At 51.6% G+C, this 70,863-nt stretch overlaps 1 protein-coding gene across 5 annotated transcripts; it reads right to left on the minus strand.

The window, feature by feature from the left end:
* Nucleotides 1-13,566: 13,566 nt before the first annotated feature.
* LOC144263808 (class I histocompatibility antigen, F10 alpha chain-like) lies at nucleotides 13,567-50,070 on the minus strand. 5 transcript variants are annotated; one of them, XR_013345849.1, is made up of 7 exons: nucleotides 49,847-50,070; nucleotides 36,121-36,384; nucleotides 22,875-23,150; nucleotides 21,182-21,246; nucleotides 18,557-18,658; nucleotides 18,108-18,140; nucleotides 13,567-13,813 (listed from the first exon to the last, which is right to left on the minus strand). XR_013345849.1 is itself a non-coding variant. In XM_077814788.1 (6 exons), the coding sequence occupies exons 1-6, from the start codon at nucleotides 50,031-50,033 to the stop codon at nucleotides 13,806-13,808; spliced, it is 870 nt and encodes a 289-aa protein (XP_077670914.1). In that variant the 5' UTR covers nucleotides 50,034-50,070; the 3' UTR covers nucleotides 13,567-13,805. The 5 variants fall into 5 exon arrangements, 3 of the variants coding, with proteins under 3 accessions (XP_077670914.1, XP_077670916.1, XP_077670915.1); XR_013345850.1 differs by lacking the exon at nucleotides 18,108-18,140; XM_077814788.1 differs by lacking the exon at nucleotides 21,182-21,246.
* Between the last annotated feature and the right edge of the window lie 20,793 nt (nucleotides 50,071-70,863).

Genomic DNA, 70,863 nt, shown 5'->3' on the forward strand with positions numbered 1-70,863 from the left:
AATTGCTCAGCTGTGCTCTGCAGAGAGCTGACTGGTGACACAGGGTGCAGCCCAGGACGGGACAGAGGTGTGGCAATGCTGAGCGTCACAGGCCATGGGTTTAGACAGCTAGAAAATCACAGGAACAACACGGATCCACCAAGCGGAGTTAGGTGCCGAAACTCCCCGTGCAGTGCATGGGCCACACAGGCACCGTACAATACAACACACGAAAAACAGCTCACAGGGCAGGGAGCCAGCCAAGCCCTTGAGGGAGAGACTGACGAGGGGGAGGTGTCCTCGCCCGACCCTTCTCTCACAGCACTCACCTGGGCTGTGTCCAGCTGCCGAGCGTAGCTCGGGGCGTGAGTACCAACCTCAGGGCAGAGTGTTACACACCAGGGCACACACCCCATGGGGACGGGGAGCTCGATAGTTTGCTTTCACCCACCAACTCCCCAGGCACGGCAACAGCCTGAAGAGGGAGTCCCAGACACTCCGCTTGGGCCCTCTGCTCTGTCCTGCCACCGAGGCAAGCCTGCCTTTGGGCTCGATCTGTGGCTCAGGGAGGCCTGAGCAGGACCTGGTGCTGCCAGCATCACTCCCCACTGTCTGCAAGGGAGGAAGGATTGAACCAGGGTCCCCATGTTTCAGGTCAGTGTGTGAAGCACGGTGCTGTAGTGGGGCTCTCTCCAGCGCTCCTCTCGAAGTTGGTTCCCTGAGGCTAAATAATAAAAGAGCTCGGGCCAGGGGGATTGGATCACCGGGGTTTCCTATTTCCGACCTCTCCGGTGGGTTCCTGCTCCACTGGACAGTGTCATCCAAATAACGTTGTTAGAAATCAATCATGAAATGATGTGGAATGACAGCAAGCCAGAGGGTTTCAGGACAGGGAGACCAATTCAGGCAATCAGAAGAGCAGATAGGACACATTTTGAGCTCCTATGAGGCTCCAAGCAGACACGTTATAGAGACGGAAACTAGCCAGGAATTCTTGGAAACTGGGTTAACACTTATCAAAGTATCCGTTTGCTTTATGATGAGGGGGTTTGGGGGTGGGTGTAAACTATTTCCCTGAATCAAGTTTCCACTGGCAGCTCAGTCCACCATGTCAGCGAGAGAAGAGCTGTGGTTCCTGGGCATTGGGCCCCCCGGGGCCTTTAACACCACAGCCCTGGGGAGGGGGTGCTGAGAGGGACCATCCAGTGAGGAACAGAAGTCCTTTGACCATCCACCACACCCTCTTTTGGAACGGCTGCTGATGTGTCCCCCCATCTGGGGTAACTGTTATCCCCTCTGCCACCTTCTATCTGGGGCTTTTCTCTTCTGCGCCTATCTGGCAGGGCAGCCCCCTGTCTGACCCCCTGATCCACTCCCAGTTTTGTCCCTCTGCCCAGCCCTCCCCTCCAGTTTCCCCCCTTCACGGGGATTTTCCCTGCCTTTGGTTGCAGGGAGCTGATGCTGGTGGTGAGTGAGGGCAGCAACTTGCAGATGTCACTGAGCAGGTGATAAGAACAGAAGAGCAAAGAACAGCCAGACGGGGTCAGACCAAAGGTCCATCTAGCCCAGTGTCCATCTGCTGACAGTGGCCAGTTCCAGGTGCCCCAGAGGGAACGAACAGACAGGAATCATGCTGGGATCTATCCCTTGTCGCCCCTTCCCCAGCTTCTGACAAACAGAGGTTAGGGACACCATCCTGCCCATCCTGGCTAATCGCCATTGATGGACCGAGCCACCAGGAATCTCTCTAGTTCCCTGTCGAGCCTTTTGACCCCAGGACCCTGCTCAGGAACGTAGAAAGTTCTAACAAAGAAGCAGCTTCTGATACCGGGGAGCTCCTCTTCCTCCTCACCTCCCGTGGGGATGAGCAGGCCCCCCAGCTGTCTCTCTGCCCCGGCCCCTATACCTCATCACCCCTTCAGCCTCCCTCCAAATGTTCCCTTCCCCGCATCACCTCTTCAGCCCCCCTTCTGCCTCCCCCAACTGCCCCGGTCCCCTTCCCCTCATCGCCCCCCTCAGCCTTCCCCCCCTCCCAGGCTCCTCCCCAGCTGCCCTTTCAGTCTTCCTCCCCTACAACCAACTGCCCTCCTTCAGCCTTACCCCCAAACCTCTCATCTAGCTGCCCCACATTCCCCCTTTAGCTTCCCTCCCCTGCAACTGCCCCTTCACCCCCTCACCTACTCCCCTCCCTCTGCCTCTCCCCAAATTCCCAGCTCCACCACGCTGAAGTTCCCTTCCCCACAACCATCAACTTCCTTCCCATGGGGAACAGGAAATGCTTTTGAAAAAACCTTTTGTAAAGTAAAAAGTAAAGCAATCCAAGCAAGCCCCTCCCTTGCTTTGTGCTGGACGCCCAGCTGGGGGTTTCTGTGTGTTCGGCTGAGGAGGGGTTGTTCTGAGCACACTCCCTTCAGGGAAGGGGTGGAGTTGGCCAAAGGGGCACCTTGAATCCTTAGCAGAGAATTCCTTTCTCCACGATGTTAGCTGACTGTTGCTGTTACATGTCACCTGACGAATGCAGCATTTGAAACAATCTGACGGTAAATCCCTTGCCCTCTCAGTTGCTGGAGTTCTCACACCCTCTGCTCTTTGGAGCTCACCACAGGACACGGTGTCTTATTTCCAGAGCATCTTGGAGATTAGATGGAGGAACCTGTACCCCAAACCCCTCATCCTCAACTCCACCCCAGAGCCCGCACCCCCAGCCGGACCCCTCACACTCTTGCACCCCAACCCTCTGCCCTAGCCCTGAACCCCTCATCCCTGGCCCCACCCAACAGCCCACACCCCAACCCTCTGCCCCACCTGAGCCCCCTCCCACACGCCGAACCCTTCAGCCTACCACACACCGTCCATGTCCAGAATGAATTTTGGATTGAGCAGCAATGTACAGGGGAGGGGTCACCCCTCATTTCCATACTGGTGCACAGAACAACATTCATTCCACACTGTTACCCCCAAATCTCTGTCAGGAATAATAAGGAGATGACATATACAACAGGTCCGACTCCTACCAGCATCTATCAACTGGGAGCATTAGAAATCGCTGTGCCTCCCACCCATGTTGCACTGAAATAAAGGATAGAAAGAATATAACCTTAAACAGAAAGAAGATTTATTAAGGGATAGATACAACTGGGGGAAGATTCACTGTGGGGAACACTACAAATACCTCCCCATAGATTCCAGCAAGAGGCATAAAGCCCAGACCCTTAAACTGTCCTTTGGTTAAACTAATAAATGCCCAAAAAATAATGACTCTCTCTCTCCAAGCTGCAGAAGGAGGACCCCGACAACGGATGGTCCGTCTCAGGATCTCTGGAGCATCGGAGGATCTGGCTCTCTGCTGCCGAAGCAGGAGATCAACAGATCTGGGCCGACAGAAAAGCCTGCACTGGGGCCTTTGGTAGATGACAGGAGTCAGGTAAGTACCAGAGTCCTTGACAGATGTTAGTAGCCGGAGTCTTGATCCGATGCCGCGCAAAGAACCTGGCCGTGGCTGCCTCCATGGTGGACAGCGCCTGGGTCACCCCCGACCCTCCCTCGTACGCTCGCCGTGGCGCACATTCCTGAGGCACACGCCGACGGGCCCTGCCCCACCGGGCCCAGCCAGTTCTCTGCCCCTCTGGTTCCGTCACGGACACAGAGTTTTGGCGGGAAAATGACAGGAAGAAAGGGTACCAAGATGGAGTTCAAACCCTTCCAATCATGTGCGCCATCTTGAATTTCTAAACTCCATTCTTACTTGCAGCAACATTCATCACAGAATATGACCATGTACCAAAATCACCTTCCATATCCCCTCCTTGACAGGTGTGAACATTTTAACAAACATCTGGCATTATTGTTACATTAATACCATTGAACATTGAACCCATAATGAAGTTATGCAGGTTGACACATTACAAAAGGCATCACAGCCGAATTTTAGCTTTAAATTTCTTTTTGCACACACATACACAGATATAATTACTAGAGATATGACCATAACCACCTGTCTGATCAGTATTACTCCAATTGGATGGAGCGGAATTTCCCAAGCCTTTTTATCTTTACCTGATCGAGCTGTAAAACGATCTTCCCACCAGCTGGATGATTTGGTTTCATCACCGATTCTTTTTAACACCTTTCTGATTTGACCCACAGAATGATGTACCGTGAGGAAAGTGTGAGCTCAATGCTGTTGAAGCTGTTTTAGGTGGTCAACCTCTCCTTATGGTGCATTAAATGTCTCAGTGCTTGGAGGTCTGCTCCGATATGAATAGGTGGAAGATGGTCATATGTAGTGTAAGATGCTATTATGCTCCTCACTTCCACATCTGACAGATTCATGTCTGTAGCGCAGCCCCTCACAGAAAAAACTGCACGTAAACATCTATTATCTCCTGCATCGTGTTCAATATGATAAAAACCATTAATGAACATGGTTACATAAAGTTCTTATACACAAACAATGACTATCAATAACCACTATCGCTGAATTTTGAAAATGCATAGGATGGTGAAGCCGGTAGTTACATTTCCCTTTGATAAAGAAAAGAACCAGAAAACAACCCTATAATCATGTAAAGCTAGGCTTCTGTCTTTTTTCTCTGCTTATCTCTCCTTTCCCTGTGTTTATGGGTAGAAAGCATTTGAACTATGTGTAACCTGTACTCCCCGTTTGGGGAAAGAATTCCTTATACAGATGGGGCTCCATGTTCATACCTCAGGACTCAGACCAACAGGGGTTGACCGGTTTGAACTGGAAGAGATATCACAAAGTATGGTGAACCAAGCTATAAAAGCTCTACCTTGTTCTTTGTTCTGGGCTTCGCCATATTCCTCTGTGTAGGAATTGGTGAGCCCTTCAGCTGTTGTACTTGCTAGCATTAAAGTGCCTCATTTTATCTAAGAGTCCTGACTCTGTGGTTGTTTGGCTAATACAGAAGTCCAGGGAAGGCTACCCTCCCAACCCTAGATGGAGGGAAACCCCTTTTCCCTAACACCTTCATGGGGATCTAAACAAAGATGGGTCTCCTCCCATACCCCAGTGGTACAGGTAAAACCCACTTTCGCTTCCTCCACACAAGCTTGTAAATGTAAGGAATAATATTGCTCTCCTCTTACATGCACCCATTTGGTATTTTCCGCAGGAAGCATTAGGGAATTGTTTACAAACATTCCCAAAGTAATCAGGGGGTGAATTATTTCCTCTATGGCATCCCTTAAAGGAAGTATGGATGCCACAATAGTCTCATTAGCATGCTCATAGGTGAAATTCACCATTTTCCACCATTGCTGTTTTTCTTTCGCGAATTTGGTGGCATGAGACCAGAAAACGTGCTGAATTTCCTGCGGCCCGTTCCCATTCTCACCAGCCCTGGTTACGGCCTTTGCAATATTGAGAAGCAGCTGCTGCTCTTGGACACATGCAAGGGCTTCTGTCAGACCAGGCTGCAGTGTCTCCCGTGCTCCTGTCACCTGCAGGTGATCCATTTCCTGCACTTCTAACCACGCTGGTCACGTGTTAGCAATACGACAACCTAATTCACCCAAATCATTCAATGCTGCAGAGAGGGGATTGGCTAGTGAGGAGATATCATGTCCCACTTCACCTATACGTCATGCCAGGAACTGCTGATCCACCGTATTTAGCACTCCTAGTCCAGTCCCCACCCCTCCTAGGACCTTAGCAGCTAGATCTCTCTTAGTTCTGTGGGGAGATGGTGGTTGCAAGTCCTTACCTTGCACCCATGCCATCCACCCCATTAGCAAAGGGGTTAAATACCGGGCACATTCTGCATGCATAGGGATAACAGAAACTTGAACGTTTAAAACCAATTTTTTTCATACAAAGTGAGGGTTTATCATCAAAGTGCAAGATACATCCCTTTTTACTACAAGTAGTCCCACGAAACTAATGTATGGCACAGGGGCTACAAAAATTCTAAATCATAGAATCATAGAATTTCAGGGTTGGAAGGGACCTCAGGAGGTCATCTAGTCCAACCCTCTGCTCAAAGCAGGACCAATCACCAACTAAATCATCCCAGCCAGGGCTTTGTCAAGCCTGACCTTAAAAACTTCTAAGGAAGGGGATTCCACCATCTCCCTAGGTAACGCATTCCAGTGTTTCACCACCCTCCTCGTGAAAAAGTTTTTTTTTCCTAATATCCAACCTAAACCTCCCCCACTGCAACTTGAAACCATTACTCCTTCTTCTGTCATCTGCTACCGCTGAGAACAGTCTAGATCCATCCTCTTTGGAACCCCTTTCAGGTAGTTGAAAGCAGCTATCAAATCCCCCCTCATTCTTCTCTTCCGCAGACTAAACAATCCCAGTTCCCTCAGCCTCTCCTCATAAGTCATGTGCTCCAGTCTGCTAATCATTTTTGTTGTCTCCGCTGGACTCTCTCCAATTTTTCCACATCCTTCTTGTAGTGTGGGGCCCCAAACTGGACACAGTACTCCAGATGAGGCCTCACCAACGTCGAATAGCGGGGAATGATCACATCCCTCGATCTGCTGGCAATGCCCCTACTTATACATCCCAAAATGCAATTGGCCTTCTTGGCAACAAGGGCACACTGTTGACTCAGATCCAGCTTTTCGTCCACTGTAACCCCTAGGTCCTTTTCTGCAGAAATGCTGCTGAGCCATTCGGTCACTAGTCTGTAGCGGTGCATGGGGTTCTACCGTCTTAAGTGCAGGACTCTGCACTTGTCCTTGTTGAGCCTCATCAGATTTCTTTTGGACCAATCCTCTAATTTGTCTAGGGCCCTCTGTATCCTATCCCTACCCTCCAGCGTATCCACCTCTCCTCCCAGTTTAGTGTCATCTGCAAACTTGCTGAGGGTGCAATCCACACCATCCTCCAGATCATTAATGAAGATATTGAACAAAACCGGCCCCAGGACCGACCCTTGGGGCACTCCGCTTGATACCGGCTGCCAACTGGACATGGAGCCATTGATCACTACCCGTTGAGCCCGACGATCTAGCCAATTTTCTATGCACCTTATCATCCATTCATCCAGCCCATACTTCTTTAACTTGCTGGCAAGAATACTGTGGGAGACCATGTCAAAAGCTTTGCTAAAGTCAAGAAACAACGCGTCCACTGCTTTCGCCGCATCCACAGAGCCAGTTATCTTGTCACAGAAGGCAATTAGATTAGTGAGGCATGACTTGCCCTTGGTGAATCCATGCTGACTGTTCCTGATCACTTTCCTCTCCTCTGAGTGCTTCAGAATTGATTCCTTGAGGACCTGCTCCACGATTTTTCCAGGGACTGAGGTGAGGCTGACTGGCCTGTAGTTTCCAGGATCCTCCTCCTTCCCTTTTTTAAAGATGGTCACTACATTAGCCTTTTTCCAGTTGTCCGGGACTTCCCCCGATCGCCAGAAGTTTTCAAAGATAATGGCCAATGGCTCTGCAATCACATCTGCCAGCTCCTTTAGCACTCTCGGATGCAGCGCATCCAGCCCCATGGACTTGTGCACGTCCAGCTTTTCTAAATAGTCCCTGTCATAAATATAAAGGGAAGGGTAAACCCCTTTGAAATCCCTCCTGGCCAGGGGAAAGCTCCTCTCACCTGTAAAGGGTTAAGAAGCTAAAGGTAACCTCGCTGGCACCTGACCAAAATGACCAATGAGGGGACAAGATACTTTCAAAAGCTGGGAGGAGGGAGAGAAACAAAGGGTCTGGGTCTGTCTGCATGCTGCTTTTGCCAGGGACAGAACAGGAATGGAGTCTTAGAACTTTTAGTAAGTAATCTAGCTAGGTATGTGTTAGATTATGATTTCTTTAAATGGCTGAGAAAAGAATTGTGCTGAATAGAATAACTATTTCTTTCTGTGTATCTTTTTTGTAACTTAAGGTTTTGCCTAGAGGGGTTCTCTATGTTTTTAATCTAATTACCCTGTAAGATATCTACCATCCTGATTTTACAGGGGGGATTTCTTTATTTCTATTTACTTCTATTTTCTATTAAAAGTTTTCTTGTAAAAAACTGAATGCTTTTTCATTGTTCTCAGATCCAAGGGTTTGGGTCTGTGGTCACCTATGCAAATTGGTGAGGCTTTTTATCCAACATTTCCCAGGAAAGGGGGGGTGCAAGTGTTGGGAGGATTGTTCATTGTTCTTAAGATCCAAGGGTCTGGGTCTGTAGTCACCTAGGCAAATTGGTGAGGCTTTTTACCAAACCTTGTCCAGGAAGTGGGGTGCAGGGTTTTGGGAAGTATTTTGGGGGGAAAGACGCGTCCAAACAGCTCTTCCCCAGTAACCAGTATTAGTTTGGTGGTGGTAGCGGCCATTCCAAGGACCACGGGTGGAATACTTCGTACCTTGGGGAAGTTTTGACCTAAGCTGGTAAAGATAAGCTTAGGAGGTTTTTCATGCAGGTCCCCACATCTGTACCCTAGAGTTCAGAGTGGGGGAGGAACCTTGACAGTCCCGAACCACTTCTTTCTCCACAGAGGGCTGGTCACCTCCTCCCCATGCTATGCTGCCTAGAGCAGTAGTCTGGGAGCTGACCTTGTTCATGAAGACAGAGGCAAGAAAAGCATTGAGTACATTAGATTTTTCCACATTCTCTCTCACTAGGTTGCCTCCCTCATTCAGTAAGGGGCCCACACGCTCCTTGACTTTCTTCTTGTTGCTAACATACCTGAAGAAACCCTTCTTGTTACTCTTCACATCTCTTGCTAGCTGCAACTCCAGGTGTGATTTGGCCTTCCTGATTTCACTCCTGCATCCCCGAGCAATATTTTTATACTCTTCTCTGGTCCTTTGTCCAATCTTCCAGTTCTTGTAAGCTTCTTTTTTGTACATAGATCAGCAAGGATTTCACTGCTAAGCCAAGCTGGTCGCCTGCCATATTTACTATTCTTTCTACACATCAGGATGGTTTGTCCCTGTAACCTCAATAAGGATTCTTCATAATACAGCCAGCTCTCCTGGACTCCTTTCCCCCTCATGTTTTTCTCCCAGGGGATCCTGCCCATCAGTTCCCGGAGGGAGTCAAAGTCTGCTTTTCTGAAGTCCAGGGTCCGTATTCTGCTGCTTTCCTTACTTCCCTGTGTCAGGATCCTGAACTCGACCATCTCATGGTCACTGCCTCCCAGGTTCCCATCCACTTTTGCTTCCCCTACTAATTCTTCCTGGTTTGTGAGCAGCAGGTCAAGAAGAGCTCTGCCCCTAGTTGGCTCCTCTAGCACTTGCACCAGGAAATTGTCCCCTACACTTTCCGAAAACTTCCTGGATTGTCTGTGCACCACTGTATTGCTCTCCCAGCAGATATAAGGATGATTGAAGTCTCCCATGAGAACCAGGGCCTGCGATCTAGTAACTTCCGTGAGTTGCCGGAAGAAAGCCTCGTCCACCTCATCCCCCTGGTCCGGTGGTCTATAGCAGACTCCCACCACGACATCACCCTTGTTGCTCACACTTCTAAACTTAATCCAGAGACTCTCAGGTTTTTCTGCACTTTCATACCGGAGCTCTGAGCAGTCATATTGCTCCCTTACATATAGTGCTACTCCCCCACCTTTTCTGCCCTGCCTGTCCTTCCTGAACAGTTTATATCCATCCATGACAGTACTCCAGTCATGTGAGTTATCCCAACAAGTCTCTGTTGTTCCAATCACCTCATAATTCCTTGACTGTGCCAGGACTTCCAGTTCTCCCTGCTTGTTTCCCAGGCTTCTTGCATTTGTGTATAGGCACTTCAGATAACTCGCTGATCGTCCCTCTTTCTCAGTATGAGGCAGGAGCCCTGCCCTCTCGCGCGCTCCTGCTTCCTCCCGGTATCCCACTTCCCCACTTACCTTAGGGCTTTGGTCTCCTTCCCACAGTGAACCTAGTTTAAAGCCCTCCTCACTAGGTTAGCCAGCCTGCTTGCAAAGATGCTCTTCCCTCTCTTCGTTAGTGGAGCCCATCTCTGCCTAGCACTCCTCCTTCTTGGAACACCATCCCATGGTCAAAGAATCCAAAGCCTTCTCTTCGACACCACCTGTGTAGCCATTCGTTGACTTCCACGATTCGATGGTCCCTACCCAGGCCTTTTCCTTCCATGGGGAGGATGGACGAGAACACCACTTGCACCTCAAACTCCTTTATCCTTCTCTCCCCCTGAGGAGAGAGTCCCCGACCACCACCACCCGCCTCCTTCTCTTGGGAGTGGTGGTCGTGGAACCCCCAACCCTAGGACAGTGCATCTCATGCCTTCCAATCGGTGGAGTCTCCTTCTCTTCCCTTCCCTCAGATGTATCCTCTAGTCCACTCTCCGCATTAGTACCTGTGGAGAGAACATGAAAACGGTTCCTTACCTGTATCTGCGTTGCTGGTACATGGACGCTACCCTTTCTTCTTCTGGAGGTCACATGCTGCCAAATTTCTTCACCATCCTCCTGTCCCCGCTGCGCAGCCTGCTCTGAATCTTCAGAACATTGTGTCAGTAGAAGCATATCCTGACGTCTGTCCAGGAAATCTTCAGTTTCTCTTATGCAATGCAGGGTCGATACCTGTTGCTCCAGATCTTGAACCTTCTCTTCCAATATGGAGACCAGCTTGCACTTTCTACAGACAAAGTCGTTTCTGTCCTGTGGAAGAAAGACAGACATGGCACATCCAGTGCAGGTCGCAACAGCTGAACAGCCCCCATCCATATTGCCTTCCTTCTACGACCTTCCTCAGGAATTGTAGTAACTACTCAGAGAAGCCGGCAAGATGTAAGCCTCCGTGGGCTTTCCCCAGGCAAACTCCCTCTGTTAGCCTCTCTGTTGTTCACTGCTCAGCTGGTTCGCAGCTGACTGGCTTTTTATAACAGTGAGGCCCACTCAAGGCTCACCTGGAACAAAGCACTCCCAATTCACACTTTTCAAACAACCAATCAAGCACACGGTCAAACTGTCAAACTGTCCCCACAACAGACACTCAGATACTCACCAACACAGCCTCCTTAATGCAGCCCTTAGCGTACCTCCTCTCAGGCAGATCCCAGGCAAACTCCCTCTGTAAGCCTCTCTGCTGTTCACTAAGCCAAAAGGACCGTTCAATTCCCAATTCCCAGTATCATTTACAGAAACATTTAGTTTTAACAAAGTGTGACATACTGCTCCAAAATTTCTAGGGTGTTCTTCCATTTCACAAAATGTTGATTTTACAACCTCCTTAGGAGCCTTATTGCAAAGAGCAGTACATTTTTGACATGTTAGTTCAATATGATCCATTTGATGACTAGGGAGGAAGACCTTTACCTTTATTGAGGATACATGAGTGGGGGCAATACCCATGGTGATGGATATATTAAATGGACCTGATATATTAAATCGCACCCAAACCTACTAAAAGCTTGTTCTAAAAGGACTCTAGCGGTGGTATTTGCAGTGCAGTTCTCTGTGGGACAGGCCTCTCTCCATTTGGTGAATGGCTCTATAAGCACTAAGCAGTATGGATTTCTTCAGCCTGTCCTTGGCAATGGACCTACAAAATCTGTTTGCACTCTTGTCCAAGAGCCATTGATAGGCTGGTGAAGTAATGGTCCCTTTTAGATCCTTGAATCTGGGTTACACGTGGCACTTGGAAGACAGTTGTATGTCCAGGATTCTACTTCCCTTGACCATTGAAGGCCACCATCCTAAGGTGAGTAGGAGCTTTAAGGTTTTCTCCATTCCATAATGACCTTGCTCGTGGGGTAATTTAATTAACTCTTGGCAGAGATAGGATGGAATTACTAACACAGGGATGCCTTCGATGCCTTCTGGTTGGTTTTCTTTTCTTGCCAGAATTAATTCTGTCTTATCTGTGGAGATGGTAAATCCTTTGCACCGCTGCTTACTCAACAGCTCCATCACACTGGTATCCTTCTGCTGAAGTTGTCTTAAATCCTGATGTTGCAAGGTTTCAGTGGGATGGACAGTGTTTACAACATCTGTTGGTACATTCCATTCAGCTTCTACACCCAATAAAGCAGCCTGTTCCGCCAATTTATCCATAGCTCTATTCAGGATGGAGATCTCTGACCGATTTTTCCTGTGAGCCTTGACCTTGAATAGAAAAGTTTTTCCTTGCCTTCCTTCTGCCAGCTTCCAAGCATACATTAAATATGAAGCATGAGCTATTGGCCGTTGATCTGCCGAACACATGTTTCTCTCCCGCCAAACTGCCATCCAATCGATGAATGCCCTCAGGACCCAGTTGCAGTCTGTACACACTGAGGGACACTGTGATGTCCTTCTGTGGATCTGCTCATCTTAAAGCAGCTATCACTGCTGCGATTTCAGCCACTTGCGCTGAGTGATGGCGGATGGTACCTTGCACTATCTTCCCTGAAGAAGCCTGCATAGCTGCAAAACCAGCAAGAGGGGATGTACTATGATGGGAACTGGGTCCATCTACCACCCAAATTTCCTGAGAGTTTTCTTTAGCGTCCTCATATTTAGCTTCAAGGAGAAATGGAGTCTTAAATGCTGCTGCATGCATATCAGGTAATGGACATTCATGAGCTTCTTCCGCAGACATTAAAGCATCGGGTACAGCAGCCAAGTGTTGAAACTTTTGCACTTCTATCTCCCTATTTAAAAGGGTTAAAGTCCACGCTGCCAGTCTTGGATTGCTGACCTTCCCTGAATTCGCCTTTCCTAACAAGATGTACTGTACAGCAGTGTGTGCTGTTTTGAGCATTATAGGACGCAGATCTATATAAATCAATGCTCGCTTCTGCAATTTTTTCTTGGGAACCGTCTTGCTTGCCAAATACCGTCCCTACAATAGCTGCGATTTCCATTGTGCTTCATCTCCCTGGAAAGCCCCTTCTTTCCAAGACTTTTGAGATTTCCCAAAAACAGACACTGCATATTCCAAACGATTTTTATTAGACTGCTAGGACCATCCTTCTAGGTTGAAAACTTCTCCATCTGACCACGGATAAAATAGACAGCAATTACGTCAAAGCTGAATAGCCCACTGTCCTAGACTTGTGGGGACGATTTGCCTGTGGTCAGTAATTCACAAGACCCCACAGTTGCCTCCTTTTGGAACCCAACAGTGCTCGGTCATGACAATGGACAGTTGTCCTAGAGGCAGACAGTTAGGGCCTTACTCTCCACCTCTGCCTTAGATTAAGGGACTGGCCAGGTCCACTTAACCCAGGACTTGCTGCAGGCTGCTTGGATCTGCTTCCCAAGCTACTGACGTCAGCAGAATCCTACACTGCAGGGAGCCTCGGCCTGTCGGCCTCTAGCTCACTCCACATAAACGACAACCAAGTGGGGATACAGCACCTGTCCGAACAGGCAGTGACCCGGGAACCCGTCCCACCCACCGGTTGACGCCCTCACCGGCACTGTTCCAGACCCTTCCCTCCCCGAGTCTACGGACTGTTAGCTGGAATCTATGTAACCGAAGGACCCCAATCAGAGAGCTAAATCTCTGAGGTGTCCTGCCGCGGTCACCAATAGATGTAATCCCAAAATCTCTGTCAGGAATAATAAGGAGGTGACGTTTTCAACAGGTTTGACTCCTACCAGCATCTATCAACTGGGAGCATTAGAAACCTCTGTGCCTCCCACCCATGTTGCACTGAAATAAAGGATAGAAAGAATATAACCTTAAACAGAAAGAAGATTTATTAAGGGATAAGTACAACTGGGGGAAGATTCACAATGGGGAACACTACAAATACCTCCCCATATCTCTGCTCCTTGAGGTCTTCAAATCCTGATTTGAGGACTTCAATGGCTCAGACATTGGTGAGAGGTTTTGCGCAGGAGTGAGATTCTGTGGTTTCCTTTGTGCAGGAGGTCAGACTAGATGATCATGATGGTCCCTTCTGACCTCAATATCTATGAATCTATGAATTAAAAACAGGGAGATTATAGCAGGTCCTGCTGAAAGGTGAACTGTCAGGCTGGAGGGAGGTTACAAGTGGAGTTTCTTAGGGATCAAGGATCTACAACCTATTCTGAAGGACAATCGCTCAATCTCACACATCTTGGGAGACAGGCCAGTCCTCGCTTACAGACAGCCCCCCAACCTGAAGCAAATACTCACCAGCAACCACACAACAAAAACAACTAACCCAGGAACCTATCCTTGCAACAAACCCATTGCCAACTCTGTCCACATATCTAGTCTAGGAACACCATCCTCGGACCTAATCACATCAGCCACACCATCAAATGTGCCCAAATACATTTGTTAGTCTCTAAGGTGCCAGAACTACTCCTCGTTTTGTTTTGGTTTTTTGCTGATACAGACTAACACGGCTCCCACTCTGAACTAAATGATTGCATCTCTCCCCAAAATCGATCTAGAAGCACAAAGAACACCCTGGAGACCAGGCCTTTAAACGTTAGGAAACATCAGAGTTAAGGTGACGTGTACATACTTCGCGCAGTGCTGTTGTACATGTGTGTTATGATACAGACTCACAAGTGTGGCCTTGGGGTCAATTCCCTGCCCCCCACAGCATCAATTTCCTCCAGACTCCCAAGGGAAGTGGTGCTTCCTCCATCCCCTGATGAGATGCCTTTCTCGAGTCTGCTTTGGTCCAAAACTCGCTACTGCGCCATGCAGGAGGCCTGTGATGTGTAGGGGGGCCAGATGAGATGATCTAATAGTCTCTTCTGGCCTTCAAGTCTCCAAATCTTTGCAAAACCAAGTGTGGCACATTGAGCATCCTCTGATGGTTCCACGTGTGGCCTGCGTGAACCCTTGCATGACCACTGAGTGTGTGGGGGTGACCCAGGGGGAGCAGCTCAAACACACACAGGAGCTGGCTCGGGGCAGGACATGAGCCCTGCAGGGCAGGGGTGGGGGTGGCAGTGACATCACAAGGGCCTTTTGCAGCACTCAGCTGATTGGTGAAAGGAGGTTGGGAGGCGGTGACCTCACAGAGAGTCCACGACAACGGCCAGGGAGGCTGCAGGGCAGGGGGATCTCAGAGACCCCCGGGGCTTTGCTGCAGGGAGTCTCCTTCTTGAGGTGTCTCCTTGAGGACTGAGAGAGAATTCAGGGTCATATATGTCTGATATCTGCTGGGAGAGCAATACAGCGGTGCACAGACAATCCAGGAAGTTTTTGGAAACTGTAGGGGACAATTTCCTGGTGCAAGTGCTGGAGGAACCAACTAAGGGCTGAGCTCTTCTTGACCTGCTGCTCACAAACCGGGAAGAATTAGTAGGGGAAGCAAAAGTGGATGGGAACCTGGGAGGCAGTGACCATGAGATGGTCAAGTTCAGGATCCTGACACAAGGAAGAAAGGTAAGCAGCAGAATACGGACCCTTGACTTCAGAAAAGCAGACTTTGACTCCCTCTGGGAACTGATGGGCAGGATCCCCTGGGAGAATAACATGAGGGGGAAAGGCGTCCAGGAGAGCTGGCTGTATTTTAAAGAATCCTTATTGAGGTTACAGGGACAAACCATCCCGATGTGTAGAAAGAATAGTAAATATGGCAGGCGACCAGCTTGGCTTAACAGTGAAATCCTTGCTGATCTTAAAGACAAAAAAGAGGCTTACAAGAAGTGGAATATTGGACAAATGACCAGGGATGAGTATATAAATATTGCTCGGGCATGTAGGAATGAAATCAGGAAGGCTAAATCACACCTGGAGTTGCAGCTAGCGAGGGATGTTAAGAGTACCAAGAAGGGTTTCTTCAGGTATGTTGGCAATAAGAAGAAAGACAAGGAAATTGTGGGCCCCTTACTGAATGAGGGAGGCAATCTAGTGATAGAGGATGTGAAAAAAGCTAATGTACTAAATGCTTTTTTTGCCTCTGTCTTCACGAACAAGGTCAGCTCCCAGACTACTGCACTGGGCAGCACAGCATGGGGAGGAGGTGGCCAGCCCTCTGTGAAAGAAGAAGTGGTTAGGGACTATTTAGAAAAACTGGACGTGCACAAGTCCATGGGGCCGGATGCGTTGCATCCGAGATTGCTAAAGGAATTGGCGGATGTGATTGCAGAGCCATTGGCCATTATCTTTGAAAACTCATGGCGAATGGGGGAAGTCCCGGAAGACTGGAAAAAGGCTAATATAGTGCCAATCTTTTAAAAAGGGAAGAAGGAGGATCCTGGAAACTACAGGCCAGTCAGCCTCACCTCAATCCCCGGAAAAATCATGGAGCAGGTCCTCAAGGAATCAATTCTGAAGCACTTAGAGGAGAGGAAAGTGATCAGGAACAGTCAGCATGGATTCACAAAGGGCAAGTCATGCATGACTTATCTAATTGCCTTCTATGATGAGATAACTGGTTCTGTGGATGAAGGGAAAGCAGTGGACGTGTTGTTCCTTGACTTTAGCAAAGCTTTTGACACGGTCTCCCGAAGTATTCTTGTCAGCAAGTTAAAGAAGTATGGGCTGGATGGATGCACTACAAGGTGGGTAGAAAGTTGGCTAGATTGTCGGGCTCAACGGGTACTGATCAATGGCTCCATGTCCAGTTGGCAGCCGGTATCTAGCGGAGTGCCCCAAGGTTCGGTCCTGGGGCCGGTTTTGTTCAATATCTTCATAAATGATCTGGAGGATGGTGTGGATTGCACCCTCAGCAAGTTTGCGGATGACACTAAACTGGGAGGAGATGCTGGAGGGTAGGGATAGGATACAGAGGGACCTAGACAAATTGGAGGATTGGGCCAAAAGAAATCTGATGAGGTTCAACAAGGACAAGTGCAGAGTCCTGCACTTAGGACAGAAGAATCCAATGCACCGCTACAGACTAGGGACCGAATGGCTAGGCAGCAGTTCTGCAGAGAAGGACTTCAGAGTTACAGTGGACGAGAAGCTGGATATGAGTCGACAGTGTGCCCTTGTTGCCAAGAAGGCCAATGGCATTTTGGGGTGTATAATTAGGGGCATTGCCAGCAGATCGAGGGACATTATCGTTCCCCTCTATTCGACAATGGTGAGGCCTCATCTGGAGTACTGTGTCCAGTTTTGGGCCCCACACTACAAGAAGGATGTGGAGAAATTGGAAAACGTCCAGTGGAGGGCAACAAAACTGATTACGAGTCTGGAACACATGACTTATGAGAAGAGGCTGAGGGAACTGGGATTGTTTAGTCTACGGAAGAGAAGAATGAGGCGGGATTTGATAACTCCCTGAAAGGTGGATCCATAGAGGACGGATCTAGACTATTCTCAGTGATAGCAGATGACAGAATGAGGAGTAATGGTCTCAAGTTGCAGTGGGGGAGATTTAGGTTGGATATTAGGAAAATCTTTTTCACTAGGAGGGTTGTGAAACACTGGAATGCGTTCCCTAGGGAGGTGGTGGAATCCCCTTCCTTGGAAGTTTTTAAGGTCAGGCTTGACAAAGCCCTGGCTGGGATGATTTAATTGGGGATTGGTCCTGCTTTTGAGCAGGGGGTTGGACTAGATGACCTCCTGAGGTCCCTTCCAACCCTGATAGTCTATGATTCTATGAAAACATTCTACAAATACATTAGAAGCAAGAGGAAGACTAAGGACAGGGTAGGCCCATTAGACTATGAGGAAGGAAAGACAATAACAGAACATGTGAAAATGGAAAAAGGGCTTAATGACTTTTTTGTTTCAGTTTTCACCCAAACATGTCATAGTGATTGGATGTCTAACATAGTGAACACCAGTGAAATTGAGGTAGAATCTGAGGCTAAAATAGGGAAAGAACAAGTTAAAAATTATTTAGACAAGTTAGATGTCTTCAAGTCACCAAGGCCTGATGAAAAGCATCCTAGAATAGTCAAGGAACTGAGAGAGGAGATATCTGAGTCAATAGCTCTGAAAAGACATGGAAGATGGGAGAAAGGACTGGAAGAGGTGGTTAAGCACTGGAATAAATTGCCTAGAGAGGTTGTGGAATCTCCCTCATTGGAGGGTTTTAAGAGCAGGTTACTCAGGGATGGTCTAGATAATACCTAGTCCCGCCATGAGTGCAGGGAACAAGACGAGGTGTCCTCTCAAGGTCCCTTCCGGTCCTACGATTCTATGGTACTAGAGCAATAGTTGGACATTTCCCTAAAATTCTCAGTGTAGACAAGGCCTATGAGTGGAAGCGAGGATCTCCTGTCAGTGGCTCCAGGCTAAAATCCACAAGCAAATACTGATGGCCGTTCAGAGATGGCCACTTGAAAAGAGGCGATGGGTCTCTTGTCACTTACCCTGAGCTACAGCATAGCCATCTCCCTTCTTCCCTGCAGAGAGAAGGCAAATTTCAGTGAATTCAGCTCCCAAGGCAGGAACCGACTCTGATCTGTGTCCACGGCTCAGAAACCGGGCCCTGGCCCAGCACAGCTCCCTGGCGCTCAGTAATGGACTCAAGGTCCCAGACGCTCACAATTGGCAGGAGAGAAAGACACAATGAGACAGTTTCCAAAGACCTCGGCGCACTGGGTGCTGAGCTCTTTGGAAATCCTAGCCCCATATAAACTGTAACCTGCACCCAGTTTCTGGGTCTGGCCCTCCAGCAGCTCCCATTGGGGGTCATTAGCTCAGTCCCGCAATGGGGCAGTTACACCGTACTGACACAGGCTCCTGAACTGCTGTTGCCCTTAGGCGGGTGTGCAGGGCCCGGCAAGTCCAGAGAATCCCCCCATCCCAGGCTCTTTACCTGGGCGTTTCTTTTTCCAGACGACTACTCCGATTATAACACCAATCAGGACAACTGCAGTGATAACTCCAGCCACAGTGGGAATCAGATTGTTATTTGGTTCTGAAATGGAATGGAAAGAATGATCAATGGGGAAAAATCTCCTTCCCCCAACCACTAAAATCCCCCTTTCATCCCACTGCAGGGATCTGTCAGTCAGCTCCCCAAGTTAGGGCTGAGTCCTGCAACCCTCCATCCCTTCCAGTGCATCCACCATGCATTGCACCCACCACAGGAAGTCCTGGACACAGTCTCTACCACTTCCAGTCATAATAAATATTTAGCACTTAAAGTCGAAGACTTTTATAACATTAACCAATCCTCAGAACTGTGGGAGAGCATGGATGTCAGTATCATCCCTACACGGGAAAGGGGGGAGACTTGCTGAAGATCACACAGTGAGGCAGTGCAAGAGCCAGGAATCGACCCCAGGAATCCTGGCTCTCAGCCCCTCCTGCTCTAACCCCCTAACCCCAACTCCCCTTCCAGAGACAGAACCCAGGAATTCTGGCTCCCAGCCCCTTTGCTCTAACCCACTTGCCTCCACTTACCTCCTAGAGCCAAGGACAGAACCCAGGAGTCCTGGCTCCCAGCCCCTAACCCTCCTTGACCAGGCTGACTTTCACGACTAATGGAACAGTCCCATTGTGGGAGTCTGGTGCCAAACTGGAAACTGACCTCAAAGCTCTGGATTTCTCTGCCATGAATGGAGTTACAGACACAATGCGTGTTTTTTGAGGGGGCAGGAAGTAAAGAGGGGAGGACAGAAATATTAATACTGTTTTTGGTTTATATAAACCAGTTAAACCCCGTGTTCTGTACACACTTTCAGTTTCATTAATCAGCTTCTCCTGTTGTCTGAAAGAGCCACATGATAATACAGCAAAAAGAAAAATATTTCAAAGAGAATAAGGAAATGTGGGTTATGACACAAAAATTGGCAGGGGACGTGGTAACAGGATTTTGATGTGAAACCGTCTGCTGACGAGAGTCCCGGTGCAGGCTGCCCTCTCAGAAATTGTTTGCACTTCCAAATGCTGCATTTTTCCACATCCCATTTAACCAAGCAAAAAGATGGCTGGAAGGCAGCTCCATGTGTAATAAATTATTCCTAGACTTTCTTGTGCTAGGGGCATAGGAGTCTCTCCCCCGTGATGCAGGGCTCTAATCTGCCTCCTCGCTCCATTCCAAGGCCATACCTCCCTTCCAGCATCACTGCACACAGAAACAAGCTGCTCCCAACATTGAACCCCTCTCTCTGGCCACATGGGCAAGAATGAAGGGCCCGTAGAGCCGTGTTTCTGAGAACCTGCTGAATCAGAGGACCGGAAGGGACCTCGAGAGGTCATCTAGTCCCGTCCCCTGCACTCATGGCAGGACCACAAGTGCATGAAGTTGAGACCGATGTGGAAGTATATAAAGGGAATTTGGATGCAGGCCTCTGAAATGAACAGAAGTCAGGCTAACTCTAGCCTTAATAACGCAAGATTTGTAGAAGCGGGGATAGTGCAAAGCGAGTGGAAAAGAACTGTGAAAGAGGCTGTTGTGACCTTGTATTAGATAAGAATAGAACGTAGACTATAAGAGAAATTGAGCAAAATGAGATATCATGAAGGAATATGTATAAACAATATGCAGCTGTTGCTTATTGTTGTCTGTAATAAAGGTATAAATACTTGCTCTAATTGTTTATCTGTAGAGAGACCTGCCTAGGTGTGGGAAACCCTGTGTCCTAGGGCACTCTCTCCCTCTGTGCAATTGCTTGAGATAATAAAGTGTATCTGACTTGCTGCACCCAACCTGAGAGTGAGAACTGTGTTTTTCTCTGACACCGGGCTGCAAGCTGAAGCAAGACCAATTCTGTCTGGAAATAAGGGGCAGATTTGAGCTTCCCCTGGGATGTGGTAAATTCTCCATCCCTTGGAGACTTTACATCTGGAATGGGCATCTCTTTCTGAAGGATGAGCTCTAGCTTGCTCACAGATGACCAGACTGGATGCTGGGGTCCCTGGTGTGATTCCCCCCTGCCCTGGGCTATGCAGGAGCTCAGATCAGATGATTAGAATGGTCCCTTCAGGCCTTAATGTCCGATTACTAATCTTCTCCCTTCAGAGACACTGTATTGCTGAGATGTATCGAACAGCCGCAGAGGCAGCAAACTGGAGAGCAAGGCATGAGCCCCAGGCACTGTGGGTCCCAACTCTAGCACAAGAACTTGATGCAGAGGGACAGGGCCAAAGGGGACAGGGCCTCACAGACCCTGAGGAAATTCCAGCTTCAGCCTATAAATCCAAATGAGAATTTTTCAGGGGTTGAGTTTAATGGATTCCCCCTCTCCCACAAGGAAAAAAGAGACACACACACAAATGCCTTATCCCAGGAGACGGAGAGTGGCTCTGATAGGCTTTCATGCTCCACGTGACATGAATAATGGCCTTTGATATTGTGATCAATCTCCATTGTCACCCAGGTCTGGTAGGTCCCGTCCCCACTGGGTAGGATGCCTTCAGAGTAGGTCTCTTGCTGTCTGCTCTCCCCATTTCTCAGCCAGGTCACGGTGATGTCCCGGGGGTAGAACCCACTGACCTTACAGGAGAGGGTGGCGAGGCCATCATGAGATGACCTGTCGCTCACTCTAGCTGTTGGGCGCACTGGGAAAAAGAAGAAACTGAAGTTAGTTATTTTCAAGCTCTAATCCAGGCAGCCTTTGCTGGAGCTTTGCAGCATGAAATTCTGAGACCCCAGGAGTGGGAGAGGACGAAAGTCCATGAGACGGAATCCCTCTGATGAGAGAGAGCCACCATGTTAGAGAATTCCTGTGCCCAATTCACAGCATCAGCAACGGTGAACCACAAATCCAGGTCCCTGACCTGGCCTCTGCTCCCAACCACAGTGACACAAGTACCTTGAAAGGCTTCACTAAGCTCCACATACAGGTGTCAATCATGTGCTAGGTTTGTGCCCATCTCCTCTCAGTCCCTGGATATGAAAGAGAGAAGAATCTTGCCCTGGCCAGGGAGCAAAAAAATGAACTAGATAAAATGACCAATTAAAGATGGAAAGGGCCCATTAAACAAAAAGTGACAGTGCTAAATTGCCCCTCAAATTAACTAATATTAATTGGCTAATTTCTTGTAGGTTGTTACCAAATCTATTTACCCCAATATTATGGATTTCAAATGCATTTACTCTTATGTTGAAAAATCAGTTTCCCAGCCCGTTGGCACTGAAATATACATTAGACTGCTGTGTATGGCTTTTACTTCTTGGCATTTGTAAAGATGGCAATTGACAAGATAATGTTCTGCTGAGGTTCCTGAGAGAAATAAGTAACTAGCATGTTGCAAAAAACTGGGTGCAAATTTCAAGTAACTTTGAACAGCAAGTGCAAACTGTTTGGGAAGGGAAAGATTAGGGTGTGTAATGATGCTAACTAATCTGGGAAATGTGTGTACATGGTAACACGCAAGGTACATATGTGGGTAATAGTGAGTTAACATTTTGAAGCAGACTACGCTGCAACTGTCCTCCTGAGTCGGAGTGGTAAAGCATTTAACCTCTTCCCTTCTATGTTTGTGCTGATTAATCTTTACTGAAAAAGCTCTGATAAATTTGAGTGTGATTATCAGATGTCTTATTGATAAAAGAATCAAGGAATAAGTAAGAGGATGTTGCAGCAAAGGTAGGTCTTGAGGGGGAAAACTTTAAGGACAAGGGGCGCCTTCTTCCAGATTAGTATGGGGAGGGCAATTCCACACGTAGGGGATGGCATGGAAGAAAGCACATAGGTGACTGTGGGAGAAGTTTGGACAAAGGCAACAAGAACAAAGCTATCGTCATTGGTGGAACACAGGGGCTGGGGGTAACACAAGAAAATATGATGGTGCAGACAGTGAATGAGGAAGAACTGCATGGTGAATGAAGCTGGTGTCCAGAGAAGTGGTGGCTCTTCCATAATTAAGAAAAGTGATCTAAAATGCGCATGCATTGGCAGATTGCCTTGATAACTACTGTGTCACACCAGGGGAAGAGCTAGAATGTGTGCTGCAAATTTGGGCTCATTTGACCAGCTTCTCTACAGTGAGCTGCTTTTAACATTTTCAATTTCTTATCTTTTTTTCCAGCAGCGCTGGCGGGGAAGGGGTTGTTTCCCCACCCATCCCTGGTGCAAGGTTCGCTGAATTGCCCCTTACTCCCCTGCTCCATTTTGGAACTGGGGCTGGGGAATGGAGATGTAACTTGTAGTGACCTCTTGGGTGGGGCTTGTCCCCCATCTTACCTTTCCTCTGCAGAGTCTCCTTCCCGTACTCTAGAGAACTCCTTAGCCAGGGAAGACATTTCTCCTCCAGGTAGCGTTTCCACCGCTGGTTGTCAAGTACTTCAGCATCCCATCTCCTCTTGGAGATCTGAGCCCCAATATCTGCTGCTACCCAAGTCATGGTCTCCTTATCGAAGGTAAGAAAGTCGCGTCCGTCATATGAATCCTGGTAAAACCCCCAAGTGGTGTTGTCTTCCCGGAGATCACAGCCATATATCGTCTGGATAATGTGAAACCCTGAAACACAGCTGAGGGTCAGCAGCAGCCTCTCTCTGAAATCTCACCAAGACCCCATTGCAAGTAGACCACTGGGTCCACCCCTTGCTACTGGGCCCTCCCTCCCCTGAGAAATGGGGTTCCCACTTATGCTGCTGGGTCCTACACCCTCCCAGCTCCTTTCAGGAGGGAACCCAAACCCACAGGGGGCCCACGCTCCATCTGTTGGGTCTTTGTACACTAAAGACACCCCACTATAGAGAGCTCACAACCTTCAAGGATCACCTCACTGCTGCTTGTTCTTGTATGTTCCCTGTAGGGGGTGCAGGGTGGCACAACCCCAAAGGGAGTACTCTGGATATTAATAGAATCATAGAATATCAGGGTTGGAAGGGACCTCAGGAGGTCATCTAGTCCAACCCCCTGCTCAAAGCAGGACCAATCCCCAACTAAATCATCCTAGCCAGGGCTTTGTCAAGCCTGACCTTAAAAACTTCTAGGGAAGGAGATTCCACCAACTCCCTAGGGAACGCATTCCAGTGTTTCACCATCCTCCTAGTGAAAATTCTTTTCCTAATATCCAACCTAAACCTCCTCCACTGCAATTTGAGACCATTACTCCTTGTTCTGTCATCTGCCACCACTGAGAATAGTCTAGAACCATCCTCTCTGGAACCCCCTTTCAAGTAGTTGAAAGCAGCTATCAAATCCCCCCTCATTCTTCCCTTCCACAGACTAAACAATCCCAGTTCCCTCAGCCTCTCCTCATAAGTCATGTGTTCCAGTCCCCTAATCATTTTTGTTGCCCTCCGCTGGATGCTTTCCAATTTGTCCACATCCTTCTTGTAGTGTGGGGCCCAAAATTGGACAGAGGACTCCAGATGAGGCCTCACCAATGTCGAATAGAGGGGAACGATCACGTCCCTCGATCTTCTGGCAATGCCCCTACATATACATCTCAAAATGCCATTGGCCTTCTTGGCAACAAGGGCACACTGTTGACTCATATCCAGCTTCTCGTCCACTGTCACCCCTAGGTCCTTTTCTGCAGAACTGCTGCCGAGCCATTCGGTCCCTAGTCTGTAGTGATGCATGGGATTCTTCCTTCCTAAGTGCAGGACTCTGCACTCGTCCTTGTTGAACCTCATCAGATTTCTTTTGGCCCAATCCTCCAATTTGTCTAGGTCCCTCTGTATCGTATCCCTACCCTTCAGCGTATCTACCTCTCCTCCCAGTTTAGTGTCATCTGCAAACTTGCTGAGGGTGCAATCCACACCATCCTCAAGATAATTTTTGAAGGTATTGAACAAAACCGGCCCGAGGACCAATTTTCTATCCACCATATAGTCCATATTGCAGAGGTCTATCCCCTCCAGCTCTCTTCTGCTCTCTGAGGAGTCCCCCAGTTCTGGTAATCAGGGTCATTCTGGAGAAGAGAGAGAGTTCGGGGTGTCTATACCCCACTCTCTCCTGCTCTGGGTGTATTAATTTTGGAGGATCCTCAGGGTGACTTGGTCCCCCACCTCCTCCATTCACATTACCCGCATGTCCCTGTAGGGAAGGGGTACAGGAGATCTGTCCCCCACACTAACTTCTGCTCTGGTTTAATGACCTCACAGAATCCCCAGGGTCCCTCTGTTTCCCTGCCCCATCTTCCCCGTGCCTCCAGCTCAATCTAGGAACGGCAAAGCACCAACTTCGGATGCTTGGCCTCTTTTTCACACGGCCACTGTCTCAAGGTGATTCCCTGTAAGGATCAGGCCATTGACGGCCTTTAGTTCAACTGGCCACCATTTTCCCACAGCCAGGCTAATCTTCACAACAACGGCCACCATCTCGCACACAACCAAGAGCAGACTCAGTTAATACAGCCACCCCTGGGCTGACAGGAGGCAGGGAGGGAGACTAGGGGGGAGGGAAGGGAGATGGGGACAGGAAGGAGAATTTAGGAGAGAGGGAGGGAGGCTGTGGTGAACAGAGAACACTGTGAGGATCACGAGGAAGACTGAAATGTGTGGGGAACAGATCAGACCCCTCGCTTGGCAAACAGGGCAGAATGTGGGGCACAAAAATACCCCACACAGGGTCCCAAGTATTTACACCCCTCCCCCATCATGCATTAGATACACCGAGGTAAATGCCTAGATTTTCAGCAATCACTAGTGATTTTGGGTGCCCAACTGAGACCTTTTAAAGGGACCTGATCAGAACATGGGGGCACCCGGCCGCTGAATCTCAGACACCCAAAAAATCACGAATCACGTTTGGAAAAACGTCGGCCAAGGGATTAAAATACCACTTGGGGTCACAGCCACAGGTGAGATCCGAGCCCACTGAGCTGTGTCCCTGAACCATGCCCCAGGCTTGGGCAAAAACCGGTTACTAACCTTCCTGTGACGGCTGTTCTCAGAGCTGTGCTGCACACGTCCATTCCACGCTAGGTGTGCGGGCCCCGCGCACAGTCGCCAGAAATTTCTCTCTCAGTGGTACCCGTCAGGTCGCCTCTCGTGCCCTCTGGTACCATGCGCTCATGGCGCAGTATAAGAGGACCAGTCGACCCCGCACCTTTTCAGTTCCTTGTTGCCAGCAACTCCAACAGAGGAGGAGGATGGTGGCTCGTGGAATGGACGTTTGCAACACGTCTCTAAGACCAAGAGTTACAGAATGGTTAGTAACCATTTTTTCTTCTTCAACTGCTTGCACACGTTCATGCCACGTTCGGTGACTCCCTTGCAGTACCGTAAGAGGTGGGCCAACCAAAGCCAGTGTCATCTCTAGCTTGCTGGGTGATGGCGTAGTTGGAAGAAAAAGTATGTCCTGACGCCCAGGTCGCTGCTTTACAAATGTCCTGGATCAAGCCTGGGCCATGAACACCACGGAGGAAGCTTGTGCTCTCATAGACTGGGCCGCCAGGAAGGCGGGTGGTGGGACACCTGCCTGCTCGTACCACATGTGAATACACAGTGTGATCCACAATGAAATTCTCTGAGCTGAAATGGGTGGGGCTTTCATCCTATCAGCGACTGCCACAAAGAGCTGTGTGGATTTATGGATCGACTTTCTATATAGTCCTTTCTATACAGAACACTAGGATGCCCTGCCTAACATCCAAGAGTATGGAGATGTCTTTCCTCCCTATTCTTGTGCAGCTTCGAGAAGAAAATGGGCAGGAAAATAGCCTGATTACTATGAAACTCCAAGACTACCTTCGGGAGGAACAAGGGTGGGGGCAACCCTTGTCATTAAAGAACACTGTATACGGAGATTTTGACATAAGAGCTCTGATCTCCGAGACCCTCCTGACTGAGGTAATTGCTACCAGAAAGGCGACCTTCCAGGAACGATACAACAGAGGGCACAATGCCAGTGCTCAAAGGGAGGCCCTGTGAGCTCTGACAGGACCATGTTTAAGTCCCCCAGGGGGATGGTGTCAGGGCTGATTCCCCACTCTGGCACTTCGAGTGCAGAAGGTGGGGGCCTGCAAGGACTCTAAAAATTAATACTGGCCACTCCAGGCTGGTAATGCTGCCACCACCCAAGTGAAAATCTGCCTTTTGCCAATCCAGAAAAACTCACTTGGGAAGATTTTCTGGGGCCCCTCGGCTTTTCCACCCCTTCCTCGGGGAAGCCGAGAAAGGAAACAAAAGAAAAGGGGAACCCAGCTGTTGTATTGGCAGATTAAGATATGCACAATCTCCTCACCTCAAAAGACATACAAATCCAATCATGTTCTTAAAAAAAGGAAATTTTATTAAAAAATAAAAAAGAAAGAAAACACGTTTGGAAAACTTAAGTTATTGCTAGATCTTAAAAGAGCAACCGCAAGGATTAATCACCGAGAGTAGCTTTCTTGGGGTCCAGCTTAAAGGTTACAACAAAACAAAAGCACCTGGGGTCAGCACAGAGGAGTCCACAAGCCATAAAAAGAGACAAGCCTAATTGCGTCTACCTGACCATTTCCTGTTCTACTTCCATATCTGTGGTTCCAAATGAGTAGTTTCTAGGCATGATCCAGATGACTTTTCATACCTGACCCAGAGCTTTTTACAGCATGACTGCTGCCCTGTCCCTCTGCAGCCGAGAGAACAAAAGACCCACACACCCAGCAGTCTTTCCCAATTCGAGAGGGTACAGCTTCCTTATTGGTTCCCCTGGTCAGGTGCCAACTCATTTGAAGTTTACCTCTTAACCCTTCACAGGTAAGGCAATTAGGGTGCAGCGGCTAAGGAGGATTCTAAGGCTAACTGAATGGTTGGGGAGTTACATAAGGGTGCTACCCACCCTCATTTATCACAGACGGGTTCCCAGATTTGCGGGTAAAGCCTTTCAAAGCCTTTCAGGAAGTGAAGGGACATTTCATATGAAAAAACTGACCACCCACCCACCCACCTGGGGGTAGAATGCGGAGATGGCGGCTAGGTGCACCTCAACAGATGGAATCGCTAGACCTGGCTGTTCCCAGACTGTTCTGGAGAATCTGCTTCATCTGAGAGATGACTCAGCCGGTGAGAGGCAGGGGTGCCGGAACAGGGGGACTGAGGGGCCATGGCCCTGCCACTTCAGCAGCAGGGGGAAGGGGGCAGAGCCTCAGGAGAAGACCTGGAGTGGGGGGGAGGGTGGCAGGGGAAGAGACGGAGTCACAGTTTCAGCCCCGGGGGCCCCCCACTCATAGGGAGGTTCTGGCACCCCGGTGAGAGGCCTTGCTGGGTCGACCAAATGGAGAAACGCTTCCACTCGGGGAGCTAAGTAGCTCTGCTAGAAGGTTTCCTACTGCCTAGCAAGACCTAGCAGACCTGCTCCGAACAGGCCAGTTCTGCAGGCTTCACCATGGAGCTGTCAGGCAGATGGAGCATCTGGCCGTGATCTTGCGAGATCAGGTCCAGAAGGGGAGGGAGCGGCATCGGAGTAGCTACTGACAGGTCTAGAAATAAGCCAGACTAGTGCTGACGTGGCCAGGCTGAGGCTTTGAGAATAACCTTCGCCCCTGACCTCAGCAAGACCTTGTGCACTAAAGGAATGGGGGGGAAGGCGCAGAACAGGTGCTTTCTCCAAGGGAGTAAGAAGGCATCTGGGAGCGAGCCCAGGTTGCAGTCATGCAGACAGCAGAACTGCTGACATTTCTCCTTCCTGTTTGGTTGTGAACAGTTCTACAAGGGGAGCACCCCGCCACTGGAAAATGGCCCGTGCTATGTCAGGGCATAGGGACCATTCGCGGTGAGAAGAGCTGATCTGCCAGCTCACTCTGGGCTCCCGAAAGGTGAGAAGCTTCGAGGTGGCTCGAGTGCTTTATGCAGAACTCCCACAAGCAAATGGCCTCCTGACACGGGGGGAAAAGAGCGGGCCGCTCTCTGCCTGTCAATGTAAAACATGACTGCCATATTCTCTGTAAGAACTCGCACCACCTTGTTTGCGATGGGCGGGAAGAACACCTGACGTGCTAGGCGGACCGCCCTGAGCTCTCTGATGTTCATCTGTAGCAAGAATTACTGCTGGGACCACTGACCTTGTGTCCTGAGGTGCCTGAGATGGGCAGGCACCATGAGCACCGAGTCCAAATGATGGCTGTTTGGCCAGTACACCAAGGCCAGCCAAGCCTGAAGGGGTCTGAGGTGCAACCTCGCATATTGCACCACGTATATGTAGAAGGCCTTGTGACCCAACAGCCTGAGAGGGCCTTGACCTGTGACGACACTGACTGGAAGTGGGCTTCTGGGAGGAAGGCCCTGGCCTGGGTATAATAGAGCACTGCTTCAATAAACTTCTGCTCGTTTATCAGCAGGCCCTGTGCTCGAAAGGTTGCTTGGACGAGGTGGATACTGGCTTCTACCTGGCACTTGGACGGGCCCTTGACCAGCCAGTCACTGAGATACGGATACACCTGCACCCCTCACCTTCTCAGGAAGGCTGCCACTATTACCATGCATTTCATAAAGACCCATTTGGCTGCTGACAGGATGAACAGGAGGATGGTAAACTGGTAATGAGCCTGGTTCACAACAGTCCTGAGAAACCTTCTGTGGTCTCAGAAAATAGAGATGTAGAAATAGGCATCTTTCAAATCGAGGGCAGCGTACCCGTCCCCTGGATCCAGGGAAGGAATGATGAAGGCCAGGGAGACAATGCACAACTTCAGCCTTTGAGGTGTTGCAGGACTAGAATGGGTCAGAGACGCCCTTTGACACTCAGGATTAATGTATTGCGATTTTGCACTCCATATGCTTTATAGAAATATGCTTACGAATGTGAATATGATGTAACTGGAATATGCTTTACGCAAAAGTGCTCTTGTATGATGTCATTAGAAAGCTTGTAATCTACTGAGTGTGTTCATCCTATTTGTTTGCATGTATTATTTCTATGTCTGGAGTTGGGGAAATAAGATATAAACTTGTATCACTGTTGTAGTCACACCAGGTGAGGGCCGTCAATGGGGCATTAGGAACTTGATGGCTCCCATTAGTTAGAACAATTGATGGTAAATGGTTTATTTACCTGAAAGCCTTCCTGTGTATGTGGGGGACAACCCAGGAGGAATGGAGACTAGACAGGTGACCATGTTACCCTGTCGTGAAATCCATCTTAAATCTGGTACTTTTCCATTTAGCAGGAGGGGCGGGGACCCAGAGACACACAAGATTCCCGCCTTGTGCCAAAGTTATAAAATGGGGTGCCAGTCATGAGAAAACCCCTGCTTATCACCTGAGATGTCTGCTGGATCTAACGAAGACTGTACCAGGGGAAAAGGACTGGGCCCAGACAAGGAAAAAGTCTAGTCTGTGAAGTAAACTTATTGGAACATCTTTGAGGGCGAGATATTTCCTGTAATCAGTTTCTTAATGTATTAGGCTTAGACTTGCGTGTTTTGTTTCATTTTGCTCTATGACCTACTTTGTTGTGTCTGTTATTATTTGAAATCACTTAAATCCTACCTTTTATACTTAATAAAATCACTGTTGTTTTTTAATAAACCCAGAGTAGGTGATTAATACCTGGAGGAGCAAACAGCTGTGCATATCTCGCTATCAGTGTTATAGGGTTCGGACAATTTATGAATTTACCCTGTATAAGCATTATACAGAGTAAAACAGATTTATCTGGGGTTTGGATCCCATTGGGAACTGGGTGTCTGGGCACTGGAGACAGGTAACCTGCGGAACAGCTTTCAGCTAAAGCCTGCAGCTTTGGGAGCGTGGCCCAGACCCTGGGTCTGTGTAAACAGACTAGCATGTCTGGCTCAACAAGACAGGGTTCTGGAATTCCCAAGCTGGCAGGGAAAACTGCCTCAGAGATGATTTCAGTATATCAGTGACAGTCCCAAGGGGATCTCTGTGACAGAATCCATCACAGGAATAACAGGAGTGAAACCCTTTCCCTCTTAAGTTCCGAGGCACCTCCTTCATGGCTCCAAGCCACAGAAGGACTTGCACCTCCTGGGCTAAAAGTTGCTCATGAGAAGGGTCCCTGAAGAGGGACACGGATGAGGGGTAGGAGGGAGGAATGGAAACAAACTGCTTTGTATAATCCCGCCTCCACCGTACTCAGCACCAAATGGTCTGTGGTGATAAGGGACCATGCCAAACTGAAGCAGGAGAGATGGTCCAAAAACAAAAGGGGGGCAGGATCTGGTATGTGGACTGGTGTAATGCCCTTGGGTGCCCCATCAAAAGTTTTGCTTGGAGCCCTCTGAGTATCCATGAGGGCCAAACAGCGAGGCTAATGCAGATGGGGGCGACTGTCTGCATCTACAACTGCTGTTCTGCTTTTTGAACAGGTCTTGACAAGGCGGCGGGCCTGGGAAGTGGGCAGGTTGTTGGGGTTTGAATTGTTTCCTCAAAGGCACCGGGACATGGAGATTCAAGGACTTGAGGATGGCTCTGGAGTCCTTCAGGCAGTGGAGTCTGGCATCCGTTTGCTCTGAGAAGAGCAAAGTCCCTTCAAACAGAAGGTCTTGAAGAGACTGCTGGACCTTTGTCTGTAGGCCAGAGGACTGAAGCCAGGAGCCCCTTTGCATGGCCACTGGTGACGGCATAGCCCCGGCTGCCGCATTCACTCTGTCAAGGGTGGCTTATGGGGAAGCCCTGGCCACTGCCTTCCCTTCTTCCACCACAGCAACAATCTCCTGCTGGACTCTTGGGGAAACGAGTCTTTAAATTTCAACATGGAGTGAAAGTCATATCTGCCCAGCAGTGCCTGTTGGCTGGCGCTGTGGAGCTATAGACCATTGGTAGAATACATTTTCCTACCAAAATAGTCCTGCTTTTTTTAGTCTTTTGACTTGGGGGTGGCCCCTCATAACCCTGGCCTTTCCCTCTCATTGGCTGCCGAGACGACCAAGGATCCGGGAGGGGGATGGGAACATATGTACTTCCTATCTACCTTCTTTGACGTGGGGGGCAGTGAGGAAGGGGTCTGCCATAGGGTTTTAACTGGACCCACTATGGCCTCATTGAAAGGCAGAGCTACCTTCAACAGGACCACTGCAGCCCAGATATTGACAAAGCTGTTGGAGGATTTTTTTTAAACTACCTCCACTTTCAGCCCTAAGTTTGAGGCCACCTTCTTCCATAACTCCTGGTGAGCCTTGAAGTGTCCTGGGGTGGCAAAACACCCATCCCTGCCTCTTCTGGGGAGGAGGAGGCAGCCTTCTCTCAGACACCACTGAGTAGGAGCACCTAGATGGGAGGCCAGGCAGTGGAGGAAAACCCTAGGGGTTCTGAAAAGGCCATTGTATCTGCATGGGCCATTGCCCACTGAGCCAGGCAATCGGAGGAACCCCCACCCCGGGATCCACCATTGCATAGGGCTGGTTGCTGGGGTACTGGTACCAATCCCTCGGTTGGGTGCAAGATTCAAACTCCAACTTGGTTGATGAGTCATCTCATGGGGACGAGGGGGGTGTGGTACCCGTCGGCTCCAAGGGACGGTGCTGAGGATCCAGGGATCGGGCCGAGATGGGGAAGCCTGCTTCGACATAAGCAGAGAGCAAGGGGCCTGGTACCAAACGGGAGCTCGGGGCAACATGCTCCCTTCTGCTTCCCCCGCTGCTGGCACCAACTCTTGTACTGCCAGCAAGGGTGGTAGCGACCATGCCAGCCAGTCCTTGGCCATTGCAAACCCCTCCGGGATGGACGGCACCGCGACCCTGCTGTGCCTCTCTGCCCCTCTGGTGCCGGCGGCTGGTCGGGCACCGGACTCCACAGGGCCTGTGGACAGGGCGGAGTCAACGGTATCGCCGTGGAGCAGGGGCAGAGGAGTGGCCAGACGCTGGTCGCACTCCCCGGCACTCCCCATGCTTGTCCATTCTTAGAGATGAGGAACCTCTCAGGCAGCTGCTGCTTATGTTTCTTTCTTGGTACTGGGCATGGGGAACGGTGCCAAGAGTCCTGTATGGACTCTCTCTGCAGCAGCTCTTCATACCAACACTGAGGTACACAGTGCCAAGTTTGACTGGCTCAGCTCTGAAGAAGGTTTGAGTGCTGATTCCATCAGGAGGGACCTCTGTGACGTTGCACTCCATGTGTTTTATGGAAATATGCTTATGAATGTGAATATGACGTAACTGGAATATGCTTTATGCAAAAGGTCTCTTGTATGGTATCATTAGAAAGCTTGTAATCTACTAAGTGTATTCATCCCATTTGTTTGCATGTATTAATTCCATCTCTGGAGTTAGGAGAATAAGATATAAACTTGTATCACTAATGTAAACATATTAATTGGAAACCATTAAGGATGCTTCAGAGTCAATGAACTGTGAATGGCTCCGTATACTTGCAAGCCTTCCTGTGCATGTGAGGGCCAACCCAGGAAGAATGGAGACTAGGGGTCTTACAGTGACCATATCACCTGGTAATGAAATCCATCTTAAATCTCATACTTTTCCATTTAGCAGGAGAGGTGGGGACCCAGAGATACAAAAGGTTTCCACCTTGTGCCAAAGCTATAAAAGGGGGTGGAGCAGGACAAAGGGGGCTGCCAGTCATGAGAAAACCCCTGCTTACCACCTGAGTTGTCTGCTGGATCTAACAAAGACTGTACCAGGGGAAAGGATTGGGCCCAGACTAGGAAGGAGTCTAGTCTGTGAAAGAAATTTATTGGAATTTCTTTGAGGGTGAGATATTTCCGGTAATCAGTTACTGAATGTATTAGGCTTAGACTTGCGAGTTTGTTTTATTTTCCCTTTGTGACTTACTTTGTTCTGTCTGTTATTACTTGAAACCACTTAAATCCTACTTTCTATACTTAATAAAATCACTTTTGTTTATTAATAAACCCAGAGTAAGTGATTAATACCTTGGTGAGCAAACAGCTTTCCATCTCTCTCTAGCAGTATTATAGAGGGTGGACAATTTATGAATTTACCCTGTATAAGCTTTATACAGAGTAAAACGGATTTATTTGGGGTTCAGGCTCCCAGAAAGGCTGAACACTGGGTGCTGGGAAAGTCCCTGTTAACTGAGAAGCCCCAGGGCTGAGTGAAACTCAGTTTCTGTGGCCCAACCTCTGTGTCTGTGCTGGAGATGACTGGTGTGTCTAACTCAGCAAGACAGGAGTAGAGGGGAGCCTATTCTCGCAGAAGGGTTGTTTTCATTGGTATCTCAGCACATCGAGTGACAGTCTCGAGGGGAGTCTCTGTGACCAAACCTGTCACAACTTCAGCGTGGCCTCCCTATCCTGTTTCACATGTGGACTGAACTGGTGGCAGAGCTGACAGAGATCCGCAAGAGGAGTCTCATCCACGCACTTTAGACAGCTAGAGTGCCGGTCGCTCAAAGGCATGGGGTCGCCGCAGAAGGTCCCGGGTTTGAAGCCCAGAGACCGAGGCATGCCCAGTTTCAGGACCAGAAGAAACTCTGCTATGAGAGTCCAACTAACTATTTATTCCAGTCAACTGAAGTCAAAAAGTGAGAAAAACAACTGAGGGGAAAAGGGATGGAGTAATGAGAGAAGCAAGCAGCCCCACACATCCCTCTTCTGCTCTATGCTGATCTCCACAGGGATGAGCAGGGTGGGGGCACCGATGGGGTCTCAGAGGGACCAGACTCTGAATTCCCCCATATGCGTGTTGGGGGCAGACGCAGCTAGAGAGGGGAACAGCGTTGGTGGCCAGGATGCAGGACTCAGGACAGTCTCTGGTGACCTGGCAGCCCGAGGACTGCGAGGAGGGGGTAAATGGGGGGAGGAAGGCAGGAGGGGGCAGTCAGGACAGTGGTTTGGGAGGGGGCAGCGGGGACAGGACAGCAGCTCCCCAGCGCAGGGTTAGGGGCAGGCGAGTGGAGCCCTTTCTTAACATTGGGGAGGCAAGTGTCCGTGTGAGCAGGTCAGGTTGGAGTCTCAGCAGCCAGGGACCAATGGGTGAGACTAGTCAGGAGAGGGTTAAACTAGCTACAGAAGGGGCTCCCACACTAGGGGGGCAGACACTTGACAGCCCTCCACCCTGTCGCTTAGCCATGGGGCAGCGCCACCAGGAACCCAGGTGTCCATGAGAGGATGGGAATTAGTTCTCATTGCTGCTGTCTCAGTGCTGGGAGCCAGGAGGGATTCGGGCAGGCCCGGGGGTGCTATAACAAGGGGTTGGGGACACTCCTGGGTGAGGACCAATGTGACAGGCCAGTACCACTGACACAGGGGAATCACGGGACTGGCGAGTGAAAATTCCTGTCAGGAAGGGCAGAGCACTTACATCAGAGACCCTCACCTGCCAGGAATAGTTCAGCAGTGACAGGCACTGAACGCTTATGGATCATCCCCGTGCTAAGTGAGACAGCCCAATCCAGGGGCCTGGCCAAGGGGCTACACCCCATATATAAGGCTGAGCAGGAAGAACGGCTCTTTACACATTTATCGATAGTGTGCAGGGGAACCTGCCTGACCCCAGGGGCTCCAACCAGCGGACACAGGCTGGGGTTTGTGCTGCCGGGAGTAAGGAAGCCCGGGAGTCTCTGCACGTTGCAGGAGCTGATTCTCTCACTAACTCTCCAGCCCAAGTCAATGTCAGACCCTCACTCTGCAGAGTGAAGAGGAATCTGACCTTCGATAAACTCACTCTGGAAATAAGACAAAGCGAACAATGAAGGAGGCTCACTGGTGAGCAGCTTCTCCCCAGGGCTGGGTGAATGCAGCACTGCCTGCTCTTGTGACTTTACCGTGCGTCTCATGATGCTGGGTGGTTTTATTAAATCCCTAGTTCCTGGACTCATGAGATTAGAGGAGAGTCTCAGCTCTCTTCTTACAGCAGTAACTTCTAGTCCTTCTAGGAGCAGGGAAAACCCCGGAAATGTGTCCCCTAAAGGCTCAGACCAGAGGGCAAATAAAAATAAGCTCCAATACTATTCCCAAAATACTGACGACATTTAAGCCAAACTCAGGATTTTGGGGGCCTGACTCGTGATGTCTCAACACTTGGGGCTGTCGATACTGGGATTCCCCATCACTCGGTGTCTGGGAATTGAGACAAGACGTCCCAAAGCCCTGTTCTAGCTCTAGGGTCTGACAGCGTCACTGTCGTAGCCGAGAGGAACAAACCCCTCCGTGCAGGAATTGCTGGGTACGATTCTCTGGCCTGGGTGACCAGGAGGTCAGACTAGCCGGGTCTGATGGGAACTTCCGGCTTTCGCACCTCTGCCGCTCTGCCCAGGAAATGACCACACACGAGGGGCGGGGGGTCCCCCGAAGGGCAGCAGAGGAAGCTGCAAGTGGGACTGGTAGCACAAATCTGGGGTGTCTGGGGAGGGGACAGTATGAGAGTCCCACTTTGGAGGGTGTCAAAACATGTCTTTCGCATGAACCCTCCATCCTGCAGCCCCTCCCCCCGCCCCATGTCCCTTTGTCCCCCACATTCACACGGACTCCAGCGAGAAAATGCCCCTGGGGGCTGTCCCTTCCCCCCATCCCCAACACGCATCCCTGTGTCCCTTCAGCCTGTTTACATCAACCAGGCCCCCCACCCCATGTCCCTGCGTCCCTAGGTCGGGTCGGGTCCCGCACTCACCCTCACTCTGGTTGTAGAGCTGACCCAGGGTGGTCAGACTCACATTGTACCATTTCTGGAAGCGCAGTCCCCACCAGGTCACCTCGTCCCAGAACTCCAGACCCTCGTTCTGCGCCATCCACACTGTGTAGGGCTCCGCCCTCTTCATCCCGCTGGTGTAGATGTAGGTGACCTGATCGTCCACGTACACAACACGGCTGTACCAGGGAAGCCCCGGGCTGGACTCCGACACCACCGTGTCCAATACACGCCTGGAGTGCAGGCCTGGGGGGAAAGATTGGGGGCAGGGAGGTCAGATCCAACCAGACCCTGCCAGGTAGCCCCTGGCAATACACAGGAGCGCTCCTGTGGGAGGGAGACCTGGGGAAGGGCTCACAGAACGGCCTGACTGGGGAGCAAGAGATGGTGTGGTACGAGGAGAAAGGGAGGCAGGGCTGGAGGGGGAGTGAGGAGGGGAAGGGGTGGGGAGGTACAGGGCGGCTGGAGCATGTGTGAGGAGGAGGGGAGTATATGGGGAGAATGTATTGGGCGTGCAGGGAAGTGTGAAGAAGGAAAGGGGGCCCAGGAGGAGGGGCAGGGCTGGAGTGCGGTGTGGGGAAATGGAAGGCGGTGTTATGGGAGAGGGTGGGGCAGGAGGACTGGGGGATGGGAGATGCAGGAGCTGAAGCTGGGGAAGGCAAGGTGGGCAGGGGGATGTGTCCAAGATACAGGTGGGAGCCAGGACACTGGCTGTGCACACAATTTACTATAACTTATTCAGAACATAAGAACGGCCAGACGGGGTCAGACCAAAGCTCCACCTAGCCCAGTGTCCGTCTGCCGACAGTGGCCAGTGCCAGGTGCCCCAGAGGGAATGAACAGACAGGAATCATGCCGGGATTGTCGCCCCATTCCCAGCTTCTGACAAACAGAGGCTAGGGACACCATCCCTGCCTCATCGTGACTAATAGCCACTGAGACACGTGTCCTCCATAAACAAACTAACACGGCTACCGCTCTGAAACTGCACACTGAGTGCATGTTTTCAGAGAACTATCCACAATGACTCTAAGATCTCTCTTGAATGGTAACAGCTAATTTAGACCCTGTCACTTTATATGTATAGTTGGGATTATGTTTTCCAGTGTACATTACTTTGTGTTTATTCACACTGAATTTCATTTACCATTTTGTTGCCCAGTCACCCAGTTTTGTAAGATCATAGAATCATAGAAGATTAGGGTTGGAAGAGACCTCAGGAGGTCATCTAGTCCAACCCCCTGCTCAAAGAAGGACCAAACCCAACTAAATCATCCCAGCCAGGGCTTTGTCAAGACGGGCCTTAAAAATCTCTAAGGAAAGAGATTCCACCAGCTCCCCAGGTAACCCGTTCCAGTGCTTCACCACCCTCCTAGTGAAATAGTGTTTCCTAATATCCAACCTAGTCCTCCCCCACTGCAACATGAGACCATTGCTCCTTGTTCTGTCATCTCCAACCACTTAGAACAGCCTAGCTCCATCCTCTGTGGAACCCCCTTTCAGGTAGTTGGGGCTGCTATCAAATCCCGCCTCACCCATCTCTTCTGCACACTAAATTAACACAGTTCCCTCAGCCTCTCCTCAGAAGTCATGTGCCCCAGCCCCCAATCATTTTCGTTACCCTCCACCGGAGTCTTTCCAATTTGTCCAAATCCTTTCTGTAGATGGGGAATCAAAACTGGACACAATACTCCAGATGCGGCCTCACCAGTGCTGAACAGAGGGGAACAATCACGTCCCTCGATCTGCTGGCAACGCTCCTACTAATGCAGCCCAATATGCCATTAGCCTTCTTGGCAAGAAGGGCACACTGCTGACTCGTCTCCAGCTTCTCGTCCATTGTAATCCCCTTTGTAACGCTTCACAGTCTGCTTTGGTCTTCACTTATTCATGCTGTGGCTGCACACCAGGTCCCCTGTAGGGATCGGGCCCCCTGTCATGCCAGTCACTGCACAGGCCCTGCCCCACAGACTTCACAGGCTGATCCCCCGGCCCCACAGATCCACAGGCAGGATCAAGGCCAAAGGGGATGGGGAAGGACGACAGCTCCCAAACCGCCTGATGATGCAGAGACTGAATCCCTGATCCCTTCACCCATATGAGCGTCCCACTGACGTCAGACATGGCTCAGGGGAGTTACACACACGTCTGGGCGGGGGGGGGGTCAGGACCTGGGGGGGTGGGGGGGCAGGCTGACGCAGGCTGGTAACTTATTTGGTCCCGTTAGTTCCTCAATGTCTCAGGGATTATTTCGTCTCAGATCCTGCAGCCTCGCAGTGTGGACCCTCACTCACTCTCACAGCCCCCTGGAGCCTTCCCTCACCTCAGTAACGTGACACACAGCGTCTGCAGGATCGGGGCCTTGCTCCCTAGCTCCTAATGGCCAGTTACAGACCAGAGGGCCGCCCCCCGTGCTGGACGCTGGACACACACAACAGGGACAGCCCTGACCTGGCTTATGTATGAGCTGAAGAACAGACGGATCTAATGGGGACGGAGCTCTCCCCTTTTCTTCCCCTCAGCTCCTCCGGCTGTGCACCAGCCACTGTCCATTTCACTCCCCTTCAGTCACAATCAGACGCCGGATCCGGCGAGCAGGGCTGCTGATGCTGCTTCTCCCTGGCTAACTAATTAAAGAGAGTCAGTGGAGCAGGGGGACTGGACCCAGGGTCTCCAACCACCTGGCTCCAGAGCCATTCTCAAGCCCCTGCTCTCTGGCCCAGTTCTACTTTTCCCCAGTGGAATAGCTCCCACAGGAGCGATGGAGGGGGCCCCAAAGCAGAGTACCCCACAGCACAGGGACTAAGGCACCCTGTGAGGTGGCAGAGCCTTGCTCAAATCCAGTCTCCCGCACAGGCAGAGGGAACCTGAAACCAGGTGTCTCCTACCCCCCAGGTGATGCCCAAATCACTCGGTTCCTCCCACACTGTTGTGTGAGCTCATAGAATATCAGGGTGGAAGGGACTTCAAGAGGTCATCTCGTCCAACCTCCAGCTCAAAACAGGACCAATCCCAACTAAATCATCCCAGCCAGGGCTTTGTCAAGCCGGACTCATAGACTCTAAGGTCAGAAGGGACCATTATGATCATCTAGTCTGACCTCCGGCACAAAGCACGCCACAGAATCTCACCCACCCACTCCTGCAATAAACCTCTCACCTATATCTGAGCTACTGAAGTCCTCAAATCACGGTTTAAAGACTTCAAGGTGCAGAGAATCCTCCACCAAGTGTCCGGTGCCCCACACTGCAGAGGAAGGCGAAAAAACCACAGGGCCTCTGCCAATCTGCCCTGGAGGAAAATTCCTTCCCGACCCCAATTATGGCAATCAGCTAAACCCTGAACATGTGGGAAAGACTCACAAGCCAGATACCCAGGAAAGAATTCTCTGTAGTAACTCAGATCCCCCGCAACATCCCATCACAGGCCATTGGGCCTATTTACCACTAGTAGACAAAGATCAATTAATAGCCAAAATCATGTTATCCCATCATATCATCTCTTCCATAAACTTATTGAGTTTAATCTTGAAGCCAGATAGGTCTTTTGCCCCCACTGCTTCCCTTGGAAGGCTGTTCCAGAACTTTACTCCTCTGATGGTTCGAAACCTTCATCTAATTTCAAGTCTAAACTTCCCAGTGACCAGTTTATAGCCATTTGTTCTTGGGTCCACATTGGTACTGAGCTTAAATAATTCCTCTCCCTCTCCGGTATTTATCCCTCTGATATATTTAGAGAGAGCGATCATATCTCTCCTCAGCCTTCTTTTGGTTAGGCTAAACAAGCCAAGCTCCTTGAGTCTCCTTTCATAAGACAGGTTTTCCATTCCTCGGATCATCCTAGTAGCCCTTCTCTGTACCTGTTCGAGTTTCAATTCATCCTTCTTAAACATGGGAGACCAGAACTGCATACAGTATTCCAGGTGAGGTCTAACCAGTGCCTTGTATAATGGTACTAAAACCTCCTTATCTCGACTGGAAATACCTCGCCTGGTGCACCGAAGACCGCATTAGCTTTTTTCACGGCCATATCACATTGGCGGCTCATAGTCATCCTGTGGTCAACCAGTACTCCAAGGTCCTTTCCCTCCTCAGTTACTTCTAATTGATGTGTTCCCAGCTTATAACTAAAATTCTTGTTATTAATCCCTAAATGCATGACCTTACACTTCCCACGATTAAATTTCATCCTATTAATATCACTCCAGTTTACAAGATCATACAGATCTTCCTGTATGATATCCCGGTCCTTCTCTAAATTGGCAATACCTCCCAGCTTTGTGTCATCCGCAAACTTTATTAGCACACTCCCACTTTTTGTGCCGAAATCAGTAATAAGATTAAATAAGATTGGTCCCAAAACCGATCCCTGAGGAACTCCACTGGTAACCTTCCTCTAGCCTGACATTTCACCTTTGAGCAGGACCCACTATAATCTCCCTGTTAACCATTTCCTTATTCATCTTTCAATTTTCATATTGATCCCCATCTTTGCCAGTTTAACCAATAATTCCCCATGTGGCACCATATCAAACGTCTTCCTGAAATCTTGGTCAATTAGATCCACTGCGTTTCCTTTGTCTAAAAAATCTGTTACTTTCTCAAAGAAGGAGATCAGGTTGGTTTGGCATGATCTACCTTTTGTAAAACCATCTTGTATTTTGTCCCATTTACCACTGACCTCAATGTCCTTAACTACTTTCTCCTTTAAAAATTTTTCCAAGACCTTGCATACTACACATGTCAAAATAACAGGCCTGTAGTTACCCAGATCACGTTTTTTTCTCCTTTCTTAAAAATAGCTCACTCCTCACCAAAAACAAATCTAGAATGGCACCCCCTCTTGTCGGTTCAGCAACTACTTGATGAAGGAATCGATCGGCTATTGCATCTAGGAACATCTGAGCCCGATTATTATTAGTAGCACTTGTCCTCCAGTCTATATCTGGGAAGTTAAAGTCTCCCATGATCACGCAGTTCCCATTAGTATTTACTTCATTAAAAACATTAAAGAGGTCTCTATCCATATCCAAATCAGATCCCGGTGGTCTATAGCACACTCCAAGCACTATCCCAGGGGAGGCTCTAGTAGCTTTCTTTCCCAACGTGATTTCTGACCTTAAAAACCTCTAAGGAAGGAGATTCCACCACCTCCCTAGGTAACCCATTCCAGTGCTTCACCACCCTCCTAGTGAAAGTGTTTCCTAATATCCAACCTAGACCTCCCCCACTGCAATTTGAGACCATTGCTCCTTGTTCTGTCATCTGCCACCACTGAGAACAGTCTAGATCCATCCTCCTTGTAACCCCCTTTCAGGTAGTTGAAAGCAGCTATCAAATCCCTCCTCATTCTTCTCTTCTGCAGACTAAATAATCCCAGTTCCCTCAGCCTCTCCTCATAACTCATATACTCCAGCCCCCTAACCATTTTTGTTGCCCTCCGCTGGACTCTTTCCAATTTTTCCACATCCTTCTTGTAATGTGGGGCCCAAAACTGGACACAGGATTCGAGATGAGGCCTCACCAATGTCTAATAGAGGGGAATGATCACGTCCCTCAACCTGCTGGCAATGTTCCTACTTATACAGCCCAAAATGCCGTTTGCCCTTGTTGCCAAGCAGGGCATACTGTTGACTCATATCCAGCTTCTTGTCCACTGTAACCCTTAGGTCCTTTTCTGCAGAACTGCTGCCTAGCTACTCGGTCCCTAGTCTGTACCAGTACATGGGATTCTTACGTCTTAAGTGCAGGACTCTGCATTTGTCCTTGTTGAACCTCATCAGATTTCCTTTGGCCCAATCCTCTACTTTGTCTTGGTCACTCTGTATCCTATCCCTACCCTCCAGCATATCTACCACTCCACCCCGTTTAGTGTCATCTGCAAACTTGCTGAGGGTGCAATCCATGCCATCCTCCAGATCATTCATGAAGATATTGAACAAAACCGGCCCCAGGACTGACCCTTGGGGCACTCCACTTGATACAAACTGCCAACAAGACATGGAGCCATTGATCGCTACCCATTGGGCCAGATGATCTAGCCAACTTTCTGTCCACCTTATAGTCCATTCATCCAGCCCACACTTCTTTAACTTGCTGGCAAGATACTGTGGGAGACCGTATCAAAAGCTTTGCTGAAGTCAAGGAATAACACGTCCATTGCTTTCCCCTCATCCACAGAGCCAGTTATCTCATTATAAAAGGCAGTTAGGTTAATCAGGCATGACTTGCCCTTGGTGAATCCATGCTGACTGTTCCTGATCACTTTCCTCTCCTCTAAGTGCTTCAGAATTGATTCCTTGAGGGCCTGCTCCATGATTTTTCCACGGACTGAGGTGAGGCTGACTGGCCTGCAGCGTGGGGCCCACAACTGTGAACACTGGGGGGCCTGATTCTGGGATTTAGGCACCTTAGCCCCTTTATGGCTCTAGCCCTTGGACACTGAAGTGATGGGAGCAACAGGGACACTACGGATCAGAGTCTGATCCCGCTCCTGCCTCTCAGAGATCTGGCTCCCTGCCTCTTGACACTGCCCTGCAGCGGCCTCTGCTCCCCACTCGCCTGCTGCTTCCAGCCCCTCCTTCTCCCCTCCTCACTCCATCTCTTCTTTTGCAGGGCCCTGCACTTAATTTCTCTCTTTTCTTCTCTCCACGCTGCTGTCATCTGCCATCCACCCCGCTCCTCCCCTCAGTCACCCTCCCTGGTCCCCACCCCAGCTCTCCCTCCCTTTCCTCAGCTTCCCACACTCCTCCTCAGTAACTTCAGCTTCCAAGGCGATGGCCCATCCGACCCTCTGCTCCCCATCTCCTCACCCTCCCCTCTGCATTCACCTGGCTGCCCTGGGTCAGCTCCCCGACTCTCCAGAAGGGCCATGCACTGGACTTGGGTTCACCAAGCCCTGCTCTCTGAACTCTCCGGTGCAGACTCCTCTGCTCCGATCATCACCTGGTCTTTCTCAGCATCACCCACCAATCACCTCTCCCAATGATTTGTAATGGGTGTGCCTCAGTTTCCCCTATAAGCTGCATGGTTATCAAGGTGGGGGAAAAGGTTGTTTACGCTGCAGAGATCCAGGTGTGACTGATGCCTCACTATCTGGGGTCTGAGCCCCATGCTGATGGGGAGTCCCAGAAGACAACTGCCTGGACATTTGGCACCAAGCAACTAATGACGATGCATCATAGAATCATAGAATATCAGGGTTGGAAGGGACCCCTGAAGGTCATCTAGTCCAACCCCCTGCTCGAAGCAGGACCAATTCCCAGTTAAATCATCCCAGCCAGGGCTTTGTCAAGCCTGACCTTAAAAACTTCCAAGGAAGGAGATTCCACCACCTCCCGAGGCAACGCATTCCAGTGTTTCACCACCCTCTTAGTGAAAAAGTTTTTCCTAATATCCAATCTAAACCTCCCCCACTGCAACTTGAGACCATTACTCCTCGTTCTGTCATCTGCTACCATTGAGAACAGTCTAGAGCCATCCTGTTTGGAACCCCCTTTCAGGTAGTTGAAAGCAGCTATCAAATCCCCCCTCATTCTTCTCTTCTGCAGACTAAACAATCCCAGCTCCCTCAGCCTCTCCTCATAAGTCATGTGTTCTAGACCCCTAATCATTTTTGTTGCCCTTCGCTGGACTCTCTCCAATTTATCCACATCCTTCTTGTAGTGTGGGGCCCAAAACTGGACACAGTACTCCAGATGAGGCCTCACCAATGTCGAATAGAGGGGGACGATCACGTCCCTCGATCTGCTCGCTATGCCCCTACTTATACATCCCAAAATGCCATTGGCCTTCTTGGCAACAAGGGCACACTGCTGACTCATATCCAGCTTCTCGTCCACTGTCACCCCTAGGTCCTTTTCCGCAGAACTGCTGCCTAGCCATTCGGTCCCTAGTCTGTAGCGGTGCATTGGATTCTTCCGTCCTAAGTGCAGGACCCTGCACTTATCCTTATTGAACCTCATCAGATTTCTTTTGGCCCAATCCTCCAATTTGTCTAGGTCCTTCTGTATCCTATCCCTCCCCTCCAGCGTATCTACCACACCTCCCAGTTTCGTATCGTCCGCAAATTTGCTGAGAGTGCAATCCACACCATCCTCCAGATCATTAATGAAGATATTGAACAAAACCGGCCCCAGGACCGACCCCTGGGGCACTCCACTTGACACCGGCTGCCAACTAGACATGGAGCCATTGATCACTACCCGTTGAGCCCGACAATCTAGCCAGCTTTCTACCCACCTTATAGTGCATTCATCCAGCCCATACTTCCTTAACTTGCTGACAAGAATACTGTGGGAGACCGTGTCAAAAGCTTTGCTAAAGTCAAGAAACAATACATCCACTGCTTTCCCTTCATCCACAGAACCAGTAATCTCATGATAAAAGGCGATTAGATTAGTCAGGCATGACCTTCCCTTGGTGAATCCATGCTGACTGTTCCTGATCACTTTCCTCTCATGCAAGTACTTCAGGACTGATTCTTTGAGGACCTGCTCCATGATTTTTCCAGGGACTGAGGTGAGGCTGACTGGCCTGTAGTTCCCAGGATCCTCCTTCTTCCCTTTTTTAAAGATTGGCACTACATTAGCCTTTTTCCAGTCATCCGGGACTTCCCCGGTTCGCCACGAGTTTTCAAAGATAATGGCCAATGGCTCTGCAATCACAGCCACCAATTCCTTCAGTACTCTCGGATGCAACTCGTCCGGCCCCATGGACTTGTGCACGTCCAGCTTTTCTAAATAGTCCCTAACCACCTCTATCTCCACAGAGGGCTGGCCATCTCTTCCCCATTTTGTGATGCCCAGCGCAGCAGTCTGGGAGCTGACCTTGTTAGTGAAAACAGAGGCAAAAAAAGCATTGAGTACATTAGCTTTTTCCACATCCTCTGTCACTAGGTTGCCTCCCTCATTCAGTAAGGGGCCCACACTTTCCTTGGCTTTCTTCTTGTTGCCAACATACCTGAAGAAACCCTTCTTGTTACTCTTGACATCTCTCGCTAGCTGCAGCTCCAGGTGCGATTTGGCCCTCCTGATTTCATTCCTACATGCCCGAGCTATATTTTTATACTCTTCCCTGGTCATATGTCCAACCTTCCACTTCTTGTAAGCTTCTTTTTTATGTTTAAGATCCGCTAGGATTTCACTGTTAAGCCAAGCTGGTCGCCTGCCATATTTACTATTCTTTCGACTCATCGGGATGGTTTGTCCCTGTAACCTCAACAGGGATTCCTTGAAATACAGCCAGCTCTCCTGGACTCCTTTCCCCTTCAAGTTAGTCCCCCAGGGGATCCTGGCCATCCGTTCCCTGAGGGAGTCGAAGTCTGCTTTCCTGAAGTCCAGGGTCCGTATCCTGCTGCTTACCTTTCTTCCCTGCGTCAGGATCCTGAACTCAACCAACTCATGGTCACTGCCTCCCAGATTCCCATCCACTTTTGCTTCCCCCACTAATTCTACCCGGTTTGTGAGCAGCAGGTCAAGAAAAGCGCCCCCCCTAGTTGGCACCTCTAGCACTTGCGCCAGGAAATTGTCCCCTACGCTTTCCAAAAACTTCCTGGATTGTCTATTGCTCTCCCAGCAGATGTCAGGGTGATTGAAGTCCCCATGAGAACCAGGGCCTGTGATCTGGAAACTTGTTAGTTGTCTGAAGAAAGCCTCGTCTACCTCATCCTCCTGATCTGGTGGTCTATAGCACAAGCCCATCCTTGTGAATGGGATGACCCATTCTCTGCAGGAAGCCAACCAGCTGTGACCAGCTGAAAAACAAAGAGCCGAAGATGAGTCCAGATGACAATGTTTGGCAGAAACAAGAACAAAAGACTAAGGAGGGGCCCCTTGGGGCTAAGTGTGGGCTGCTGGAGGGAGGAGAAGCTTCTGGACTGGAACAAAAGAAAAAGTTCTGGACAGACCCAGATGGACTTGCTGTAACTTTCCATTCTCTAATGGTTAGGTTAAGTTTAGAGGAGAGAGCAACAAGAGTGATGTCGTGGTGGGCTTGTGCTATAGACCACCAGATCAGGAGGATGAGGTAGACGAGGCTTTCTTCAGACAACTAACAAGTTTCCAGATCACAGGCCCTGGTTCTCATGGGGACTTCAATCACCCTGACGTCTGCTGGGAGAGCAATACAGCAGTGCATAGACAATCCAGGAAGTTTTTGGAGAGTGTTGGGAACAACTTCCTGGTGCAAGTGCTGGAGGAACCAACTAGGGGCCCTGCTCCTCTTGACCTGCTCACCAACAAGGAAGAATTGGTAGAGGAAGTAGAAGTGGGTGGCAACCTAGTCAGCAGTGACCATGAGATGGTCGAGTTCAGGATCCTGACAAAAGGAAGAAAGAAGAGCAGCAGAATACAGATCCTGGATTTCAGAAAAGCAGATTTTGACTCCCTCAGGGAATTGATGGGCAGGATCCCCTGAGAGGCTAATATGAAGGGGAAAGGAGTCCAGGAGAGCTGGCTGTATTTTAAAGAAGCCTTATTGAGGGCACAGGAAGAAACAACCCGATGTGCAGAAAGAATGGCAAATATGGCAGGTGACCAGCTTGGCTTCACAGTGAAAATCTTCGGTAAACTTAAATACAAAAAGGAAGCTTACAAGAAGTGGAAACTAGATGACTAGGGAGGAGTATAACCATATTGCTCGAGCATGCGGGGGTGTAATCAGGAAGGCCAAAGCAGAATTGGAGTTGCAGCTAGCAAGGGATGTGAAGGGTAACAAGACGGGTTTCTACAGGTATGTTAACAACAAGAAGGCGGTCAGGGAAAGTGTGGGACTCTTACTGAATCGGGGAGGCAACTTAGTGACAGGTGATGTAGAAAAAGTTGAAGTACTCACAATGCTTTTTCTGCCAGTCTTCACAGACAAGGTCAGCTCCCAGACTGCTGCACTTGGCAGCAGAGTATGGGGAGGAGGTGAGAAGCCCTCAATGGTGAAAAGAACAGGTTAAGGACTATTTAGAAAAGCTGGACATGCACAAGTCCATAGAGTCGGATCTAGTGCCTCCAAGGGTGCCGAGAGAGTTGGCTGATGTGATTGCAGAGTCATTGGCCATTATCCTTGAAAACCTGAGGCCATTGGGATGAGGTGCCGGACGACTGGAAAAAGGTAAATATAGCGTCCATCTTTAAAAAAGGGAAGAACAAGAATACAGGGAACTACAGACCTGTCAGCCTCACTTCAGTCCCTGGAAAAATCATGGAGCAGAGCTTCAAGGAATCCATTTTGAAGCACTTGGAGGAGAGGAAGCTGATCAGGAATAGTCAACATGGATTCACCAAGAGCAAGTCATGCCTGACCAACCTGATTGCCTTCTATGATGAGAGCACTGGCTCTGTGGATATGGGGAAACCAGTGGACGTGTTATTCCTTGACTTTAGCAAAGTTTTGATACGGTCTCCCACAGTATTCTTGTCAGCAAGTTAAAGAAGTATGGATTGGATGAATGGACTATAAGGTGGATAGAAAGCTAGCTAGATCGTCGGGCTCAACGAGTAGGGATCAACGGCTCGATGTCTAGCTGGCAGCCGGTATCAAGCAGAGTGCCCCAGGGGTCAGTCCTGGGGCCGGTTTTGTTCAACATCTTTATTAATGATCTGGATGATGGGATGGATTGCACTGTCAGAAAGTTTGCGGATGACACTAAGGTAGGGGGATAGGTAGATATGCTGGAGGGTAGGCACAGGGTCCAGAGTGACCAAGACAAATTAGAGGATTGGGCCAAAAAAAATCTGATGAGGTTCAACAAGGACAAGTGCAGAGTCCTGCACTTAGGATGGAAGCATCCCATGCACCGCTACAGGCTGCGGACCGACTGGCTAAGCGGCAATTCTCCGAAAAGGACCGGGGGATGACAGTGCATGGGAAGCTGGAGATGAGTCAGTGGTGTGCCCTTGTTGCCAAGAAGGCCAACGGCATACTGGGCTGCATTAGTCGGAGCATTGCCAGCAGATCGAGGGAAGAGATTATTCCCCTCTATTCGGCACTGGTGAGGCCACATCTGGAGTATTGCGGCCAGTTTTGGTCCCCCCCCCCCACTAAACAAAGGACGTGGACAAATTGGATACAGTCCAGTGGAGGGCAACGAAAATGACTAGGGGGCTGGGGCACATGACTCATGAGGAGAGGCTGAGAGAACTGGGGTTATTTAGTCTGCAGAAGAAAAGAGTGAGGGGAGAATTTGACAGCAGCCTTCAACTACCTGAAGGGGAGTTCCAAAAAGGAAGGAGCTCAGCTGTTCTCAGTGGTGGCAGAAGACACAACAAGGAGCAATGGTCTCAAGTTGCAGTGGGGGAGATCTAGGTTGGATATTAGGAAACACTATTTCACTAGGAGGGTGGTGAAGCACTGGAATGGGTTACCTAGGGAGGTGGTGGAATCTCCCTCCTTAGAGGTTTTTAAGGTCCAGCTTGACAAAGCCCTGGCTGGGATGATTTAGTTGGGGATTGGTCCTGCTTTGAGCAGGGGGTTGGATTAGATGACCTCCTGAGGTCTCTTCCAACCCATGTCTTCCATGGTCCTATGATCCTGTAGGGCCAGGCTGCACTGGGGCCTAACCCTCTTTAAGTCAAAACAAGCCTGTTACTGAGGTGACACAAGGGCACCAGTGTGCCTTAAACCATTTCAAACAAACCCCAAACCCACCCCGCAGCCTCACCCAGCTCAATACGGGCTCCTGAGCTCCCCAGGGTCTGAGCTGCTGCCTCCTGGGGAACAAGGAAGATTCAAGTCCACGCCTGGAAAAGCAGGATGGGCCTTCCCCTCTCCTCACCCCACCCTGCAGGGATCCGGAAGCTCTTTATCCGGCAGGTTCAGGAGACCCCAACCGCACAAACGCAGCAGCTGTTCTGGGCTCTGCCGCGGGAGCTCACCTCGCCCAAACGAAGACCCGACTAACGCACAGATCCAGGGGCTCCAAACTCTCCCCCGCCCCGGGGTGCCAACACGCGGCCAGAGAGAGAGCGGGGCTGACATCTCCTCCCTGGGATGGCGCCTCGAAGGACCTGCTCCCAGGACAGACAGGACCCATTGGGGACTGTGGGTGGGACTAGACTGGTGCTGACGGAGCCCGGCTGGACGGAGCCGAGGACAAGCCGCACTCGGGAGTCCCGGGCCCTGGGGTGAAACCCGGCGTGAGGAACCGTCTGGGAGCCATTAAAGGTGCGAGAGACCCGAGAAGCCTTTTCCCGTCACTGAACCCTGGTCTGTCTGGGGGGTCAGTTTACTCCCCCCGCTGACCCTCAGCCCGGCTCTGCCCACAGGACGCGGGTCTGAGAGCCCCGCCCGGCCCGGAGACGCGGGCAGGGACCCAGTCTGGGCAGCGCCTGGCCCCGGGGATGCCCCGCAGCCCGGGAGCCGCACGGGGCCGCGAGGGGCTCGTCGGCGGGTGCAGCACCCATGGGTGCCGGTCCGAGCGGGGCCGCACCCCCCGGCTGGGGGCGGTCGGCGGGAGACGCCGGGGTCACCGCTCGGGTCAGGGGCGCTCAGCCCCCCACGGCACATTGTCCCCGCAGCCCCCGGCAGCGCCGGGCACAAGGGGGCCAGGACCCCCCCCCGTCACTATAGCAACGTCACTGATCCCTGTCAGCGACCGCTCAGTGCCGGGGAGGGGGGCGCGGGGGGGGGTCTCCCGACACCTCTGAACGCAGAGCCCAGAACTGCCCCCCCCGGCACCCAGCTCCCCCCAGCCCGGCTGCCCCCGTCCCGATACTCACGGGATCGGGCCCCCGGCAGGGCTGCAGCCCCCAGCAGCGGCAGCAGGAGGCGCAGCGCCAGCGCCAGGCCCGGACCCCCCGCAGCGCGGCCGGACGCGGCCCCGTGACCTGAGAACGCCGCGGGGGGCGGAGCCAGCTCCTCCCACAGCAGCCTCCAGCCTGCAGGGATTGGCTGGGGAGGGGGCATCCCGCCAATCGCGACGCGGAGACCTGGCTCGTCATCAGTCGCTGGGCAGACTCCGGCGGGGCCGGAAGGCGAAGGGAAAGCGAAAGTCCGAGCTGGAGAGGAGGGGCGGGTTCAGCGCGGGACCGAGAACGCCGCGGGGGGCGGAGCCAGCTCCTGCCCCGAGCATCCCGCCAATCGCGACGCGGAGCCCCGCTGCCGTCACGGGTCGCTGGGCAGAGCCCGGCGGGGCCGGCAGTCCGAGCGGGAGAGGACGGGCGGAGGGTTCGGCGCGGCGGGGACCGTGGCCTCGGGGCTGCCCGGCCCGGCCCGGCGCCGCGACTCGCTCCCCGGCCGAGGTCGCTGTTCCCTGGATGCCGAGGCTGGAGGTTGGGGGGGCCGCACCCCCCGGCTGGGGGCGGCCGGCGGGAGAGGGGGGGTCACAGCTCGGGCCGGGCCTCGCCCCCGGCCGGGGACCCCCCCGAGCCTCCAGGGGCCCCGCAGCCCGCGGGGGACGGGCCGCGGCAGCTCGGGCTCCGGTCGGTCCGGGGGCCCCGGGGCCGGGGCTCTCGCCGCTCTCCCGGAGCTCGGCCGCTGCTCCGGCCGGCGAGGGGCTCGAACCGCTCCGCGGGGCCGGTGAACGAAGCGCCCGCCCCGCTCTCCCCTTGGGGGAGTGAGACACAGTCATCCCGGCACCTCCCAGCGCCGCCACCCCCCCTGGGGATAGGGAGAGGAGTCCGGGCTCCAGCCCCCTGCTCTACCCCCTAGACCCCACTTCCCTCCCGGAGCAAGGGAGAGAACCCAGGAGTCCTGGCTCCAGCCCCCTGCTCTACCCCCTAGACCCCACTTCCCTCCCGGAGCAAGGGAGAGAACCCAGGAGTCCGGGCTCCAGCCCCCTGCTCTAACCCCTAGACCCCAATTCCCTCCTGGACCAAGGGAGAGAACCCAGGAGTCCGGGCTCCAGCCCCCTGCTCTAACCCCTAGACCCCACTTCCCTCCCGGAGCAAGGGAGAGAACCCAGGAGTCCTGGCTCCAGCCCCCTGCTCTATCCCGCTAGACCCCACTTCCCTCCCAGAGCCAATGGAGAGAACCCAGGACTCCGGACTCCAGCCCCCTGATCTAGGCACAGGCAGATGATGACCTAACCCCTTTATTTTCTCTGCTTTTGCCGGTCACTCGGCTGTTTACATCATTTCTGGGAACTCTTTTTGGTGCGTCTCCTCCTCTGGCGGGGAGAGGAGGTTCCGAAGCTCTGGGGCCTGGGAAGGTTGCCCCATGCTGCAGTAGGGTCACTGTGGGCGTTAGTATCACTGGGTTTTGGATCCTGCCCTGGGCTGGTCTCTCCTGGTCTGGGGAGCCAGGCTCATGGGAAACTTTCCCATCTGGGATGCTGTCAAGGCGGATTACCCACTGGCACTTCGAGCGCAGAAGGCCGGGATCCACAAGGTCTCTACACATTAATACTGGCCACTCCAGGCTTGTATTAAACTCCCACGGTTCCAGATCCCCCTGGCCTTGGGCTGGGAAATGCTGCTACCAAATGCAGAACCCCTCTGAGAACCCAGGAAGGCACATTCGGGAATTCTTTCCTGTGGGGTACCCCCAAGCTCTTCCACCCCCCCCCAACCCCCGGGGAAGAGCTGAGAAAAGGAAAAGAAAAAGAAATCAGCTGTTGCCAGCAACTAACTGAAAAACGTGCACAGACCTCTAAAGACACAGAAATCCAAGCATGGTCTTCAAAAAGGTAAATTTTATTAAGAAAGAAATAAAGAAAAAGCATGTGGAGACTCAGGCAGTTGCTAGATATTAAAAGAGCAGCTGCAAGGATTCAGCACCAAGAGTGACGTTCTTGGGGTCCAGCTTAAAGGTTACAAAAACCCCTGCGCTTCAGGGCAGGGGAAAGCAAGTCACAAAGTTCCATGAAAGTGCCCTTACGCACGCGAAAGTTTCGCAGCCACTGGGAATCGTCCCAGACCTGCAACACTATGCAGTCCCACCAGTCTGTGCTTGTTTCCCGGGCCCAGAATCCGTGTTCCACTGCATGAACCTGCCCCATTAGCACCATGGTGCACCATGATGGGTAACGCGTGTGGTGTTTAATCTGCTCCTAATTGCCCAAGTGAGCTGAGCGGGCTCCATGCTTGCCGTGCCATGGCGTCCGCACAGGTAACTCAAGAAAAAAGGCGCAAAACGATTGTCTGCTGTTGCTTTCACGGAGGGAGGGAGGGAACGGGGGCCTGACGATATGGACCCAGAACCACCCGCGACAATGTTTTAGCCCCATCAGGCATTGGGATCTCAACCCAGAATTCCAATGGGCAGCGGAGACTGCGGGAACTGGGGGATAGCCACCCACAGTGCAACGCTCCGGAAGTCGACGCTAGCCTCGGTACTGTGGAAGCACTCCGCCGAGTGAATGCACTTAATGCACTTAGAGCATTTTGTGTGGGGACACACACAAATCGACTATCTAAAAAGGATTTGTAAAAAACTGACTTCTATAAATTCGACCTAATTTCGTAGTGTAGACATACCCTTAGAACTTAGTAAGTAATCTAGCTAGGTATGTGTTAAATTATGATTTTTTTAAATGGCTGAGAAAATAGCTGTGCTGAAGAGAATGAATATTCCTGTCTGTGTGTCTTTTTTGTAACTTAAGGTTTTGCCTAGAGGGATTCTTTATGTTTTCAATCTAATTACCCTGTAAGGTATCTACCATCCTGATTTTACAGAGGTGATCCTTTTTTTTTTTTTTACTGTTTCTTTTATTAAAATGTTTCTTTTCAAGAACTGAATGCTTTTTTTCATTGTTCTAAGATCCAAGGGCTTGGGTCTGTGGTCACCTATGCGAATTGGTGAGGATTTTTACCAAACCTTCCCCAGGAAGTGGGGTGCAAGGGTTGGGAGGATTTTGGGGGGAAAGACGTGTCCAAACCACGCTTTCTCAGTAACCCAGATAAACGTTTGGTAGTGGCAGTGGAAGTCCAAGGGCAAAGGGTAAAATAATTTGTACCTTGGGGAAGTTTTATCCTAAGTTGGTAAGAGCAAGCTTAGGAGGTTTTCATGCAGGTCCCCACATCTGTACCCTAGAGTTCAGAGTGGGGAAGGAACCTTAACACCAGTGGATGCATCCGATGAAGTGGGTTTTAGCCCATGAAAGTTTATGCCCAAATACATTTGTTAGTCTCTGAGGTGCCCGAAGTACTCCTCGTTTTTGGGGGGTTTTGCTGACACAGACTAACACGGCTCCCACTCTGAAATAAATTAGTGCATCTCTCCCCAAAATAGATTTGTAAGCACAAAGAACACCCTGGAGGCCAGGCCTTTAAACGTTAGGAAACATCAGAGTTAAGGTGACATGTACATACTTTGCACAGTGCTGTTGTGCATGTGTGTTATGATACAGACTCACCAATGTAGCCTTGGGGTCAATTCCCTGCCCCCCACAGCATGAATTTCCTCCAGACTCCCAAGGGAAGTGGTGCTTCTCCATCCCTTGATGAGATGCCTTTCTCGAGTCTGCTTTGGTCCAAAACTCGCTACTGCGCCATGCAGGAGGCCTGTGATGTGTAGGGGGGCCAGATGAGATGATCTAACAGTCTCTTCTGGCCTTCAAGTCTCCAAATCTCTGCAAAACCGAGTGCGGCACATGGAGCATCCTCTGATGGTTCCACGTGTGACGTGCTTGAACCCTTGCACGACCACTGAGTGTGTGGGGGTGACCCGGGGGAGCAGCTCAAACACGCACAGGAGCCGGCTCGGGGCAGGACATGAGCCCTGCAGGGCAGGGGTGGGGGTGGCAGTGACATCACAAGGGCCTTTTGCAGCACTCAGCTGATTGGTGAAAGGAGGTTGGGAGGCGGTGACCTCACAGAGAGTCCACGACAACGGCCAGGGAGGACAGGCTGCAGGGCAGGGGGATCTCAGAGACCCCCGGGGCTTTGCTGCAGGGAGTCTCCTTCTTGAGGTGTCTCCTTGAGGACTGAGAGAGAATTCAGGGTCTCGTATGTGAGCGCGAGGTGGAGCCTCTCTGGAGTTTTCTCCTTTCCCACTGCTCATTGAGCGAGAAGACAGACGTCCCTGTGGAGAAGTTAAGAGCCCCAGAGAGGTTGGGTACCGAGGCAGCCTGATCCGCCCGGTGTTGGCCAAATTCTCGGCACGGAAAACAGAAGGTTAAGGTGTGACAATTTTCCCCCAGCTAGGCCTTTGTCCCTTCGAGTCATTGGGGTTGTTGGTCTGTAGCTCATTGCAGGTCCCTTTATTCTGATCATTCAGTGTGTGAAACTCCAGACTGATGGTTCGTTTGAAAGTCAGGACACCCGGGTCCTGTTCCCAACTCTATCCCGACAGGTTGTGTGATGGAAGACAAGGCCCTTCGCCTTTCTCAGCCTTCGTTTCTCCCTCTGTCAGTTGGGGAGAACAATCCTCTCACACCTGCCTCCCGGTGGGGGGAGGCTGGGGAGCTGTGGGGACCTGTTTGAGAGCGTCACTCGGAGCAGTGTATGGTAGGAGGTGTCCTATCGGGTTGAGTCATTCCAGAGGATGATGTCGTGCAGCAGAACCCCGTTTTCCCAACCTGGCGTGACACAGCTTTGCATGTGACCCGAACCAAGGGCGCACACAGGTCCAGAAGCCGGCGACTTCTCCTTTGGCCACTAGATGACGCTGCAGCCTCGCACTTCCCCCTTCTCCTGGTCAGAGCAATGGGGGTTAGTCTCCCCAAAAAGAACGCCCGTCTCGCTTTGAACGTTCCTTGATGTGCACCCTGTGGACTGTCGGGATACGTGTCCAAAAGTTGCAGGGCTTGTTTCATGGTGTACACAACGACAATCTTTCTTCCTTTTTAGATGTGACGACCTTTTTGGTCAAGATCCTTGATTATTCGGGGACTCATCCCAGAAGACACAAAGTATTTGGGACATAAGACTTGTCTGGAAGGGCGCACAGGGCTAAATTGTTTTTGGCCATAGCAGGTGCCTTGTTGCAAGAATGACGTCCATCCCCCTTCCAAACAAGCCCCAAATGAGCTGTTACCAGAATTGCCCTTTACCTTGGGGTACGCCCATTTGTTAGGATTACTCTTCTGGTGGGGGGAGATTCTGCAATTCTGTCAATGTGCTGCTTTTGTCACTTGTGTTTTCCTATGGATCGCTACTCCTTCCTTCTGCAAGTTCCCTCCCAATGGAGCTACACTGCAGGACCTCGGTTCCCCAGGGCTGGGGTCTTCCAGCCCCCAAATGTATGAACATGAAGAGACACACAGGCACACACACATGAACATAGCATGTCAGAGAGGACTGGGTCATCAGCACTCGCAAGCTGACCCCTGATGTGTCCCGGGACTCAGTGGGATGGATCGAACAGCAATTTAATGCTGGTCCCCTCATATGTCCTTGAACGCGGCGGGCTGGGCTGAGCAACACCTTAATCTGCCACCCTCCTCTGCCCCCAGGTTCAGCACCTCCCTATCCCCGCCTTCACTCCACAACCATTCTGCTAGTAACCCACTTGCTGAGCAAACCCCCGAGGATTTTTGGGGCTGTAGGGATCTTTAGCTTGGGTACAAGGAGCGTTGCTGCAGAGTGAATGGAGAAGCCAAAAACACCCATGGAGGTGGAGTGGGAGGCTAGCAAAGTATAACTGATCACAGGAGGCAGGGTCAGGAGGCTATTCCTAGAGAGAGACAGAGGCACAGAAAGAGACAGATGGATCTCAGCACTCCTTGAAGCTGGAATCGATTAGGGTTCCCAGGTGGCCTTGGTAGCTGAGGGACCGGAGCGCTGAAGCCAAGCAGAGCCCCCAGCATAATCAGTCAGGAAAAGCGAATGAGGAGGACTTGTAGCACCTTAGAGACTAACCAATTTATCTGAGCATAAGCTTTCATGGGCTAAAGCCCACTTCATCAGATGCAGGCAGGGGAAAATACAGCAAGAAGATATATTTCAGAGTAACAGCCGTGTTAGTCTGTATTCGCAAAAAGAAAAGGAGGACTTGTGGCACCTTAGAGACTAACCAATTGATTTGAGCATAAGCTTTCGTGAGCTAAAGCTCACTTCATCGGATGCATACTGTGCAAACTGCAGAAGACATTATATACACAGAGACCATGAAACAATACCGCCTCCCACCCCACTCTCCTGCTGGTAATAGCTTATCTAAAGTGATCACTCTCCTTACTATGTGAATGATAATCAAGGTGGGCCATTTCCAGCACAAATCCAGGTTTTCTCACCCCCCCCCTTCCAAAAATCACACACACAAACTCACTCTCCTGCTGGTAATAACTTATCCAAAGTGACCACTACATTGTAAGGAGAGTGATCACTTTAGACAAGCTGTTACCAGCAGGAGAGTGGGGTGGGAGGCAGTATTTTTTCATGGTCTCTGTGTATGTAATGTCTTCTGCAGTTTCCACAGTATGCATCCGATGAAGTGAGCTGTAGCTCACGAAAGCTTATGCTCAAATAAATTGGTTAGTCTCTAAGGTGCCACAAGTACTCCTTTTCTTTTTAAGTAATCACAGTGGGTTTCAGGCCCGTAGGATCACCTGGAAGGATTTTTCCTTCCTTTCAAAAGGGCAGAACCCAAACCCCATTCAGAAGATGCAGGGAATCTTACAGTAAATTCTTCCCACATGGTCCCCTTTGTAAAGCCAGTCTGTCAGAGCTTGCCTTAGCACAAGAAAATAACGCCAGGCAGTGGTAAGCACACAAACAAGACTTTATTTACGAGAGGGAAAAGGACTAGGCTAGGCTAGAGAAGGGGGGGATTAACAAAACTTGAACTCTGGAAGTGCTCCAGTCTCCCAAACAAGTACACCCAGGAGGTCATGTTGATGTTCTCTCTCCCTTCTCTTGCAGGGACAGCGATGGACGGCTGCTGCTCTCTTGACATTGGACGTCAGGGAGGGACTCCATGATGGACACAGGAATGGGTGAGTAGACCTAACTAAAAACCCTCCCTATCCCTCTTTGCGTCGTCTCTGTCTGGATGTTAGACCCTATCTACGCGGATTCAATCCGTGCGTGGGAGTGTGCTCCCCAACCCAAACTAACATAGGAAATGGCTAAAGGTCACCAGCTTCTTTTCCCAAGTCCAAGATGGCCACCTGACAGATAACCCAAAAGGTACATGCCTTTCTTCCCTTCTTTTAGGAAAATCTGGCAGGGGCAAGCAGCATTTTACACACCCGGAGACTGGATTTGACCAATCAGGGGACGTTGCGGGGCAGGGTGACCCACCCAGAAGGAGGTTGTATATCCCCTCTGAGAACTCCTCCCTGTGTCCTCTACCAACTGAAGTGGGCGTCAGCCCCGTAGGACCACCCCGAGAGGGGATTTGACCAAAGAAGGGAAGTGCTGCAGTGGAGTGACCTGCCCGCAACAGGATCCCGTGGTCCCTCTAAAACGTCCCCACACCACCCTCTAGCAGTTGGCGAGGGTTTCACTCCCACCTTAGGCCATCTCAGAAGGGAAATGTGTGCCAATCCAGAACAGGTATAGCCCGAAGGTCTAGGCCACGGTTTCTTCAAAAGACATCCTTGGAACGAGACGGGCTCTTCCCCGCAGTGTTGTGTTGCGACTTCCAGGACGATGCTGCCAGCCACGCAAACATGGAGCTCCAGAGATCGGCGGCTTCTGGCCTAGACCTTCGGGCACTGCCTATTCTGATCGTTACGTTTCCCTTCTGGGATGGCCTAAAGCGTGTGTGCAAAACCCTTACTGATTAGCAGAGAACGGTGCGGGGATTTCATGGAGGAGTGATGGACCCCTCTTGCGGGCAGGTCACCCCACCACGGCACTTACCCTGTTTGGTGAAATCCCCTCTCTGGTGGGTCCTAAGGGGCTGAGGCCACCCCAAGTGGGAGGAGCTCTCAGAGGGTCACGTGACCCACTTCCGGATGGGTCACTCTGCCCCAGAACATTCCCCAATTGCTCAAATCCATTCCTGAGGCAGGTGGATGGAGATAAAACACCCCCAGATTGGTAAAGGAGTGGGAGGATCTCTTAGAGGGGTCACATGCCACTCCTTGCTTCTACTCCTGTTTGCATCTTGACCCCAAAAGTCTTCTCTCATGGGGTCGGTCTCATGGTGACAGATGAGTGATGTCTGAGGAGTGAAGGGGCGAGGTCCCATGGTTGACATTAAATAACTGCCCTAAGCCTCAGGGTAGTTTGGCCAAATGCCCAGTGTCAAAATGGCTGCCCTCCCATGCAGTGTGTGTGTCCCAACACCCAGAGTCCGTGCGGCCACCCTCTCCGTCGGGGCTGTGTAGCCCAGCGACCAGAGTCCGTGCGGCCACCCTCTCCGTCGGGGCTGTGTGGCCCAGCGACCAGAGTCCGTGCGGCCGTCCTCTCCGTCGGGGCTGCGTGGCCCAGCGACCAGAGTCCGTGCGGCCATCCTCTCCGTCGGGGCTGTGTGGCCCAGCGACCAGAGTCCGTGCGGCCGCCCTCTCTGTCGGGGCTGCGTGGCCCAGCGACCAGAGTCCGTGCGGCCGCCCTCTCTGTCGGGGCTGCGTGGCCCAGCGACCAGAGTCCGTGTGGCCGCCCTCTCCGTCGGGGCTGTGTGGCCCAGCGACCAGAGTCCGTGCGGCCGCCCGCTCCGTCGGGGCTGTGTGGCCCAGCGACCAGAGTCCGTGCGGCCGCCCGCTCCGTCGGGGCTGTGTGGCCCAGCGACCAGAGTCCGTGCGGCCGTCCTCTCCATCGGGGCTGCGTGGCCCAGCCACCAGAGTCCGTGCTGCCGCTGTCTCTGTCGGGGCTGTGTGGCCCAGCGACCAGAGTCCGTGTGGCTGTCCTCTCCGTCGGGGCTGTGTGGCCCAGCGACCAGAGTCCGTGCGGCTGCCCTCTCCGTCGGGGCTGTGTGGCCCAGCGACCAGAGTCCGTGTGGCCGTCCTCTCCGTCGGGGCTGTGTGGCCCAGCGACCAGAGTCCGTGTGGCCGTCCTCTCCGTCGGGGCTGTGTGGCCCAGCGACCAGAGTCCGTGTGGCCGTCCTCTCCGTCGGGGCTGTGTGGCCCAGCGACCAGAGTCCGTGTGGCCGTCCTCTCCGTCGGGGCTGTGTGGCCCAGCGACCAGAGTCCGTGTGGCCGCCCTCTCCGTCGGGGCTGTGTGGCCCAGCGACCAGAGTCCGTGCGGCTGCCCTCTCCATCGGGGCTGTGTGGCTCAACGCTCAGAGTCCATATGTCTATCCTGTCTCTTACGCCCGTGTGGCCCGATGGCAACGGACAATATGGCTACTCTCTCCCTCAATGCTGTGTGGCCCAACGCCCGGAGTCAGTATAGCTGCCCTTCAGTGCAGGGCTGTTTGGCTGAGAGTTCAGAGGCAAGATGGTTGCCCCTCCTCTTGGGGCTGTGCAGTCTAGTGGGTCAATGGGGACGTGGGCAGCCACCAAAGGATGGATGGCAGCCAGGGCAGGGGGACCCAGGCCCTCGTTACTCCACTGGCTCCTCGCCCAGGGCCTCGTCTGTGGCCAATGGGTTTGCCATTGAGTCAGTGGGGATCCAGCACTGCGGATGACAATGGCTAGTTCACCCAGGTTACTTCCTTGGAGATGTCTCTAGGCCATGGGCTGGGGGTCTCTGGGTTCCCGGCGTGGGAAACTCCCAGAGCCTCTGATCTCCCTTGCATGTCTGCAGGCCCCCGGGGACGTGGCTGGGTCTCGGCGCCTCAGAGCTCTGCAGTCAGGGGCTTGAGCTGCTTCTGGACTGGAGCCTACAGTGTGCATCCTCCATTTTCAGCGGTCCGCCTAGCGTGAGCTGAGCTGCTCCTTTACACTCTGGTGCTCCTGTTGGAGCATGTCCGGCAGGGCTGGGGCGGGGCTTGGCTTTCCCCACCTAGACTATGGGGTTCTGTGTGGCTGGGACATCCCGGCATATGCTGTTCGGCCTCTTCTGTCTCCTCCTTCCCATGCAAAGCTGCTTTGCCATCTCACAAGAGATGGGATCAGTGGTGGGCTCAATTGGCTCCTGTTGGCCTCTCGATGTCTGGAAGAGGGAGAAAGGGCAGGAACCCAAATGAGAAGAACAAAACCTTCAAGCAAGGTAGTTTTCCACAGCACAACGCCACCCCACTTTGCTGATGCTCATTGGCAACTTCCCTGAGAGCTGGCATTTCTTAAAGAGAGCACCCAACCCCCCGCAACCTCTGCTACCCTGTGGGCTGGCAATGGTAAAAGGGAGTCTGGAAGAAATTCTCCTCTCTCCACCTGGCTCTGATGAGTGAGGGAAGCACATGCGAGAAGCTGTGTGAATGTAGGGCTCTGTGCAGTGGGATGAGATGTCCTCCATGGTGCCCAAAGGTGGGGTTGTCCTGCCTTTGCAGTGACTTCCTTCTTGTGAGAGAGATTTCAGAGATCAGCTCCAGGGTTCTGCCCTGTAACAGTGTGTGGGAATGGGGCAGAAGTGGGGAAATGGTGCACTCAGGAAAAGAGTAGGGCTAAGGGGGGCCCAGGCTGCAGCCACTAAACCCCTGCGTGCTGCGTTGCGGCCGGGCCGGCTCTGCCTGGCTGGGGTGGGGGTGAGGAGGCTCCGCACACAGCCGTTCCTCATCCCCGCCAGCCACGTCACCACGACGAGCACCACACCAGGAACCTCTGTCCCGGGGGCTGATCTTGCCTGTAGGCTCTGCCTCCCCGCAGCTCCCATTGGCCGGGGATCGTTTATCCGGCCCTTGCCCTATTCCCCAGCCTGTTCCAATCTTGCTCTTGGCTCCTGACTCCGGCTCCAACCCTTGGCTCCCCTCGGCTCGGCCTCCACCACTCTGAGCACGAGGCCCCAGAGCCACTGCTCCAAACACTGGGCCCAACCAGCCGTGCTTTCGCCTCTGACACCAGCGATATGGAGGAGTCGTTCACCTCACTGCTTTCCATGTGTATGGCCCTGCCTTGGTCAGCGCTGGTTTTCATCTGCCATGGTGCTGCCCAGTGACATGGCTTTCTTCGATCCCTTTGAGCTTCTTCCAAGTCTTCTATAGGCCCGACTAATCGACATAATTTTGGGTCATCTGCTGATATCCACCTCGTTGTTCAGCCCCGGTTCCAAACATAAGGACATAAGAAAGGCCACAGCAAAGGTCCATCTAGCGCAGTATCCTGTCTTCCAACAGTGGCCAATGCCAGGTGCCCCAGAGGGAATGAAGGGACAGGCAATCATCTAGTGATCAGTCCCCTGTCCCGCATTCCCAGCTTCTGGCACACAGAGGCCAGGGACACCAAAAAGTTGAGAAGCGTCTGTTGTATTTACCATAGCAGGACAAAGAGCTCGTCTGTGTCGGTCCCGGTTCCCTAGTCAAATGCAGAACCCGACACGAGATTTCCAAGCTTCTGCAACCATTTATAATATCTGTTGAGGATGTACCACGTGGTCCTGTCTGATTTCAAAGGCACTTCGTGAAAAGCTAAAACCAAGAGGAAATGGGTTGAAAACCCCGTGATGCTGATGTGACTGGTACGTAGGAAACCTCCACTTCCGATGGCCATTGCCCTCTGCTATTAGCTCCCCAAGAGTCTAAGGGCACAAGAACAACAACGCCGCTCCTCCCAAAATAGCCCTGGACAGAGAGGAGACCCCATTCTTGCCTAACTTCCCCCTCTGCTGGCAGACACTCCTCCACACACCCGTACACACAGACGGTTGGGGGCACTTGTTCTTTGGATGGAACAGGAAAGTGACAGCGGCAGCCAAATTAAACCATACAACATTTAGGCCGAGATCCACAAAGGGATTTAGGCTCCTAACGTTTCCTGAAATCCTTTGTGGCCCTGTGCCTTCATTCCTGAAAAGCTCACAGGGAAAAATGTTACCCATGTGCCCTCATGGGGTTTCCTAGGAGCTGATAAGCAATCTCGGAGTGAAGTTCCCTGGCCTGCAATCACTCCATTCCAGGGAGGGCAGGTGATGAATCTTTTCCTGCAGAGGGGAATCGTCATCATCATCATCATCATCATCATCCTTAATCCCCACAGCCCTTTTCAATTCGGTCAGGCCTTCCTTTAGAGACTTTCTGACCTTGATGAAGACAGTCTCCCCACACAGCTCTAAGGCTACGTCTACACTAGGAGCTCGGGATGGAATTCCCCTGCTTCCGTACACAGATTGTGGGACCACGATGAAAGCTCACGTGACCATCCTTCTTCCTTCAACGCTGTCCTTAGACTGAGAGGGACACATTCAAAGCTGTGTTCAGGCCCTGTGCTGCACCCCTGTGCTTCCCACAGAGGCCCAAACACACAGAGGTATTTCCTTACCTTCATACAAGCGGGAGATGCCATCTTCAGTCACTGTTTCAGACAACAAATCACAGTAATGGTGGATAGTATTTCCTAGACAAACAATGAATACAATGGCTCTCATGGCTTTTGAGATCCTTTCCTGAAAACTGCTAATGATGCAGCCATTCTCCCAAGACACCTTTGGGAAATTCCAGACATTCCTTACATCTGTTCACAAAGCATATTTGAGAAATCATCAGATGCCCAGAAGTTACTGAGAGGCTGATTTCCAAAGGAGATTGAATTCACATCCTGCTGGTTTCCCCTAGGCGCAGCCAAAGAATTGTTGTGGGCTGGGGAAGTTGGTGCAGTCGATTCAGCTAAGTTGCTCCCTTCATCTTGGAATATATGTTAATTCACACACACACACTCACACACACCCCCCATTTTAGGATTCTGGTGCTGTTGGAGGGAACAGAGCAGCCGTCCAGAAAAGGGCTCTGAAGGAAGCATTGAGAAAAGATCAAGTGAATTTGCTCTGCTTACCAATGAATCGGGCTGCTGAATGTCTTTTTGTTGTCTGTGAGCTTTCCAGGTACTGTAAGGCCTGGAACAGGAATTTGGGGATGTGGCTCTCGTTGTTCTGCATCTAGGAAGAAAGAAGGAAGAAAAGCACAATATACAAATGACATGTTCTTCCCACAGCGAATAGTCCAGGAAAGCCAATGCATATAGCCAGGCCATGGCAACCGCCAATATGAACCCATACACAAGAGCAGCACCCCTCTGAAGTTCCTATTGTGTTCTCCAGAACCTCAGCTTTCATTTGAAAAGACAAAAGTTTGAAGGTCGGAGAATTGTGGAGAAAAATATCAACAATGTGAACAGATTGTAAGTCCTGCCGAAATGAGCCAGCAGAGAGCCTGGAACGGAGTCCTGCAGCCCGACCGAAGCGGATGGGTACTCAGGGTGTGGGGTTAGAAAGGCCTTCCTCAAGTCCCCATTCAGCACTCTCAAGGCACAAGGAATTCACCTACCAAGCAGATCCAGGCACACTTCAAGAGCTGTGAGGAGCCATCCCAGGCCAAGCTGCGGGAGAGTGTCTTCAAATGAGCCCACCTGAGGAACACTGCGCAGCGGAAGAGCGTCAGTTTACATGACTGCAAGAGAAGAGGAGACCAAGAGGGTTCTCCCTGAGAGAGGGATAGTCTGGGGGACATGGAACCTTCCCCGTCCCTTGTTCTCCTGCTTTTCCTGCCAGTGGAGATTCCTGTCATTTGTTCTCCACAGGAGTGTGCTGAGGAGAGGAAAGGGAGAGTTGGCTGGAGAGAGCCAGAGCCGTCCTGTCCTTTGGATGGTTTGGGGTGGTTGCCCAGGGCCCCATGCTTTGGGGGGCCCTGCACTTCAGGGGGATGCAGGCCCTAGGCCGTGCCGGGGCCAGCAGCAGTACTCCCGGCTCCGCTACGCTATGTCCCACCTCTTTCCCAGAAGAAGGCTTTTCTTCCCAATTGCTGTGTGCTGTGAGGATGGATGAGGCACTTGGCTCCAGCATGGAGTGAAGAAGGGAGGAGAAGACTCTGCTTGGGCAAGGGGCTCTGGCGATGACTGGAGTGGGGGCCCCAGGAGATACTGGCTCTTTGCTCTTCAGGCAATAATGACCATGGCACTTACCAGTTTCACACTCTCCTCCTGGTCTTGAAGATGCAGCAGCAGGGGGAGCAAGCAGTGGATGATTTCCTGCTGCACGAAGGGTTTGTCGGGGTCCTGCACCCTGCTCACCACGTTGCCAAGCAGTACAATGGCAGCTGAGCGCACACTGCCCTTCTCCTGGCAATGACACACAGGGGGTGGGGACCCCCGGTTAAAGCCAGGCAGCATCAGAGCAGAACGCCACTGAGTGGTAATGCGCACGCTGCTCCGGTTCCCCCTGTGTGAACTACCTGGGCTGGCGGGAGCAGGGAGGCCACCAGGCCAGCGCCATGGACATCTTGTGCAGGGCCTGGGACCCTGTGCGGGACAGTGCAGCCCAGGGTGTCCCAGAGGCAGTTTCTGTCTGGAGAGCACAGAATCCTAGAACCCGAGAAGATGAGGGGAGAGGGCAGGAAGGCTGCTGGAGACTGGTGTGGGGAAGGGGAGAAGCAGCTGCTGGAGCCTGGCAGGGACCGGCTGCTCCAAAAGACAGCCTTTCTTTGGCTCTTGGGTGCCCCTGAGAGCCGGGTCATTCCCGACCCACCTCTTCCCTGCTGAGAATCTCCACCTCTTTGGGGGCCTGTGTTCTCCAGACAGCTGGTCATCTGCCCAGTGCCAGGCCCCCTCTCCCCCAGGCCAGGCTGCAGCAGGTGCTGGGAGCATGGCACTGAGGCTGAGCTTTGGAGAGAAGAGCTCTGACAGGGAGGTGGCTCAGCAGGAGATTCCCCACCCATGGCGGGGGCACTCCTTGGAGGCTCCATGGCAGGCCTGAGGGGCGGGAGGAAGGGGATGGGGAGAGAGAGACAAGGGCATCACAGACACCTGGAGTGGGGGAATGGGCTTCTTCTGGGGGTTCCAAGCCTTACATCATCAATGAAGGGGCGAAGGCTGACAGCAATGTCCTGGGAGATGGTGCCAAGCCCTTCCCTGTTGAGGAGGTAGATGATGTCTGCAGCTTTATGCATGGCCTCCATGACACGCCTTCCATCCCTGTCACAAAACATGGCCAGGATTGCTGGCAGCTGGGCCCGTAAGAATTGCACCTGCCGGAATGAAGAAGGCAGCTCATTACTATCCCAGGTGACAACCTGGAGCACATGCTGGACCACTGCCACCGACGAGAAACCACGGAGGGCACAGCCCCCTACTGGGGCAGAAAGTCATTCTCCTGTCACTCTGTGCCAGTTGCTCACTGTCACCTTTCTCTTTGCTCACCCCGCCTCCCCCATTGCATCCCATCTGCAATCAGGGCTCAGCTCACGGGAGCAGGGAGCATGGCATGCCTTGATTTGTTCCGAAAGCACCTCCACCATTTGAGGGCTGTGTTTTAAACAAGAAGGCTTGTGTGTGGCTCTCCCTCTCATTTCTGAGCTATTTGATGGACATTGGCTTCCTGAGTCCCCTGGGCAATCCCCGGCTCTCACCTTTTCTCTCTGGAACACAATACTGCCAAGGCCTCGCAGACTGAGCCTCCGGATGATGGAATTTGCATCTTTGGTCCATTCCATGAGCTGTGCCTGGAGGGCTGATCTTGTCAGGATGGTGTCAATGGAAGGACTCTGGAGAAACTGGCAAGAGCCAAATGAAGATCAGGTTGAGGAGCAGAGGTCTTATTGTGGGGTCTGTTCCCTGGACAGTGGTCTTTACCAAAGGGCCACTTCCTCCTATGCAAAGTCTCTGGTGAGTAGGGAGCCAATTGCTGCTGTTTCAGTTGGTTCCTTCCCCAAATTTAGACTAATGCACAAGTCACAAATAAGCCCCCAGGGAAAGGGGAATCTCCAGACCTCATTGAGTGCCATCTGGGCACATCCAGCCAGGAGCAATCTCACTCTGTCTCTCCCTCCCTCCCTTTGCCATGCCCCACATCCATCCATGTGCGGAGAGGAGCTAGCTGGCGGTAGGGCTGCTAAGCTGCTGACAGTGTAGCCTAGAGCTTACTGTCCTGAGCTGCTCTCCAGAAAGCCCAGTTATGCCTGTCAACTCATGAATCAAACCTCAGTGCAGAAAGCCAGGGCGATAATTCTCTGCTCCTCCTCCTTCCCACTCTGGACGATGGTGATTGCCTCTCTGAAAACTGCAGGGAGCTGAGGGTTCTCAAACTCGATCATGGCTCTGGAACATGGAAGAGAAAGTCCCTTTTGATTCTCAAGGGGGAGAGAGCGTTCAGCTCCAGTTGCTGGGCTGAGCTGGCAGCCTGGAACTGAGGACTATTTCACACGCAAATCCCATTCCCAAGAGAGACCCAAAGAAGAGGAAACGTTGAGCTCCTACCTTGCAATCAGGCCAACCCCCTGCGAGTAGTGATATTGGGAGGCTATCATGTCCCAACCCCGATGAAACTGGATGCTGGCAAATTCCTTCCAGTAGCCGGGCATGGAGAAAAGCGTCTTCACAGCCTCTACTGAGGTGCTAAAGACAAAAACAAACAAACAAACAAAAAAGAGTGTCAAGCAATGAGATCAGCCCCAAGCATGGCAAATCTGCACAAGTCCTGAGACACCCAGCATGCTCAGCAGTAGCTAGCCTCCCCAAGGATCGATCCAGTGTGATACCCTGTCTACACTGCAGTTTCACTGACTTTGGAACCAGTTAGGGACACTGTAGCTTCTTCAAATGGTTGGTGTCATCACTCACAATGGTTGAATACTTGATTCTTTACTGTGACAGGTAACAGGACTCAAGCGGGCATGTGGGTCCAGATCCTTTGTTGGTGGAATCGAGCAAAGCTCCATCAGTTTACCCCACCTGAGGTGTCTTCTGGCGCTCTCTCTTTCCCGTGCAGATGGAAGCCCCTAACTGTGCCCACAGAACCAGATGAACTGGTCCCTCTTCCTCCGGTCTGCCTGTGAGGCTGACGTCCTGCGATGCCTGTCCCCATGTGCTGCCGGTGTGGCTCTGTCCACGTTTAGGGAGAGAGGCCCACGGATTTGCTCAGCAGGCACTGATGAAAGCACTGACCCTTTGGCGGGTGGCAGACGTGGATGGATGCACAAACATGGCTGCTGCCTGAGTGTGTAGGGAAAGCAGCTGGCCTGTGGACGGCGTCAGATGAGCGAGTGTGATTCACAAGAATGCACGGCTCTCAACCCTTTTCCCTCAAGAGAGACCTGCTCCCAACTGAGCCTGGGCTAACGACAGCACCCGAACAACTGATGGCCGTGAACAGCCCCCATGTGTTTAGCCCAACAAATCTGTTCTTCCTTTTCCTTTCAGTCATTACCTTAGGAGACTGAGACAGCTGCATCCCTCCTCGGGGCTGGATGTCTGCCTGGCCATGTAGGTCCCTGGCAAGTGCAGATCCATCACGTACTGCACTTGCCTGACGCAGAGAATGAGCAGCTGGGGATACATTTGCAGGATGGCTTCTCGGTATCCCCATAGGAAAAGGAGCTCATAAATGGTCTTCATTGCCTGGAGGGGGGAAAGAATTTCACTCAGCTCTCCCAATCTGCCACCTGCCCCCATTGCCATTCGCTATTGTCCCTTTGTCATGTCTCCTTTCCTCTCCAGCGTATTACAAAAGAGTATTGGCTTCTGAGAGGGGTGGGGATATTTGGAGGCTCCTGAACCTTCCCCCATTCCTGGAACGGAAGCAGGATGGAAAGATGAGAAGAGTCTGGATGACGTTATTCCCCATTATTTCTCTTTCTGGTGCAGAGCCTGTGCTTTGGCTTTCCAGCCATGACTGGAAGGGCTGAAACCATCCTGAGGAGATCCGTTCTCCTAGGCCCAGTGTTTCTGGCCCAGTCAAAAGTACTGGACTTCTCAGGATGCCATGTTGGGAAGATTTCTAGCCACAGTTTACAGAGCCAGAAACCTGGATACTTCCAAGAGACACCTGAACTGCACCTGCTCACTAAAGGGCCATCTGGAGCAGAAGACAACTGAGCCAGGGTACCAGCAGATAAACCACCTCAGATGTGTAACTTTGACCTGGGGGAAACTTTACTGACCCCTCTTTGGTTTGATTGGAAGTGGCGAGGACACACTAAGGCCTGGTCTACACTCCAGAGTGAGGTCAACGCAATGCCACTCACTCTGCATCCCCCTAAGGATGGAATTTCCTTCCCGTCGTCAGAACTGCCCCTTGGTGCCAAATTCGTCACTCCACTTCCACACGTGGCAGAGAGTCCAGGTCGATGCAGTCAGGTCGATGCAGCGTCCGTGCAGACACCGCGTCGCTTTCCTCAACTGGCTTTCAGGAGCCTTCCCACAATGCCCCACCCTGACCCTACAATCAAGACAAGCCCTTCTGGGGAGGAAGGGCACTGCCGACACGAGCAGCAAAGTGCGGACACACACCAGGGATGGAATCGCTGTGGTGGCTGTCTGCCCATTTAAGTTAGGTCGGCTTCAATGTGTGGTGGAGCCATGGCCTGAAGGTAAGAAGAGGTGAAACTCGCACACACACACAGATGCACCATCTTTCCTGTGGTGGCAGGTTCGCAAGGTGACATCTCAAATCTCACTTACAGCCAGAGACACATGGCTGCTCTTCTCCTTCCGGCGTCTCTGCTGGAGCTTGTCCAGCAGCTGCTGCAGCACCTCCCTGGTGAGCTGTGGTTCTTCACCCAAGGCCTTCCACAACTCAATGGCACATCTGCAAATTCAGAAACACACGTCAGAGCTTTCCTGCTTGCCCATCTCTTGCCCTCCCCAGGGAGAGGCTTGGAATACCAGAGGAGACAGCCACTGGTGCAGGGAGGCTAAGGCAGGGCAAGTCCCTTCAGAGAAAGTTGAATTTATTCCTTTCCCCGAATGGGTTCTTGTTTCTAAAGCTAACCCACTCTTTCCAAGACAGTGAGCATTTACTGACCACAGAATGACCACCAAACTGTGACCCGCAGACTGTGCAAAATTCTGCTCTGTTACACTTGGGTCAGTCCCGAGAAACTTGCCTGACATCATTGGAGTTCCTCTGGCTGTTTGGGGCATTGCAGAAGATGCCAAGGAAAGCTGGACTTTTGACCTCTGGCTAGGGTTCAGTTGGGTTTCATGGCTCCGAGGCACATGGGGGTTGTGTTACAAACCCCTCAGCTGGCTGACCCTTCCAAGTGATCAGCAATAACCAGCAGGACTGAAAGTTAACAATCTATTGAGGTGGAAAGAGGCACTCCCCCCTCTCAGAGCTATTAATGCTGGCTGTCTGCTTGCTGCACTGCATTTAGGTTCTGGTCATGTGGGGATGATTTTTTTGTTGATTTGATTTGATTTTCTTTTGCATCAATAAGGGCTGGAAATGCCTATCTTAAGAGATTGACCTCTGCCCCACAGCTCCATAAGGATGAGTGCATTTTGTCACCAATTCCTCAGCCATGGAATAACTGGGGGGTCTGACGACAGGTAAGAATCCTGCACTGGTCTCCAGGGGATAGGCAGATGGGCCTCATGGGCCTTTTTCGTCTCTGCCTTCTCTCCTGCAGTAAGGAGCAGCCAGACCTCATGAGCCAGGGATGTTGAGTGAGCCCCCAAATCATTGATTGGCCCTGTACTGGATCTGAGAGGAAGTGGGGTGACCCATAGAAATCAGGACAATGCTGGAATTCTCCAGAAAAGTGGCATGTCTCCATCCCGGGGAGTGTAGGAGGAGGGGTTGGCTCCTCAGTGGCTGGGCCTGGCCGTCTCCTCTTAGGAAGCGTGGACAGCTCTCTGCACAGCAGGAAACTCCCTCCAACTGTGTGAGCCCCACGGACCCCTCCCGGCCTGTGGCCTGTCAGTAGGAGCAGGAAGAGAACTACTGGACTGAGGAGATAAGAAAGCAGCTCCCTACCTGTGCGATGAGAGCGTGTGAGCCACACAGGTTAGAACCACGTCTTGGGGGTGGGAGCGAGCCAGCAAGGCCATGGCCCTGAGCACTGCTCTTCTGGCTCTGGGATCACAGCTGTTGTCGTGCCAGAATAAGATCCCTCCCACGACGTCTCCAACCTGGAAGAATGCCAGAAAGTTGAGGGATGGATTTATCAATGAGTGGCCTCCTCCCAGGGAAGCCCTCCTGGCAGCCCTGCAAGCCTCCTCTGACCTCGGTTGCCCATCTTGGCTGCTCCCTAAAAGGCTTTGACAAGTCCAGGAACCCCAGTCTTCCTGAGGTCTGGGTTAGCACCTTCAAGCTCAAAAACACGCACAAAACCTTAGAGTGGGCACAGTCCTAACTCCCCTGATGTCCCAGGGCGTTCCCTGCCGTAGCAAACGGCTCTCAGTCCCGCTCTCAAGGGCTTCCCTCCAGGAGCCTTTCCTCCATCTCTGCAACTTCCTTTTAGCTCTTTCTTGCACAATCCGTTCCTCCAGACCAGTGGTTCTCAACCTAGGTTCCATTGTGGGACACATCCAATCCGACCTGTTTGTCCCTGAGGATGTCCCAAAGGGGCGCAGCTCTGTGCTGACCAGGCCACAGGTTGAGAAGCACTGCTCCAGACCCAGCTGGTTCTACCGATGTATCCCAGAGCCCATGGCAGAGATGGGAGGCAGGGCTAGTTGGGTGGGGCTAGCCAGCTCCCGGCCCCAGTCTCCTAAGTCCCCAGTCTCTAACCTCGGATTCATGCTCTGGCACTTCGAAGAGCAGTGCAGACCAGGTGACTTGGGCTGGAGCCCAGGCTCTGAAGCCACCCTCCTCCCCAGGCTTCAGAGATCAAGTTCCAGCCCCAGCCCAGAAGAGTCTGCATTGCTGTTGTGGCCCCTCAGTGCCAGCCCTGGGAGCCCAAGTCCGTAGGGCCAGGCTTTCAGACTCCTGCTGCAGAGTTTGCAACACAGGGAGACAGACCCTAAAGGGACAAGTCACCCCCTAGGACTCTTCCGTGAGGAATTGGTCATTGCTCTTTCCTCTCTCAAACAAGGAGCAGGAGCTCCAAGGCGGGTGGCTGGATTCTGTTGACCTGTTCTGCTAGCAGGAGTTAGAGCCCTGCACAAATCAATCTGCTGATTGAGGGGCCATTTGTTAACTTCCCGCTGGGACCTGTTGGAAAG

This window comes from Eretmochelys imbricata, chromosome 4 (genome assembly GCF_965152235.1).
Source record: "Eretmochelys imbricata isolate rEreImb1 chromosome 4, rEreImb1.hap1, whole genome shotgun sequence".
NCBI classification, from domain to species: Eukaryota; Metazoa; Chordata; order Testudines; family Cheloniidae; genus Eretmochelys; species Eretmochelys imbricata.

What these genes read in the sequence shown, in the direction of transcription:
- LOC144263808 (XM_077814788.1), bottom strand. Translation starts at nt 50,033, where the DNA reads ATGCCCCCTCCCCAGCCAATCCCTGCAGGCTGGAGGCTGCTGTGGGAG. An exon ending in CCTGCCGGGGGCCCGATCCC is followed by an intron (nt 36,385 to 49,846) that starts GTGAGTATCGGG and finishes CTTTCCCCCCAG; the next exon opens with GCCTGCACTCCAGGCGTGTA. An exon ending in GGAGACTCTGCAGAGGAAAG is followed by an intron (nt 18,659 to 22,874) that starts GTAAGATGGGGG and finishes ATTCCATTTCAG; the next exon opens with AACCAAATAACAATCTGATT.